This window comes from Abramis brama (assembly GCF_963993115.1).
Source record: "Abramis brama genome assembly, chromosome: 1".
NCBI classification, from domain to species: Eukaryota; Metazoa; Chordata; class Actinopteri; order Cypriniformes; family Leuciscidae; genus Abramis; species Abramis brama.
Genome location: NC_139963.1, coordinates 52,248,206 through 52,320,294, shown reverse-complemented (window position 1 = coordinate 52,320,294; position 72,089 = coordinate 52,248,206). Strand labels below are relative to the sequence as shown.

General features: G+C 38.6%; 4 protein-coding genes across 4 annotated transcripts in view; 3 read left to right on the top strand and 1 right to left on the bottom strand.

The window, feature by feature from the left end:
• Positions 1-136, top strand: part of LOC311087185 (uncharacterized protein) — a 6,187-nt gene extending 6,051 nt beyond the window's left edge. Inside the window, exon 2 of the mRNA XM_084120460.1 lies at positions 1-136. This exon is cut by the window's left edge and continues 2,023 nt beyond it. The gene's annotated coding sequence lies outside the window, so the exon portion shown is untranslated.
• Positions 137-19,935: 19,799 nt separating this feature from the next.
• LOC311087154 (uncharacterized protein) lies at positions 19,936-51,885 on the top strand. Its single transcript, XM_084120420.1, has 4 exons — positions 19,936-20,362; positions 36,469-36,780; positions 47,251-49,117; positions 51,413-51,885. The coding sequence occupies exons 2-4, from the start codon at positions 36,678-36,680 to the stop codon at positions 51,489-51,491; spliced, it is 2,049 nt and encodes a 682-aa protein (XP_083976546.1). The 5' UTR covers positions 19,936-20,362; positions 36,469-36,677; the 3' UTR covers positions 51,492-51,885.
• Positions 22,179-26,192, top strand: LOC311081623 (uncharacterized protein; the record flags this gene model as incomplete). The annotated part of the gene is made up of 3 exons (XM_084112204.1): positions 22,179-22,738; positions 23,436-23,626; positions 24,223-26,192. 3 exons carry the CDS (start codon positions 22,179-22,181, stop codon positions 26,190-26,192), a joined length of 2,721 nt encoding a protein of 906 aa, XP_083968330.1.
• An 18,997-nt stretch (positions 51,886-70,882) lies between the features above and the next one.
• Positions 70,883-72,089, bottom strand: part of LOC311087511 (galactose-specific lectin nattectin-like) — a 19,163-nt gene continuing 17,956 nt past the window's right edge. Inside the window, exons 6-7 of the mRNA XM_084120837.1 lie at positions 71,146-71,248; positions 70,883-71,042 (exon numbers count right to left, since the gene is read on the bottom strand). Of these exons, the coding sequence (XP_083976963.1) occupies positions 70,981-71,042; positions 71,146-71,248 (165 nt within the window). The 3' untranslated portion in view covers positions 70,883-70,980. The remainder of the gene's footprint in view (positions 71,043-71,145; positions 71,249-72,089) is intronic.

The window sequence follows — 72,089 nt, the reverse complement described above, 5'->3', positions numbered from 1 at the left end:
CAGGACACTTTGTTGATTGATTGATATCTATTAACTTGTGTTCAACCAACAGGAATCTGTTATTTGTCAGTTCAGATCTATGCAAAAAAACAAAACAAATTCGCTCTCTGACAGTAGGTGGCGCTCATGTAAAAGCCTATACTGGGCTCTAGACTGCAACTAAATGGTCATATTTTGCGACTTTTTTTTTCTGCCGGTGCGAGAGCAGCCATTTCTGCTGCATATGAGAAACATCACACGGCAAACAAAAGCAGAATGGAACCGCGCTACTCGTTTGAGCTGCGCATTGCAAACAATTATATCAGCTCGAAGCAATTCTAGACAGAGGTTTACTCGTGGGCCAATCTCGATCACAAAACAACGTTACTACTAGGGATGGGCATTCGATTAAATTTTCTTAGTCGATCGTCGGGAGAATTAACGATCGACTATCGATTAATCATTAATATTTTTATATTGAAATTCATTATTTCTTTAACTTTTTATAAATTAAAAATGCAATGAAAATACAAAAATACAGTTTGTTTGTCCTCGATGAGATCTTTATTACAAGAAGATCAACTTGTGGCAGTGAAACTGGACGTTCGGTAGACTTGAAGATATGCCCTGCGGTGCTCTAAAACAGCGGAACTGCAGCTGCGAGCCGGCGATCTTAAACAGAGACCCATGGCCACTTCATCCGTTTTCTGTGATGGGATAGCTATCCGATCGTGAAAAGACCAGGTGTAAATGCCCTCCGAAACGCATTCGAGACGGATTTAAACCCGATCGCTCAAACCACTTCAGGAGGAGATCTGAGACGCATTCATGACGAAACTGGACAAGAGTAAATGCATCTGGTTGTTGAAACCACATATGTAAATTTGACTTATCCCAAAAATGCTAAGAAATAAACGTGTGAGAGCGTGTTATAGGTGTCATGTTATAGCCAGATATGACGACGCTACTTCAACACGCATCACCACAGATGAGCATCTATTCATCAAGCCAACGTGCAAACTATCGCAAATCAAAGTGAAAGTCATTCATCAACACACAATCATCTTCATTAAAGAACCGAAATGATCTTACCAGGGCTGTTGCCGGAATATCTGGTTGCGGTCTTTGATTTAGAAATTTTCGCTGATGATCAATAAAATGCAGCTCATATCTGTTGCTTTCGGTGACGTGCAACAATTTAAATATGCATGTAGCGCGGGAATTCAAGATCGGATTTATATCCGTTTTGCAAAAACACATTTATGTGACCAGGTGTAAATGGAATCGTTTTGATAAATCAGATAGCTATCCGATCTGAGAAAACGCATGAAGTTCCCATAGAACTTCTGCACCAGTCTACTGATTTCTGTTGAGAAAGATAAGCATGTTGACATGATCTGGGATCAGACGCGACCGCAACCTGGTGACAGCCAGTCCAGCCGCCGAAAACACCCGCTCTGAGGGGACTGACGTTGCCGGGATGCACAGGTATACCTCCGCGCTAAAATTAATTCCATTGTTTCAAGACTCACACTACGCAACGCAACCTGCATTAGTTTAATCGATAACAAATAAACGTGATCGACGAAATTCTTAACGATCAATTATCGATCGTCGATTAATTATGCCCATCCCTAGTTACTACACAGCGCTGGCAGATCCATTGAAAAAGCATTTCACCCAAAAAGGAAAAATAGCACATGATTTACCCACCCTCAAGTCATCTGTAACGGTCACCAGCTGGAGTGCCCTTGAGAGCCACCAGAGGACACTCCACATCAGACTATTATCACTCCCTCACAAACTACATTTCCCATAACTCACTGCCTGGACTCATCATCACTGATTGCATTCACCTGTGTCTCATCACCCTGTTAGTCTCAGCCTATTTATACCATGTTCACTCATTCACTCACTGCAATTCTGAGCATTCTCCTGGTTTTCTTGTCTCTTGGTTTTGGATTTCTTGCCCTGTTCCCTGGATTACTCTTTTGCCTCTGCCCCCTTCCTGTTTTGCCTGTACTTTGGATTGCCCATAATAAAGCTGTGTTTGGATTCTCCACCTTCGTGTCTTGGAGCAGTTCAACATGACATCATGACTTTGCGTATAAATAACACGCAACTTTCAAGTCAAGTGGCGTGTTATTATACGCATTTTGAGCTTTCCGCGTGTATGTCCACGCGCGTGTATGTGTACGCCGTTAAACGTCAGAGTGATTCCGCGTGTATGTGTACGCCGTTAAATGTCCGAGCGAAACGGAGGAAAATGTATATCTACATCTGGGGAGCAATATTTTTTTTCCTAGGATGGTAGGGGAACACTCATAAATGGTATTAACCCGAGTGATGGGTAGGTTTAGGGACGCGGTTGGGGTAGGTCATATATATATTTATATACAGTAATGTAACGTAAATCAACGGCGTTGATAAACACGCTGAAAAGCGATTATGCGTGTTGATAAATGGAAATACGAATTGGCGTGTCATACATACATCAGTCTGAGCAGTTTGTGACATCATCCTAGGTGTATATGGCATTCTTCTATCAGATGAATACAATCAAAAGTTATATTAAAGGAGTCATAACCTAGTATTACCTTGGATACCTACTGCTGTATTATAGTCTTTCAGGCCCTTCTAAAAAAGAAAAGTGGGAAAAAAATAAACACAGAGCTCCTCAGACCCTTATTTCTGAAGGCATTATTGTCTCGCGAGATCTGATGCGATGTTTTGGCTGTCGTGGATATTCATTTTAATAATGCAAATGAGGGGCGCGTTGATTGGTTGCAGGAAGGAGGGGGGTTGACACCGCAGGTAATGCTTTAGCATATCATTCCATAATTACATCATGGCGCAAGTTGTGAATGAACCCGACCTGGCCGCGACCGGCTTCCCGGCCAGTGCATAAGCGTAAGGCAATCAATAGCCGAGTACATGATGATCTCAGTCATTTGTTTTTTGCAAAGTATATTAGCAGCCATTCAACATGTTTACCTCGAAGCTAATACTCCCGCCAGTGTTGTGCCTGAACGCGTTCATATTTTGGGCGAACGTGAACTGAACGCATTACTGCCTGATGAACGTTACTGTGAACTCATTCATTCTGGTGTCTGAACGCTACGCTCTCTCAGTTTAACTTCGTTCAGTAGGATGCCGGATTTCTATAAAGCCTTCCAGGCGAAAACCCACCTAAAACACACCGTAAACCGGCTTTAATATGTACCGGAAAAACACCCAATCTGGCAACACCAGCCACCAGTGTCCATTGACTCTCTTGTGATCTCGTTCATCAAAATGAACAAATCTTTTTTCGAGTCATTTCGTTCATTTAAGGGGCTTTAAATGTTACTATTAACTGGCAAATTCCCCGAACACATCAACCTACGCAATCTTGATCATATTCTGAATTAAGAAATCATTATAATGCAGTCAAAAATCGTTTACAGGGAACATAAATAATTACTTCACCTCGAGTCTTTCGTTTATTTGTCTAGTGACAGACGCAATAGCATACAATAGCCGCATTAGCAGTTAGCTGCAGTTTGTAACACACAGTAGAGCAATAAAAACAGTCTTACCGTTTCAATTGCAGGCAATTTTGTTGGAATGGCGCTTTTCCCGAGCTTCGATGACAACTTCACCTGATATTGCCCCAAATTTGTGAAGGATTCCGGCGTACAATGTTTAGCACAGCACAAACACCTAACGATAAGCCAGTGGGAAGGGTTGAAGGAACCGCGTCATTAAAAATTAATTTAATCCACTGGTCCCTGATAGCTAGGTCCGTTCTTGGTAGAGAAAACACATTTAAATGTTGATTCTGACAGAGCAACTCACGTGTGCACTAGTTTCTGCATCTTTCGCGACTGAATATGAGGGGGTGAGGGGGTGAGGGGGAGAGGGGGAGGGCGGGCTTCCTGCTGCGGTGTCCATATATGGTATATCCTGCCCCGTCTTGACGTCAAGACAGGGCAGAAATCAAAATCTCGTGTTTTAGTGCGCGTGCACGTGGGCTATTTTACAAACCCTGAGGTAAACAAACGCTTCACTTTTAAATATCGGCTTCCCGGCCAGTGTATAATCATTATGCAATCATAACATACATTGATTCTCGTGGAAAAGTGAAAAATGCAGGTTATGACTCCTTTAAAAAAAAATGTACTGGCTCTTCCAAGCTTGCAGTGAATTGCAGTTTCTGTTTTGAAATCCATAAAAGTGCATTTATCCATGATAAAAGTGCTCCACACGTCTCCGGGGGGTTAATACAGGCCTTTTGAGAAGAATGTAAAATACACGTCAGATGACTTTAGAGTAAATCATGGGCTAATTTAAAATTTGGGGTAAAATATCCCTTTAATTCAGTTTTAAAAACATTACAGTGGGATCTAGTGAGAAAGCATTTGAATTCAGTGCAGTTTTAACAACACAACACAGAATTATCTGTTATTAACCATATACTTTATATCAATCAAACAGCACTGACTTGGAAGCCAGGAGAAACATTGTGCCATGAACGAATAAGTTCGTGAAGTTTTAACCCTTGTGCTGCATTATATATTTTACGACGTTGAGTGCATTAAGGGACAAAAATGTCCACTCTAAACACTGGCATAAAACTATTTTATATTATTATTTTTTTCCACTTTCACTGAGTTAAATCTTTTAACCAGCATCAGTCCTCATCATAACTACCAAATGATTATTTAATTTCAGGATTTTAACCCTCTAAATTCCAGTTTTGGTGAAGATACCATCAATTTGTATAAGAGGAAAAAACACAAAAATTTAATTATTATCCATGTACTAAATGCAAAGTGAAAACCTTGGCTTTGGATTATCACAGTCTTGAATATGTCAAAGATTAGCAGCAACATTATTTTTGGTGCATTGTTTTGTGCTACGTCAGATTTAAAGGGGCATTTCACCCGTGGGAACATTAATCTTTATTGAAAGTGGGTCATATATGTAGTCGAAATGTAACAAAAATTTCGAATTTGGTGCCTCCTGGACCGAGAAAACACAGAAAGTAACTTTAGTGCGCATTTGTATAAAAGACAACAACTCCCACTAATCCAGAACACCACCATATGCGTGCGCCCGCGCCGCTTTCTCCATCATGTGCGGGGAGAAATGGTTCACAAAACAAATGTCCGTGTCCTCGTCTGATTCAGAGATTTCGTCCAGGAGAAATTGGCATCGATGAAATTCTTTGAGCAGACGGACTCTATCTCTGTGTCCGTAGGCGCACAGGCACCAGCAGTCCCCCCTAGCTCGAGCCGCGAGCTCCTCGTCCGCGACCCTAGCCTAAAGAAGCCGCAGCAGCCGCCTCCTGTTCAGCTGCTCTTCGCTATATTGCGGCTCATAAAAGTAGCCACGCACATCTGAGTCAAGCATCAGACTTTCAAAATCCTCTTCTTTCATATCATATTGATACCTTCCGCCATTGTCATAACTTTACATCTGTCTCAACAGTGCCTGTTAGCTTAGCTTCCAAACAAGATGGTGGATATTGCTTTTAGTTTCTGCAAGTGAAGTCCCACCCACTGATCTGTAATAGTCTTTAGGGTGAGTGGGTCCCACCCCCTGGAATAATGAGGACGAGTGTTTGTAGTCTCAACCCCTATTCAGATATTTGACTTCCTGCTTACAATGACGCAAAATGACGATTTTTACATCATTGTAAGCAGGAACTGCAAAACTGAAATCCTTATTTCTCCCATCACAGGGAAATATTAGGGAATAATGCATGACCATTCAAAAATATGACTGTGTTTCTAACTATACAAAGCTTAATGCAAATGGGTGAAGTGACCATTTAAAAAAAAAAAAAAAAAAAATCACACGTAGCGTGTTAAGGAGAAATTTGTTCCAGTTTAAACCCATTAAAATATCCATTATTGAACCCACTGTCATAATATCATAAAATCATAATTTCTATTCAAATACTGTGTCATTACAAAGCATTGGGGTAAAATATTTACTTTTTACTGTTTTCCACCAGTTGGTACCATTTTTCATATAATTGACATACTGCAAACATCTGCAGTATTGCAAACATTTTCCTGATTTCTACTAGATGTCTATAACCCGTGCCTGTCTCCCTACACATCAAAATTTGCTCTAGAAAGAAAGCAAAACTACAAGATCACAATGAACATGAATTTTTATTGTTATAAATTCTCTAAACATATCAAAAACTTCAAAACAAAATGGGGTCATTGTTCAAGGGACCAGCAGGATGGTTGGAATGTGGCAGCAGGGAGCCTGGGCAAAATGGGAGCATGCAGTGGACCGCAGAGTCTCATGGGCAGAGCTGTGGAAAGCAGACCCTCATCGAATACGGTTCCTGATCCAGGCTGTCTACGATGTACTACCGAGCCCATGCAACCTGTTCAGCTGGGGATTGGTGGAGTCACCAGCCTGCAACCTCTGCCTGAAGAGGGGTTTGAAGGCCCTGGGCGAGGGTCGCTACTGGGGGCCACATGACCAAGTCCTGAAGGCAAAAAACTTTTACAGAAATTTTCCTTAAATGTTTTACAGAAAAACAGTTATAAAAAAAATATTTTACAGCTATTTCCTGAATTATTACGATCAAACACCTTCACTGTAAAAAAAACCCCATAAAAGAAAACGGTCAATGACTGTCAGCAACCATAAAATTAATGTCAAATATCCTAATTTAAATAAGTGCAAAACACTTTTACCGAAATCTTCATTAATCGTTTTTAACAAAAACACAGTTATTTCAGATTTATTTTCTGAAATTTTTTACTACAACATATGCAGTTAACTACATGCATGATTTGCTGTGACTATACGTCACTGCATCAGCAACTACACAGTTACTGTCAGTTAACAAAATAAAAAAATGTAAAAGCTGAAATGGTATATTAAAAATACACTTTAGCTCATCTTCAGTGTGTCTCAAAATAGCACAGTTGAGTACACTAAGATGATCTTAAGTTTATCTTAAGAAGTACTAAAGATAAGCTTTGGTATATTAAGTACAAAATGTGCGAAAATAGAGCACTTTAAGTACATTATGGAAGTGTACTAAGTGCACTTAAAATAAAATGTATTTTAGTGAACTTTTTTTTTCACCTGGGCTTATCTATAGAAGCGTAAATTCGTTTTTTATTTGTTATAGTTTTGATAATATGTGCATGGCTTAATCTTAAAATTATATTCTTAGTCTTAACATGATCATGTTTCACGTTGTGGTCCTGGGGGTGGCCACTTTCATCAGAAGAATCATCAGATTAGCCTACCTTCGTGATAACGCAAAGAGGTCTGCTGTGGCGGTCCGTTCAGAATTCGCCTAGAAGCTAGCTCACTTTTCTGAACGGACCGCCACAGCAGACCTCTTTGCGTGATCACGAAGGTAGGCTAATGGCTGAATCGGAATTTATAAGCAAAATCACGGGAATCAATAGCCTAATACAGCCCAGTTGTGCTAAAATGAATATCATGAGACGCCATCCATCATCAGATGAATGATATGGAAAAGTTAAGTTAAAGCAGCTAAAGCCAGTGCTACTACCCATGCGAATATGAACACTAAGCTTTCCCCTCCAAAAATGTAGCCTAAAACTTATCTAAGTAGCCTAATATACAGTTTTTCATTGTCATCCTGCCTCTCCAAATGCAAAACTGACATTAACAAAATGCAATAACAGCTGAAAAAGTACTTGGGTGTGTGTTTTATTTTATATTTACCGTTCAATTATGCAATTATTGCTGTCTGTCCCATAGAAGAACATGACAGCCAGCGTATGTTTTGGAACTATTGGGGCTTACGTCAACCACGTGACAGCCATAGCGGCGACATCAAAGAGTGTTGCAACTCTTTCTCTCTATGGCTCTGGGCAAGGCTACCTTTTTAGTGACAACTGACAACGCACACCATTTTATTATCTGCTTACCTTGATTGTCATTCAAACTTTAAAAACGTGCATCGGTGAGCTCAGACTCTGAACTCTCTCTGAAATTCTCACACGCAACTGACGTATCAGGTGTAAGGGTTTCAGCGAATCAACGATCAGAGAATACTGCAGTGAGAACGTTGTAGGCAGATGTTACAGCTGTGGGCTCCTCTCCTGTCATTAATACGCTGTGGTCTAGTCTAGCCATCAACAGAAAATTGAGAGGGGAGAAAAATAGATTTTGGCGTGACGTTTCTTGCGTGTGCATGAGAGCATGAGAATGATGCTGAAAGCGTGAGTGTCATGCCAGACGCGTGAGGGTTGGCAACCCTGAATTACCCCCCCCACATCTGAATTTCATGTGGCGCATTCACATGGGATAAGCGAAGCCTGTGATTTTACTCTAATTTACTGACTTATCTCCCGGATACGATGTCAAAAGGCTATTGCTTAGTAATGTCTTGTTGTTATATGTTTAGCTGTATGATATATCATACACATAATAATGTTCTTTACCGCTGCCACGGCGATGCGTAAGGCAAATACAAAAGAGTTCACTGAGACGAAGAGATCCAAACAAATAAAGGTTTTTTCCAGAGTCCAGACGATGAAGGATCACGCACACACCAGGTAACACAAACAATAACGGACACCAGACAGAACACAGGCAGGAACTTAAATACACAGTGATGATTAACAAATGACTAGCAGCTGTAATGAAAGTGATTAGTGTCCATGGTGACAGATCAGTGGCGGGAAACACAGACAGGGAAACACATGTGAGGAATGCAACAGTAGCCACGTTTCCATTACCCTTCAAATTGCGCAAATTGAAATTGCGAATTGAAAATGCGCTCAATGGAAACACGTCAATTTCGCAAAAACTCGCTTTTATCGCAAAAAAGTTTTTGCGCTCGCATGAGGTGGTTTTTCAGGCAATTCGAAAAAGAAATATTTCGCAAAACTGCAATGGAAACAGTTTTTGCGCATTTACAGGTCACCTGACTTAGAAGGCGTGGTGTGTTTGGACAGAATACGAGATGGAGTTCTTTATTTAATTCATTAAAGACAAAATAATGACAGAAATACTGGATTCTATACATCAAAGAAATGCCACAATCAAGACCTCGGAGCAGAAATGAGTGAGAAAAACCCAGAAACACTTCATATGTGCTGCTCACAGACACAGTATAAGGTCTTTCCTTGCCATTAATGCTTGGATAACACGCCTACGTTTCCTTCCATTAATAATAATAACGTCTAGTGCGGTACATGGCTGTGATTTATATATAAACTTACCAACGTCCGTTGCCATGATTTTTGGAATGACTTATCGCGAGAGGAAAAAATGACGTTTTAGTCGCATAACATCGGTTAATGGAAACGCCGTCATTTCGCAATAGTTTTTTATCGATATTTTGAAAAAAAAAATCGCAAAAGTTTTGCGCGAATCTTTAATGGAAACGCGGCTAGTGACAATCGCATGCAGCATTCGTTTTGTTTTTGCTACTATCACTCCAACGCAGCCTCCATTCTTCGTGAAAGAGTTATAAAAAGGCACACAGGAAACAAAAGCACAGAGATGCCGATTTACACGGGACTAAAATTATCACAAGACATCGGTGTCCGGCGAAACATGGTAGGTCATTTGCGGGGGAATTTTTACATTACAAATTACAGACATTGTCGATTCACACAGGATAAAGATCAAAGACAACCTTCGCAAAAATGTTATTCTATTTCATAGTTTACCTGTCAAAATATAGGTGAAAATATGTCCGAAAAGAAACAAAGATTGCAGACCTACTGGTGAAGGACACGATGAGCCGGTCCCTCCTGCCGATATGAAGACCGGCTTCTACAACCCGTACTTCATTGTACCCAAGAAAGGCGGTGGGTTATGACCCATCTTGGACCTGCGTGTCCTGAACTGGTCCCTTCACAGACTGAATGTGTCAAATGCGGCCATCGATGCAGCCCCTGAATTGGGACACAGCTTTTGTTTCTCAGCAAGTCAAGTCAAGTCATCTTCATTTATATAGCGCTTTTAACAATGTAGATTGTCTCAAAGCAGCTTTACAGAGATAAGCGTAGAATTTAAGGTAACAGAGATTGTTTCGGCTTTACAGCAGAGTTAAGTTATTTCCATTTGTTATTAAATTAGGGGCCGCTAAGACGACACCATTCCCTCTACACAGACTTTAAACGCAAACCTGTGAGAAACGCTGATGGCGTTCACATGCGCATTTAGAATGGGTTCTATAGTTATGTGCGTTTGAATATACACAGGTTTGGAATTCCCTACAAGCCAAGCCTAAACAAAATACTTGTCTTTCCTTATTAATTTTGATAAGGAATTTTATTTTATTTGTTGCTTTGGGGTAGGACCGCGAGACGAATTTTCCCGACAGCGCCTTATCTGTAGAGTGGTAGTGGGATCCTCCATAGGGAGAGACTAGTTGGCACTTCAGCACTGCGTTGTCAACGGTCCAGGCAAAGGTCCTTCGTCAGATCTGGATACGGCCTGGATCCGGCAGGCTGCAGGAAAAACCTCGGGATAAACACAGACACTAAAATTAGCGTAGATGCCATTCTTCTCATGATGTAACGAGTACATCAGGATTTTTGGGAAGTGTTCCCGGTTCCGGCTGACCTACTATATGCAGCCTAACATTAAATTATAGAAGTCTATAATGTATTATGTGAAAGCTAGGTCAAAGAGATGTGTCTTTAATCTGGCTTTGAACTGACAGAGTGTGTCTGCTTCCCGGACAATGGTAGGAAGACTGTTCCAGAGTTTTGGTGCTAAATAGGAAAAGGATCTACCGCCAGCAGTCGATTTTGATATTCTAGGTATTATCAACTGGCTGTAATTTTGAGATCGTAATAGACGTGACGGACTATAATGCGTTAAGAGCTCGCTCAAGTACTGCGGAGCTAAACCATTTAGTGCTTTGTAAGTAATCAGCAATATTTTAAAATTGATGCGATGTTTAATAGGGAGCCAATGCAGTTTTGACAGAACTGGGCTAATATGGTCATACTTCCTGGTTCTGGTAAGAACTCGAGCTGCTGCGTTTTGAACCAGCTGTAGTTTGTTTATTAAGCGTGCAGGGCAACCACCCAGTAGAGCATTACAATAATCTAGCCTTGAGGTCATGAACGCATGAACCAATTGTTCCGCATTTGTCAATGAGAGCATATGGCGTAATTTAGATATATTTTTAAGATGGAAAAATGCAGTTTTACAGATACTAGACACGTGACTTTCAAATGAAAGATTGGTATCAAAGAGCACACCCAGATTCCCAACCGACGACTAAGACTTAACAGAGCAGCCATCGAGTGTTAGACAGTATTCTAGATTATTACGTGAGGAAGTTTTTTGTCCAATAATTAGAAACTCTGTTTTTTCAGAATTTAGAAGTAGGAAATTACAAGTCATCCAATTTTTTATATCCGCTATGCATTCCGTTAATTTTGTGAATTGATAAGTTTCGTTAGGTTTTGAAGAAATATAGAGCTGAGTATCATCGGCATAACAGTGAAAGCTAATGCCATGTTTCTTAATGATATCTCCTAAGGGTAGCATGTACAGAGTGAACAGCAGCGGTCCTAGTACTGAGCCTTGTGGTACGCCATACTGAACTTGTGATCGATGAGACATCTCTTCATTTACTGCTACAAACTGATAACGGTCAGATAAGTATGATTTAAACCATGCTAGTGCATTTCCCGTAATGCCAACATAATGTTCTAATCTATTTAAAAGAATGTTGTGGTCGATGGTGTCAAATGCAGCACTAAGATCGAGTAACACTAATAGAGAGATACGACCACGATCGGATGATAAGAGCAAATCATTTGTGACTCTAACGAGAGCTGTTTCGGTACTATGGTACGGTCTAAATCCTGACTGGAAATCCTCGCAGATATCATTTCTTTCAAGAAAGGAACACAGTTGTGAAGATACTGCCTTTTCTAATATCTTTGACAGAAAAGGTAGATTCGAGATCGGCCTGTAATTGACTAATTCTGAAGGATCAAGTTGCGTTTTTTTAACAAGCGGTTTAATCATAGCCAGCTTAAAGTTTTTTGGTACGTATCCTAGAGACAAAGACGAATTAATGATATTCAGAAGAGGATCTATGACCTCTGGAAGTATTTCTTTCAGTAGCTTAGTCGGTATAGGGTCTAACATACATGTTGTAGATTTAGATGATTTAAAGAGTTTAGTAAATTCTTCCTCTCCTATAGCAACGAATGAATCAAATTTTTCCTCAGGGACACTACAATGCACTGCCTGATGTGATACTGTAGTAGATGGTTGCATAGTTATAATTTTGTCCCTGATATTATCAATCTTATAAGTGAAGAAGTTCATAAAGTCATTACTGCTGTGTTGCTTGGAAACTTCTGGGCTTGAAGCTTTATTTTTTGTTAGTTTAGCCACCGTTTCAAATAAATACCTAGGATTATGTTTATTTTCTTCTAATAGGGTTGAAAAATAAGCAGATCTAGCAGCTTTTAAAGCCTCTCTGTAAGTAATTGAGCTCTCTTTGCATGAAATGCGAAATACCTCTAGTTTTGTTTTCTTCCAGTTGCGCTCCATTTTTCTGGCTGCTCTCTTAAGGGCCCGAGTGTGCTCGTTGTACCACGGCGTTGGACTATTTTCTTTAATCTTCTTTAAGCGCAACGGAGCAACTGTGTCTAAAGTGCTGGAAAAGAGAGAGTTAAACGTTTCTGTTGTAATATCTAGTTCTTCTAAGCTATCTGAGATGCTGAGATGATGAAACTGATCAGGAAGATTATTAATAAAGCAATCTTTAGTAGCAGAAGTGATAGGTCTCACATATTTGTAACACGGAGTCGGCTTTGCAGCCTTGGCTAAATGCAAATTACACGAGACTAGGTAATGATCTGAGATGTCATCGCTCTGCTGCAGAATTTCAACGGCATCCACATCTATTCCGTGTGATAATATTAGATCTAGAGTATGATTACGACAATGAGTACCGTATTTTCCGGACTATAAGTCGCTCCGGAGTATAAGTCGCATCAGTCAAAAAATGCGTCATGAAGAGGAAAAAAACATATATAAGTCGCACTGGAGTATAAGTCGCATTTATTTAGAAATTTATTTCACAAAATCCAAGACCAAGAACAGACATTTCATCTGGAAAGGCAAGTTATTTAACTACACAGTAGCACACAGAACAACAGGTTGAGTAGGTGTCCGGTATGTTAACGCAACACATTAACAGTTATTCAGCTAAGTTACACAATAGCATAAAGAACATATACCTGGGAGGCGGAATAGGCTAAATTAACATAAGCCAGGGAGTCCAACAAGCAAGTTACCAGTAAACAAGTTCACCAAGCTCCCGCGATCTCATTCCACATCACTGAATCCATTGAATTTTCTTCATATGGTGTCGCTTCTGAATAACTCCGCCAACTAGAGCGCCCTCTCGCGGCTGTAGACGGTAATGTTTTCTCTTGGTTCATCTCAGTCTGAATTAATTTTGATATATAAGTCGCACCTGAATATAAGTCGCAGGACCAGCCAAACTATGAAAAAAAGTGCGACTTATAGTCCGGAAAATACGGTAGGTCCTGACACGTGTTGTCTAACTCCAATTGAATTTACAATGTCTTTAAATGCCAATCCCAATGCATCTTTTTCATTATCGATGTGTATATTAAAATCACCAACAATTAGTACTTTATCTGCAGTCAATATTAATTCTGATAGAAAGTCCGCAAATTCTTTGATAAAGTCTGTATGGTGCCCTGGTGGCCTGTATACAGTAGCCAGCACAAATCTCAAACGTGATTTATTGTTTACACTATATATTTTTACATTAAGCACCAATGCTTCAAAATAATTATATTTAAAACTTGATTTCTTAGTGGTTTTGAAACTATTACTATAAATTACAGCAACACCACCCCCTTTGCGTTTCAGACGAGGCTCATGTTTATAACAGTAATCTTGCGGGGTTGATTCATTTAAAGTAATGTAATCGTTTGGTTTTAGCCAGGTTTCTGTCAAACACAGCACATCTAGGTTATTATCTGAGATCATATCGTTAACAACGAGTGCTTTTGAAGTAAGCGATCGAATATTCAGCAACCCGAGCTTTAGCATTTGCTCATCTGTAATATAGCTGTTTTTTATTTGTTGAACATCAATTAAATTTTTAACCTTAGTTGGGTTTAAACGTTTTTTGGATTTCCAAATTCGGGGAACAGACACAGTCTCTATATGATGATAACTAGGTGAAAGAGGCTCTATGTGATAGGATGTATCTGACCTTGGTGACGCGAGGCCGCTAGCAGACAGTCGGTTAAGCCAGTCTGTCTGCTTCCTGACCTGAGCCCCAGATTGTCATGTTTGAGCTCTAAGACTATGTGCCATATTACTAGAGAGAAGAGCAGCACCATCCCAGGAGGGATGAATACCATCTCTTTTCAACAGGTCAGGTTTGCCCCAAAAACTTTTCCAATTGTCTATGAATTCTATATTATTAAGCGGACACCACCGAGACAGCCAACCGTTAAGCAAACATAATCTACTAACTATCTCATCACTCCTGCGAACAGGAAGGGGGCCAGAGCAAATTACAGTCCTTGACATCGTACTTGCAAGTTCACACACCTCTTTAATATTAATTAAACAGCATAATTAAGCACATAAAGATGAACTACTTATCATGATCTCAGACTGTGGTGATGTGGTTTCTCCACTGCATGGATCTTCATGTGTCTCTTCAGCTGACTTTTAAAAGAGAAACTCTTTCCACACTGATCACACGTGTGCGGCTTCTCTCCAGTGTGGATCCTCTCATGTGTTTTCAGAGATGATAACTGACTGAATCTCTTGTCACAGTGTGAACACTTGTAAGGTTTTTCTCCAGTGTGGATCCTCTCATGTGATTTCAAAGATGATGAATCACTGAATCTCTTGTCACAGTGTGAACACTTGTAAGGTTTTTCTCCAGTGTGGATCCTCTCATGTCTTTTCAGATGTTGTGACTGACTGAATCTCTTGTCACACTGTGAACACTTGTAAGGTTTTTCTCCAGTGTGAATTATCTGGTGCAGTTTTAAACATTTCGCTGTAATAAAAGTCTTCCCACACTCAAAGCACATGTACTCTCTCACACCAGTATGAGTTTTCTGATGGGTATGTAAAGATTGCCGCACTGAAAAACTCTTTCCACACACAGAACATGAATGTGGCTTCTCCTTTGTATGAACTGTCAGGTGTGCCTTCAGGTTTGATGCCCTGAGAAATCTTTTTCCACACTGATCACATGTGAACGGCTTCTCTCCGGTGTGGATCATCATGTGAAGCTCAAGATTACGTTTGGTTATTAAAGTCTTTCCACACTGTTGGCACGCATACGGCTTCTGTCCGGTGTGGATCTTCATGTGTTCCTTAAGATTTGTTTTTCGTCTGAAGCTTTTCCCACATTGATCACATGCATGCGGCTTCTCTCCGGTGTGGATCCTCATGTGACACTCAAGGATACTTTTCTTTGTAAAACTCTTTCCACACTGAGTGCAGGTGAAATATTTCTTGGCTCTTCTTTTCTTTAAAAATGTATTTTTAGTCTTTGAGCGACTCAAAGGTTTTTCTCCAGGTTTGACATGATGTTCCTCCTTCACTTCACTCAGTTCTTCACTCTCCTCCTTCACTTCACTCAGTTCTTCTCTCTCCTCCTTCACTTCACTCAGTTCTTCTCTCTCCTCCTTCACTTCACTCAGTTCTTCACTCTCCTCCTTCACTTCACTCAGTTCTTCTCTCTCCTCCTTCACTTCACTCAGTTCTTCACTCTCCTCCTTCACTTCACTCAGTTCTTCTCTCTCCTCCTTCATTTCCATCAGGTCTGAAATATCTAAAAAATAATTCATTTAATTTTTAGGACACAATAATTCAAAGAGAGAAAAATAAAGTGAAAGGAAATTAAAGTGAGCCTTGGTGTAATAGCAGAAAGTAAACAACTGCTATAAAATATTACAACCATTTTTTTTTTGCCTTTTTATAAATCAATTATACATCCCTGAAACTTTTCGATTGTGGTTCAATGATATTCCAATTATTATTTTTGAAAGCATTATACGCACAAATACCATGTTACTGTAGTGAGAACTATTACATATTATAACTATTACTATTGTCTAACCTAATTTTACCATAAAAATATACAATAGTGCCATAATTCTGACACCAACTTTTACACTGATATTTCATTTATTTTACTAAAAACTTTCATTATTAAAGGCCAGTCACACCAGACTTCTCACTTCATTCATACGCATGTGAATGTGGGACACTGGAAACACAAGCCTGAGTGAATTTTGGGAAATTTGTCGAATTCACATCACATTTGACCAACAGAACATAGATATTTCAGCTAAATTAAAAGTGCAGTTGAGTAGGTTGTACATTTTTCTGGCGCATGCCTATAGGCAAACTACAGCTGCCTAGGGTGGCAAAAAAGAAATTCTTTATATTATTATTATTTTTTATTTTTTTTTGGAATTATTGCCCGTATATCATCAAGTTATCACCCCATTAGTTATTTTACATCTAAATAATTTTCCTTCATTCAACCTAGTAGTAACACTCTTAAAGCAGATGATAATCAAAATGAATAAAACTATACGGACATGAATACGAAAGATGACATGAAAGATGACTAATGAAATCTATGGCTAATAAACATTTGGTACCATTTCATAGTTTACCTGTTTGTCTAAATGTGAAGAAGGGCTTGAATGTTTCTAACATGAATGTTCTTCAGCATCATGAATGAATGAAGAATAAACACCAACCTCTTTGTTCTTCAGGATCTTCAGTGTGTTTCATTCTGCAGGGTTCTGGATCACTCATGTTCTCACTGTCCTCTTTAATAAACTCAGTCTTTGCAGATTTCAGCTCTTCCTGATGCATTGATGCTCGTCTTCACTTGTAGCTGATGGGAATATTCCAGCATTTATTGGAGAATTACAGTGGGAGGAGCTTCACTGATGATGAAATCCAATGTCAGAGGAGCTGATCTGACTGAGTTTGTTTTTGTACAAAATATCACATCTAAGCATTTATGCCGGTTTGTCTGTCTATTGTAAAGTAACTGATGCTAATTCACAACTTATTTTATTACTAACCTGAACATTATCCTGCTTCCTCATTAAAATTAAGGGTGGGGAAAAAATTGATACTCGAATGCATCGCGATTTTCTCTCCAACTATTCTGGATCGATTATGAACTTAGTTTTTAACCACAAACTCACTCACTCACACACACACACACACACACACACACACCACTCGAACCTTCCATAAAATAATCTTTCATGAAGGTTGGAAAGGTTGAAGCAAATTACAAGGACATTTGCGGGCTTGATTGCACAGGATTTTGCACAGAAAAACGTAGCCACATATTTGTCACCAACAGATACCCTTAGTCTTAAGCCTGGAACACACCAAGCCGACGGTCGGCCGTCGGGCAGTTTCCGTGCGTCGGCCGACTAAATCTTCTCGGTGTGTTCCCCTCCGTCGGCTGAAATTGGTCCTCGTCGGCTTTGTAACGGCCGATTCGACATGTTGAATCGGCGTCGGGCCGTCGGTGAAAGAGGGAACTCTGATTGGCTGTTCAGCTTAGTGAAGTAGGCAGTGCACGAGAATAATAGCAAAACAGCGAGCAAAGTCAAAACGGTACAGATAGAAGGCTGTTCTAATGTTACGTCATCTTACCTGAGTGTTCCTTGGCGAATATTTCAATATTAACACGAGTGGAGTGGAATAAAGATAGTGTTTAGCAGGTGTGATATTCAAAACGGTAAGCGCGCACTGCTTTGTTTACGTTTGTGTTTTTGCAGCCGGCAGCGTCCGTTTCCCTTTTTGAATAACGAATAAAGACAAATATATCTGCAAAAATAGACAGTTGTCTCACTTACACGCAGGCGCAGAACCCGCTTTCTAGCTGACAGTCTGCAGTAGTTCTCTCGGTGTGTTCAAGTGCACTTTTTACCCCGACGCGAGGCGACAACACAGTCGGCTTTCATCAGCGCTAGTTCGTCGGCGTCGGCTTGGTGTGTTCCAGGCTTTAGAGCAGTGAAATGAGCTTTAAGTGTCAATGTACAGGAGATCTGAAGACATCAGCATAATAAATGAGGTGAAAACAGGAACTATTGATGTGAAATGGGTAGAACTATTTACTGCTCTAGTACAGCAGTTATCAGTTTAGAAGTATTCATGTGAATTAAATGTGGGACAATGGCCTCATCATCTCAGTATGCTAATGTATGCAGGGAATCGTCATTATGCAGATTGAGGACTGACGAGTGAGTCTCTTCCACCTCTAACACACATCTGTGCCATTTGCTACACACACACACTTATTCCCACTACATGCTACTGATATACTAGTGTGTTCTAACATGCTTTGTCTCATCTGACAGCTTATAAACTGAACATAATTGTGCTGAACTTAATTGAGATATTAATCCTAATGTACAATCTTGATACTGAAACATATGTTAAAGTATTTCTCGCTCGCTTAATCACCAGCTATTTGTCTTCAGGTTTATGGTCTTCTGGTTCCCTACCAGTTGGTTTTGGTGTTGTTGTTCCACTCATGTTTAACAACGCCTTGCTCAGGGTATAAGAAGAAAAGTCAGTTTTTCTATATAGTATTTTGTTCCATTGTGCTGTCTGTCTATTTAAACATGACGTAATAAACAACTTTGCCTGCTTTAAAGGCATTGAATATCCACCCTTATTACTATATAAGGATAATGTTAAAGTGATTTTAACTTGCTTAATTCTGGTTACATTTTATGTTTTACTCTCAGATCCAAGAAAGCCTTAAATTACCTTGAGGTTAAAAAAAACAAAACAATACTTTAAAGGGGTCAGATTACTTATATTGGAGTCAGATAACTAAATGATCATTCTCCTTCAACTGCTTTTTGATCCTATTATTGGTTCAAAATGAATGATGATTTCCTGGTTACAAGAAGCCTCTCCCTCAGAAATACACGATGGACTCTGATTGGTCAGCTTGGCCCAGTGTGTTGTGATTCGCTAACCGCCTAGTTCACGCCAGGGCTGCGTTCAGCCCCGACAAAACCTTGAACAACGTTTTTTAAACAGAAACGGTGATGCGTTGAACACACTGTTCTGATGACGCAAGAGTTGCAACTATGGCAGCTGAGAAGGCCATTCTTTGTGTTCTTTGTGAAGAATTTTCGGAGCCTGATGAAGTCGGTATAAATATGTGTTTAATACAACAAAATATGCCCGATGTTACAGTTACTGCACTTGCCGCCCAGAACAAAAGAGAACATCCCAATCGAGTGAAGGGATTTGTGGAAACTGAAATGGAAGCACACATCTTACCTAATTCAGACTAAAACACATCTATTTAGCCTCACATACTGACTTTATTTGTAGTTCATACTGTTTTAATACCCCGTATTTTCTTTCTCATTTTTAGGAAAAGCACTTAATTACCATTGTTTATATCAAATGTCATACACTTGCAATGAAGCTAAAAATATAAACAACTACATCATTATGTTGATATCCTACATTTTTACAATAAAACTTACGACAAACATGTCTTCTAATATCCTCAGTTGTTGCGTATACCGAGCTGCATCGAACTAAATTAAATGTAAATTACTTTCCTTGAACCCATTGTGCGAGTTCGCTTTAATACCGCATGCTTATATATATATATATATATATATATATATATATATAATAACAATAATATCAAAATACATTTAATCAATTTATTCATAGAAAAAAATATCCTAAAATATAACTTTGTATATTACTATTGACTCTTAAATCCTATATTTCTTCTCCTGGTTCAGTTTTGCCACTGTATTTCTTTTTAAGGGTCTTGTTTTAACCTTTTTTACAGTCTATGGTTTTATCCCATGGTTTTAACACTTTATCCTAATCCCACCAAAACCACACACACACACACACACACACACACACACTACACACACACACACACACTTAGACCTACGCTGTCCTAGTTATTTGTGTGATATGATGAGTAAAGCTACACGATCTCATTTTTACACCACTTAATTTTAACATCACACTAAACATCACTTCAGAATTAAAAATGGTAAAATAAAATGTAAATAAAATTAGAACAAAAAAAAGAGTAGCTTGTCTGGCTGTAGTGTACTCACCATGCAGCGATGATCATCGGAAATGAAAACATGCTAGAATCTACGTCGTGACTTCACGCCACTAACCAATGAGAAGAGATGTTGGCGGGAAGAGACGTGCAGCCCCGCCCCAGGTGCACCCCCGCCCAAATCTGCAGGCTGCAGCCAGGTGTACTTGGGATCTCTCTCTCTCTCTCTCTCTCTCTCTGTGCGCATGCGCGAGCGTTTTGTTGTGAGAGCGAGTGAGACGCGTGGTGAGTGGAGTCTTTCTTTGAGGCCGCTGTGCCTATAAGAAGTTTTCTATTCTTTCTATCTTTGACTTTTTTTTTTTTTTTACTTGTGGTATACTGGTTTAAAAGTATTAAGATAGTGGTTTGTTGTCTCTCTGCCAGTTCTTTATAACTGGCAGGATGACTTCGGCCGCGAGGACGTTAGATTTCCTCACACGGTGTCACGCTGTGAAAATTAGTCTGAATGCTTCTGTGGAAGAGTGCAGTTTAGCTGTTGGGGAGGTGGTTGTCTGTGAAAACATTCTGTCGGCATCAAGGATGAACAACGCGGTTGTTGTGTTTTTGAAAACCGTTGAGTTGGCGAACATGTTGGTTGAAACTGGAGTTGTTATTGACAATGTTTTTGTTCCAGTGTTACCGTTGTCTACACCGCCCAAAAAAGGATGCTAAATCAAATAGTGAAATTCCATTGGTTTTGGTTGGTTAAACAATGTACAGCATTCTGTTGTAGATGCAGGCTTAGCGGGTTCATCAGGTGATGCTGCAGTTTTGGAGCAAAAGGGGATCGAGTCAGTGGCAGTTATAGAAGGAGCTTCTGTCTCTGATGAAAGGTGTCAGTTAACTGGTGGTTTAGATATGCAGAGTTCAGGAAGTAGTCAAGTTATGGAGATGGATGGGAGTCAGGTTTCTGGGGGAGAGGATGTGTTTTTAAAACACCACAAAAGAGGAGAATGATACAGAGCCACTCTAGTAAATCTAGAAAGCCAGGGAATAGTCAAACTGATAGCAGCTACCGAAAGTGACTCAGACATTTCAGAATATAGTGTTACTTTCAGGGATTAAAGTTCTCCGTCGCTACGACGGATTTCCGTTAATTGCAGCGAGTCTATGACGGATTTCCGTCAATTGCAGGGTTCCCGTCTGTCCTTAATGTTTTAAATTCACTTTTCATAATTTTAAGGCCGTGAATAGGCTTTAATTTCTCAAATAGTGTAATAAATGTCTTAATTTTAGTTTGAATAGGTCTTAAATTAAGGAAAGACGCTTATTCACCCTGCGGAGGGGGATGTGATCAAAGCCTGGAGTGGAGCGAAAGCACGTTCCTCTCTCCACTCTAAGCATTCTGTAATCACTTCACTCATGGTCCACTCCGGGTTTTCAATTCCCGCTCACGGAAAAGTTGCTCCGTGTTCACTCAATGAGCTTTGGAGAAGTGCATGTCAGATGAGCGCTGGTGTAGAACTACATTTCAGTTAACTTTACCATGGACACACTGCAGGAAGGCTCCGATGTATCGGAGATAGATAAAAGTGTCAAAAATAAGTGGAGATGGGCTTGGCTCAGCGAAATGGGTGAGAATGGCAAGCCTTTTAGTTCGTGGGCTAAAAAAATCAAACTGCCAGGTACGTGCCTTTGCACAGTATGCCACAGGAGACTACAATATGGCAATAATGGCAAAAAAGTGCTTGCTCGCCATCAGTCAGAAGCTAGTCACAATGCTGCCGTTCGTGCTCTGCAATACACATGCTCCCTGCCTGGTGCGACAAGTACCACAACGGAGGTTCATCCATCCATGGCCGATCGTGTGTGCGATCTAAAAGTGCGCATATGTTCTTTCATAGCGGAGCATGACCTGTCGTTCAAAGTCTCACAACCGCTGGTTAATTTAATGCAATCAGCTGTCAAAGACAAGAGTGCACTTTCGAGATTGTCTGTATCTAATGCACACGCCTCCTACTTGTGCACACATGGCATTGCTGTTCATTGGAAAAACGAATTATCAACAAAGCTGAAAACGAAGATGTTTTCTTTAAATGTAGACGAGTCAACAGATGGAAACATGGACAGGATTCTGAATGTTCTTATTCGATACTTTGATGAGGATATGGGTAAAGTGGCAACTCAGCATATGGCCTCAAGGAAAATGAATATTGCAGATGCCTTAACAATCACACACACACTGACAGACATTCTCCAGTCATATAGCCTGAACTGGAATCAGGTTGTTGGTATACTGTTGGATAACTGCAATGTAATGAGAGGGAAAAAGTCTGGAGTAGAGACACTAATCAGGAGAGAAAATCCATCACTCCTGGACATCAGCGGAGACACTGTCCATATGGTCTCAAATGCAGCCAAGGCCCTTTTAAATCCTTTCCAGGGATTTGTGGAACAATTTTGCTCTGATGTATACTATGACATTGAAAAATCACCAAAACAGAAAGAAGTTTTTTCTGAGTTTCAGTCCTTACTTCATTTGGCGAATAAGAGCCTAATACGTCCCATCAGCAGCAGGTTCCTGCAAATGCTAGATGTGTGCAACAGAATACGGGAGCTTATGGATCCATTGGTTGTGCACTTCTACAGCGTCCTGTCTCCTCATGATCAACACAAACACAGGTATGATAGCATTCTCTTTTTTATTATTTAATTTCTGTACTAGTAGGCCCAGTTTGCAAGATCTCATTAGCCCTTCAGTGTTAAAGAAAAAAAGCAATGGATTTGTTTTTTCTTTCTTTGGGGTGATAATCAAACAAACAATATATATATAGAATATCGTGCAAAAGTTTGTGTATTTTAGTCATTCAAATTAAAAGGTGAAACTAATATATTTAGTATATTTAACTATATACATATGCATGAATATACTTCTCAGAGGGCCGACATCACATTTCTGTATTTAAAATCCTTTTTTTAAATTGATTTCATGTAATATTCTAATTTTCTGAGATTTTGAATTTGTGGTTTTCATAAGCTGTAAGCCATAATAATCATCAAAATTATAACTTTTGCACAATATTCTCATTTTTTGAGATTCACTTGTCTGTGTGTGTGTGTGTATATATCAATGATCAATTAGGTTATATCAAGTAATAGATATAAAGTAGTGACTTAAAGGGTTAAATAAGGACAAATATTGAAGCTCGGCTTCATTACAGATGCAGTGAAATTATTAAATAACCTTCATATGAGGGATGGAAAGTGCCTTGACCTCTAAACAAAAATTATATCATGACAAATTAAGTATTGGCAATTAGAAATAGCAATGTCTGTTTTCTCTCCTTAATCCTTGTGTATATGCTTTTTTGTGATGCAGATGGCTCCTAAACCAGCTTCTTGATAAGCATGCAGTTACATCTGATGAGAAGGCCAGAATAATTTTTCTGCAACAGCAAATGGCAAAATCTGCAAAGATCGGAAGTGATGTCAACAAAAATCGGAAGATGCGCATCTGTATGCTTTTTTCAGAGTTTGACAAGCTCACAACCCTGATTGATTTATACCGAGGTATGTTCACTTTTTATTCACTTTAAGTGGTAAGAAAAGTACAGAGATTTCTTATGTATTGAAATCCTTTTATTGGTATATTTATTATGTGCTTATGTTTCCTGGAATCCTGGAATGGAATCTAAGTTAACCATAAATGCAGTTTTTAGATCACTGTTAATCAGATAACTTTGGTTCATACTACTACTACTAAACTTTATTTAAGGGATACTCCACTTTAAAATGAAAATTCTGTCATCATACAATCACCCTCATGTTGTTTCAATCCTTTATGAATTTCTTTCTTCTGCTGAACAGAAAGGAATGTATTTAGAAGAATATCAGTAACCAGACAGTTTCTGGTTACTGATATTCTTCTAAATATCTGTATGATGACAGAATTTTCATTTTAAAGTGGAGTATCCCTTTAAACAGCACATTTCAAAACAAAGTAAATTTATACAGATGAATATAACAATAAAACAATAAAGCTAAAAAAATATATAAAGGGTTGTAATATTCAAGGAAGAGTATGTTACATTACTATTAATGTGATAATGAATAAATGGATAAAATATTCAGACACATTTCTAATCAGGTTCTATTGTGGTTTTCAGGTGTACTTCCAACTTTCCAGGTGTTCCTGAAGAAGTTGCAGAATGAAAAGCCCATGATCCATGTGCTGCATGCTGAAATGGTGCTACTGGTTCGGGAACTTCTCTCAAAATTTATGAAGCCTGAAACTATCCCCTTGAGTGCAAAGGGCTTGTTGAAGCTTAATGTTCACAAGAGAGACCTGCAGTACACTGACAAAAGGTTGTCTGTGGGGAAGTTCAGCTTCTTTGCCTTAAACAAGGCTAGAGTGGAAAAGAAACCCTGGGTGCAGAAGGTCTACAGCTCTCTCAGAGAAGGCTACATAAAGGCAGCAACATTCCTCCTGAAAAACCTTCCCCTCAACAACAACATCATCACCTCTTTATCTGTGCTGACGCCATCATTGATTCTCCATGAATCAGTTCAAGGTGCATTCAACACCTTGGCCAAGGCCTTGCCAAATGCTGTGAAGTCTGAGGAGTTGGGTCAACTGGATGAAGAGGTGCGAGCCTACCAGATTGATACAGATCTAGGAGCACTGGCCAAATGTTTTGAGGAGAACATTGCACGAATCGATGTTGACTGGTGGAGTAAGATCTTTGCCATGAAGATGCCAGGAGGAGGAATGAGATTCCCCATCTTAGGGAAGTTGGTAAAGGCTCTTCTATCATTGTTCACTGGCCCTCTTGTCGAAGGATCGTTTAACATCATGGATGACATAATTGAGAAAGACAGGGTTAGGCTAAACATTGAGACTTATGAAGGCTTAGCCATTATCAAGTCCCACATGAAGGTAATTGGCGAAACTGCCTCCAAAATACAAATTACCCCTGCATTGAGGAGATCGTGCCTGTCTTCTTATGGGACATACCAAAATCAATTGAAGAAAAAGAAGGAGAACCTTGACAAGCAAAAGGAAAGGAAACTGAGGGAAGCTGTGAAGGTCCTCTCAGCAGTTAGGGTTAAAAAAGTAAAGAAAGGTTCCACCTCTTCTGTTTGTGCTACAGCCTCCACCTCCTCTACGCCTGGAGTTAAACGCACTGCTGCTACAGCCTCTACCTCCTCCATCCCTGGAGTTAAAAGCAAAACTGCTGCTACAGCCTCTACCTCCTCCATCCCTGGAGTTAAACGCACTGCTGCTACAGCCTCTACCTCCTCCATCCCTGGAGTTAAAAGCAAAACTGCTGCTACAGCCTCTACCTCCTCCATCCCTGGAGTTAAACGCAAAACTGCTGCTACGGCCTCCACCTCCTCCACCCCTGGAGTTAAATGCACTGCTGCTACAGCCTCCACCTCCTCCACCCCTGGAGTTAAATGCACTGCTGCTACAGCCTCCACCCCTGGAGTTAAATGCACTGCTGCTACAGCCTCCACCCCTGGAGTTAAATGCACTGCTGCTACAGCCTCCACCTCCTCCACCCCTGGAGTTAAATGCACTGCTGCTACAGCCTCCACCTCCTCCACCCCTGGAGTTAAACGCAAAACTGCTGCTACGGCCTCCACCTCCTCCACCCCTGGAGTTAAACATAAAACTGCTGCTACAGCCTCCACCTCCTCCATCCCTGGAGTTAAACGCAAAACTGCTGCTACGGCCTCCACCTCCTCCACCCCTGGAGTTAAACGCAAAACTGCTGCTACGGCCTCCACCTCCTCCACCCCTGGAGTTAAACATAAAACTGCTGCTACAGCCTCCACCTCCTCCATCCCTGGAGTTAAACGCAAAACTGCTGCTACGGCCTCCACCTCCTCCACCCCTGGAGTTAAACATAAAACTGCTGCTACAGCCTCCACCTCCTCCAAACCTGAAGTTAAATGCACTGCTGCTACAGCCTCCACCTCCTCCATCCCTGGAGTTAAACGCACTGGTGCTACAGCCTCCACCTCACATGGAGCAACTCCTGCACATGTAGTTAGTAGTCAAACACTGAAACGGGTGTCTGGTGTAGCCAAGCTTCAGGAATATGGTTTCACAGCCAAAAGGCAGAAGAAGTAAAAAGCACTCTAGAGACTTTTGCACAAGAATAGCACTTTAATGGTGGTGCTGTTACTTTATCTTTTTTTTCCTGTTAATTAAGAGTTTCATAAAACATTGTTTGGTCTTATAAGATAAATAAAAACATGCACTGAAAAGTTATGTAGATGGTTGATTATTTGTCAAGCTAAGTTTTTTTCTTTTTCATTGATTAAAATAGCTTTTAAAATACGCCATCTGGCAACATTAAAGCGGTTTAAAACGTCTCCCCTTAAAATGCTATTGGTCTCGACTATTTAAAAATTTAAAGGAATATGACTTGGCCTGAAAAAAAATTTCAGTCAGAAGAATTTTTTTCACTTTAATCCCTGTACTTTTGATCATACAAATGATGAGCCTTCAGAGCGGTCTTACAGTGTAGATGACGTGAAGCTCTTTTTGAGAGTAACAAAGAATGCAAGAAATGTGCGCATTACTGAGTACTTTCCTGATTTGGAGCAATTTGTAGAGAAAGCAAAGTCTTTTAAGAGTGAGGGTCTTTTTTTCTGATCAAGAGGTATACAGACTGAGGAAAATTCTCACAAAAGTACATTTTCAATTAGGAATTAATGTTGAGAAGGTTTAAAATTATATTTATGAGATGAATTTTTTTTTGTGTCTTGTTTATCCTTTTCTTCTCTTTTATGAAAGATTTTTTGCTTCCCTGAATTTAAACGGGGCACGAGAAGGGAAGAAAAGGTTTGAATTGTATGAGTTAATGAGAATAAAGAAAATAGACATTTTGTTTGCACAAGAAACTCATAGTGATATTACCAATGAGGATGATTGGGCAAGGGCATTTGATGGGTTAAGCATTTTGAGTCATAGTTCTTCTTTAAGTGGTGGTGTTGCTATCTTATTCTCTAAAAACTCCATTACAATTTCTTATGAAGTAGGCTAGAAGTTGTTGTAAAAGGCAGATTTTTAAAAGTAAGGGCTCAATTTGACAATGTTTTTTATTGTTTTGGTTGTGTTTATGCTCCCACCAATGCAGTTGAAAGAATTTTTTTTCTAATTACATTATGTAAAGTAGGGGTGTGCTCAAAATATCGATTCTTAGATACATACCGATATAATAAAAAAAGATACAGTATCGATATTCTAGCCCTTAGTATCGATACTCCGCCCAGCCATTAGGGGGCGCAGCGGCGCCCGCGAGTTTAAAAAAACTCATGGAAAATGTCAAAGATTTTATTACAAGCTTTTGTTACAATCACTTGCCATTATGTTAACGAGGAGTGGGAACTGATGTCGCACGTTTTACAAACGCGAGCCATGCACGAGAGCCATACGGGGTCAAACATTGCAGAGTTATTGAAAGCGGCGCTGGAGGAGTGGGACCTCGTATCCAAAGACCCAGCTATTGTGACTGACAACGCCGCAAATATGAGCGTCGCAGCGGAGCTTGCCGGTATGTTGCATTTCAGGTGCTTCGCTCACACTTTAAACCTTGCCTCGCAGCGTGCACTGAAGCTTCCTGCTGTCGCTCGTTTATTGGGACGTGTTAGACGGATAACCACCTTATTTAAGATTTAATAAGAAGTTAAGAATAAGAAGAATAATAATAAGAAGATTTTGTGCTTGTGTGAGCTCAGACTGTACCCTTGGAAAGTTAAATGTTGACTTGTGGTAATTTCCAGATTAATACAATTTAGCCCCTTTCACACAGCGCTTTGAACCCGGGAAATTGCCGGCAAATTGCCAGAGCGCCTTCTGTGTGAACGCAAACTCGACCCGGGATTGATGCCGGGATCGATGCCGGGTTGGAGACCTAGTAACATTGCCGTGTTCAGTCCCGGAACGCGCGCTGTGTGAACAAAATCCGTAATAATGCCGTGTTGTAGTGATGACGCTGAAGCCGGGATCGTTCGCCAGCTGTGAAACGGTGCGTAATGCGCAAGTTTATGATCGAATCAGATAAAAAAAATGCACAAGCATGGTTTCTCGAGAGAGAAATCGCAGCTCATAAGCATAACTTAAGACGCAGCTGAGACATTACATGTCACATCGATGTCACGTGTCTTTACGGGATTTTTACGGGTTGTGTGTGAACGCACTCTCTGATTCCGGAAAATCACTGGCAGTGTGAATGAACCAAAATCAAACAAACCCGGGTCAAATCCCGGCTCACTTTATCCGTGTATTTTCCGGAATCTCTGTGTGAAAGGGGCTTTTGTGTATAATCAGAGCACTTAAAGTTGCAAATATTTAAGCAAAATGCACTTTGTTATAATGCACTTTTGTCTTTAATAAATTGAAGAAAAATGCAGAGTTTTGTTTGTTGAGTAAATGTGTTTAGCATTAACTAATTGGCTCTGGCCCATGTATTTTTATTGAATCGTATCGAATCGTGTCACATTATATCAAATCGTATCGAGACAGCTCTGTATCGAGGTACGTATCGAATCGTGACCTGTGTATCGAGGTATGTATCGTATCGTCAGGTTCTCCAAGGTATACAGCCCTAATGTAAAGCAGTAAGTGATTGGAATACTGAAGATTTGTTCTTAATCGGAGGAGATTTTAATTGCACGGAAGTTGCTTCAGATAGAAATCATGTTGAGCCTCATATGGCTTCTCGAAAAAGGTTGATTCAATTTCTAGAAACACATGATCTTGTAGATATTTGGCGTAATTTTCACATTCTTATAATAATAGGTTGTCTTTCGCACGATTGGACAGATTTTATGGTTTAAGTCATCAACTCAATCTTTTTAGAGATTGTTCTATCATTCCAGTGAGCTTTTCGGATCATAGTTTAGTACAGTGTTTTTTAACTTTAGGTTCCATAAAACATAGAGTGAACATAGAGTGGATGGATGTATCTTCCCAGGTTTTTTTTTTTAATTTGGAGAAAAAAAAAAGGCCAAAAGAGATCTAGGCTATACATGTTTTGCGTTCCAAGGAGGGTGCGCTCTTGTCGGATCATGCAGATATCCATAAGAGAGCGGTAGAATTTTATAAAGAACTGTATAGCAGTGAACTTATACACAGGCCAAACACTAATGTGTTTATTAGTGGTCGACCGATATTGTTTTTTTGATGGCCGATGCCGATATCTTAGAGAGCAGGGTGGCCGATGGCCGATATTTTTATATATAGCCTATTTATTTTAATCAATATTTAAAGGGGTCATATAATGCCATTTTTGTACAAGCTAATATGATTCTTTAGGGTCTAAATTAAAAGTTTGTAATATACTTTAATTAAAAATTCTCATTAGTATTGTAAGAAAACACTAATTTTACCTGGTCAAAAACAGCTCTGTTTTCAGCACGCCGTTTCAGTGCATGTGTCTTTAAATGATAATGAGCTTTGCTAACCCCGCCCCTCTTTTCTGTGCGTACACCGTTTCTAACACAATAACCACGCGTTGTTCATTATAAACGTGGCATTATGAATTATATTGAGAACGTCGTACATAGAAAACATGCCGTAATGTACCCTGAGTGTAAACCTTAGACGCATTCATCGTGAAGCCTGCAGCAAGGTTTGCAAATTTTGCAAAGATTAATATAAAGGTTAATAAAACATTACACTCACTTCTGGAGGTTCAGCAGGAACACGTTGGTACCGATCCGTTTTTTCTCGTTTGTAAAGCTGTCTGGTGTGAAATGATTTGCGCAAACATGAAAGCACAGACATCGTGGGGAATCCCCGTGAGGGAATCCCCGTCAATCCTTTGGGCATATATCACTTCAAAAACAAAACTCAGCCACTGCATCTTCAACGGCTCGGATTTAGGAACATCCAAATGACTGCTGTGTTCCTTATTACATCTAAGAACAGAACACCACAATCGCTTAGACGCCATTCTGCTCCAGCATATCAACAATGGCGGACTACTATGAGTCAGCTGTCACAGCTCGCTCAATGCTCAGGGCGGGTCTTGTGTTGAAACACTGCTGTCACTCAACAATCGGGGGAGGGGCGTTGGATATTGTGACGTCACAATATCGAACGGCTTGATTTGAGACAGGGGAAAACATATATAAGGAGATTAAAACAAAACCACTGGATGGATTTTTATCATGATAGGATGGTTGTGTACAGGCACTGCCAACAGACATTTCAGTGCAATCAACTTGTAAAAGTGCATGTACCATTATATGACCCCTTTAATAAATTATTAATAAATTAGAAAACTAGTCTTTAAAATAAACATGCTTTTATAATTCTTGAATCTGCAATTTTTCACAAAGTAATTGTTTAGAAATATATGAATATGTGAATAAAAAGAATGTAAACACTGTAACAGGGCACTCAGTAATCTGGTAATTTCGTGCTGGCAATCATATTTTTTCAAATAAAGACAGGGTAACGCTAATATTACATACAGCACACAGTGAAAACGATATGAATATGACACAGTTGGCAACTGGTTATATCAGCATATTTTAAAATGAAGGATTTAAAGTTTTTCGATCGCGTCTCCTGTGAAGCTGATCTTCTGTTCGCATTCACTCACTTCGCCGATATATCGGTCGACCACTAGTGTTCTTCCTCAGGTGACTGAAGAGGCAAATGCCGATCTCTGTAGAGAGATAACACTGGAAGAGTTGAGGAAAGCTCTTCAAGGCATGGAATGTGGCAGAGCACCGGGAGTAGATGGCCTATCTGTAGACTTCAATTGATACTTTGCACGTGACGTCACAAGTACTGGCTGGTGGGCAAGAACGTCTTCTCCAGCAACAAAACCCAGTAAACTAATCAAGGGTCGCCAGTTTTACTATACAAAAGTTGGTGTTTTGAGGTGTAAACGACATGCCAGATAGTTGTTGTGCAATTGGATGCACTAACCGCAGATGAGATGAGCAACCTTCACAGTATACACACGTCTGTGCATATTACCATCAAAGGTAATTTCAACATTTGTTTGAATACAATGGGTGTATGATCATGTAATTAATCGTGTCTTTAAGTTACTGTAGTTTTGTCAATCAACACCACCAGTATTCACCAGCTGGTTCGGCGAGTCAGTTGTTTGTGTTATGAGTCTAAGCTAGGCTAACTGTACGTTCACACCACCGCCGGCGAGAGCGGCAAAATTAATTGAAAATGAATGATTTCCGGGCACTTTGACGCTCTCGCCGGTGGCGGTGTGAACGCACAGTAACAGCTGTCGTCTTTTGCTAACAATAACAGAAGTGTGTGATAGGTTGTTTTGAGGTTTGCGATATCTATGATTTTCAATGAGAACCAGAGATGACCCAACAGTAGAGCTAGATTATTTATGGAGGAATTATTACTCCTCGATTATCTTAAAAAAAAAATAGTCTGCTTTACACAATTTAGCTACCTTGGAGTTAATCCTAGTCCATAGTTATGCAGCTAGCTCGCTAACAGACTTGATAGCTACTAGTCCTGGAACTACTGGACTCTACGTTGAAAATACCCGTTTGTTGCCCGCCAGGTATCCGTGGTAGTCACGTGACTGCAAAGTATCAATAAGTCGTTTTGGCCTGAGATTGGTGCTGATCTGCATGCAGTCATCAAAGAAAGTCTAAGCAGTGGAAGGTTACCACTGAGCTGCCGTAAAGCAGTGCTGACTTTACTGCCTAAAAAGAGAGACCTGAGTGAAATAAAAAACTGGAGGCCTGTGTCATTGTTGTGCAGCGATTATAAAATTCTATCCAAAGCATTAGCAAATCGATTGAGTGTGGTCTTAGAGGAAGTCATTCACACTGATCAGACCTATTGTGTGCCAGGAAGGCAAATTTTTGATAATATTTCTCTTGTTAGAGATATGTTTGACATCAGTAAGCTCTTTGATATGGATTTTGGTTTGGTTTCATTAGACCAAGAGAAAGCGTTCGACAGGATCGAACATAGTTATTTATGGGAGGTTTTAGAAGCTTTTGGTTTTAGTACAAATTTTATTGATAAGTTGAAAGTTTTATATTGTGATTATTGAAAGTCTGTTGAAGGTAAATGGTGGCTTATGTGCCCCCTTTAAAGTTTTTAGAGGTATCAGGCAAGGTTGTGCTCTTTCCGGTGTGCTATATAGGCCTAGCTTAACAATTGAACCCTTGTTACGGAAATTTAGAGCAGATTTAAAGGGGTCATATAATGGTATGCACTTTTACAAGTTGATTGTACTGAAATGTGTGTTGGCAGTGCCAGGTACACAACCATCATAAAATGATAAAAATCCATCCAGTGTTTTTTTTTAATCTTCATATGTTTCCCCCTCTCCTGAATCAAGCCGTCACAAAATCGACGCCCCTCCCACAATGGTTGATTGACAGCAGCGTTACACCACAGACCCGCCCTCGCGCCCTAGTGAGTGAGCTGTGAATCATAGCCCGCGCAACCGGCGCGTTCATTGCTGATAGCTGGAGCACTGAGTAGAATGGTCTCGATTGTGGTGTTCTTGGGTGTAATAACGAACACAGCAGTCATTTTGATGTTCCTAAATCCGAACCGCTGAAGACGCAGTGGCTGAGTTTGTTTTCGAAGGGAATTCCCCGCGATCAACGTCAATGCTTTCATGTTTGCGCGAATCATTTCACCAGGCTGCTTTACTGCTTTACAAATGAGGGTCAGTATAAAGCTGGTTTTGCTAAGAAGCTGCTCCTGAAAAAAGGATCGGTACCAACTATTCGTGTTCCTGCTGAACCTCCAGAAGAACTGAAACTTGAGTGTAACGTTTTATTAACCTTTAATCTTTATATTAGGCTAATCTTTGCAAATCGCTTGCACGCTTCACGATGAATGCGGCTATTTTTACACTCAGGTACATTACGGCATGTTTTCTATGTATGAAGTTCTCAATATAATTCATAATCCCCATGTTTATAATAAAGGCGTTATGGTTATTGTGTTATTGTGTTACAAACGGTGTACGCGCAGAACAGAGGGGCGGGGTTAGCAAAGCTTATTATCATTTAAAGACACATGCACTTAAACGGCGTGCTGAAAACAGAGCTGTTTTTGACCAGGTAAAATTTGTGTTTTCTTACAATGCTAATGAGAATTTTTAATTAAAGTATATTACAAACTTTTAATTTAGACCCTAAAAAATCATATTAGTTTGTACAAAAATGACATTATATGACCCCTTTAAAGGGTGTAATTATTCCAAACTGTGAGAAAGTTGTTAAATTATCAGCTTATGCTGACGACATTGTCATTTTTATCAAAGAACAAAGTGATGCGTCAAAGATAACAGAGATTTTGAATGATTTTATGGTTGTTTCCTCTGCCAAGGTAAATTGGCACAAAAGTGAGGCTATCTTAGTTGGAAAGTGGCCGCATGGACAACTCATTCTCCCTGGGGGGTTAAAATGGAGCAAAGATGGGTTTAAATATCTAGGTGTTTATTTGGGAAATGATATAACTGTAAGGAAGAATTTTGAGGGGGTAGAAGAAAAAATTGCAGGGCGTTTGAATAAGTGGAAGTTCTTACTTTCTTATAGGCTATGTCTTATAGAGGATGTGTTTTAATTATTAATAATTTAGCAGCCTCTACTCGTTGGCATTGGCTAGTATGTATTGACCCCCCAGCATTTCTTTTGAAAAAAAATCCAATCTATATTAGTCAATTTATTTTGGGACAATTTACATTGGGTGCCACAAAGTGTCCTATATCTGTCAAAGAATGAAGGGGGACAAGGCTTGGTTCATCTACAGAGTCGAGTGGCAGCGTTTCGGCTTAAGTATGTACAAAGGTTTCTTGAGAGTTCTCTAAATGAGAACTGGAACTTGGTCGCTTCCATTATTTTGAGGAATTTTGAAGGTTTGGGTTATAGACAAGTCTTTGTTCTGGATGAACCTTAAGAAGTTCTCTGTGTCTAAGTTACCGATTTTTTTTTAATTGTAATTTATTCAAAGTATGGACACTTTTTTAAAAGTTTTGAGAAGTGAAAAAACAAACTCTTTGTACTGGACTCTTCAAGAACCGTTGATTGGTGGATCACGTTTGGATGTATCCAATGAAGGAGGTTTTCCTGCTTTGACGGACTTACTCATTAAATCTTGTATCATTACACTCGGAGGTCTAATTCGTATAACTGGACATGATCTATCTGACTCCAAAGCGATGGAAGAAGTATTCAATAAACGCTCTTATGAATGCCAGCAAAAATGGCAATTTATGTAAGCAGAAGAAGCAAAATTGAAACAGATTCTGATGCAGATGTAGTATTGCTCTTGTCAAAGTTGTTGAAATCAAGAATCCAAATAGATTTTTGCTATTATAATGCAACAAATAATCTAATGTTGTTTGAACAAAGATGGTGTATAAAAGGTGTTCTTTGTAGTATAATCTATAATATTTTGACTTTTAACAGTATATTGAGTTTTTTTTAAAATCAAAAATCTCTCTCTCTCTCTCTCTCTCTCTCTCTCTCTCACACACGCACACTCTACAAAACAAATGTAGCCAAATATCTGTTCAGAACTATGAGCACATTACGAGATTAACCATGGTTTACCACAGTAAAGAAAATGTTTACACAGAACCATGTTTAATGTAACGTTACGTTACCTGTAGCCATGATATAAATATTTTATGCCGTGTTTCAGACTTATCCATTGATAAAATTATCTGACATACATTTCACAGTAATATTATATTATTTAGCCGAAAAGTACAAAAGTAACTTGTACTCAATCTAAGTAGTCCTTTAAAGCACTATAGCCACAGTGTAGTGAAATAAGAGACTTGAGTAATAGAGTACACAAATAAACCTCAACTGAACAATTAAAAGGTTAGTTCACCCAAAAATGAAAATTCTGTCAGTATTACTCACCCTTGTGGTGTTACTTTTAAATAAATCTGAGAGCTGTCTCACTCCTCCATAGGCTTCTTTGTAATTGAAATTTGCCGGCCCTCAATGTTTAAAATAGTCCAAGTGACTACAGTGGCTCAACCTTAAGTTAAAGCTGCAGTCGGCAAGTCTGGCAGATTGAGTGGACTTAGCCAAAATTTTGAATGTTTACAACTCTCATGCCCCTCCCCACTACCAACGAGCACCCGCCCATCGTCAGTGCGAGTGTACCTGATTTTCTGTGAACGCGTCCGTCTCTTCAGCATCGATCAACGCCATGGACTCGGAGGTAGGCTGCCCTGGCTAATCTATCCATAGATAGCAATAACCGAGGAATTGGAAGCTTGTTAGTAGATTTTCTCTCCGCCATCACGCTTCGTACAATCTTCAGGCGAACTTCAGGCGTGTCGTGTGCATGTGATATTGTAATGTGCGCGTCTGCGCGAGGGAGGGGGGATCTGTGGCGTGTGCACGAACTGTGATTGACAGTCAGATCTCACACCCCCCTGCGCTGATTGGACCCGATGAGACGGGAGCGGTGGATTTTTGCAAAACAAATAACACGCTCCAGGTGGAGTTAGAAGCTCGGGTTTTTTTCTAAAACCAATTTATTTATGTTGTTCTGTCGGATTATAGTGTCAATTTCACTGAATTTGATCAAAAAATGTTGCCGACGGCAGCTTTAATCAAGCAATGAGAATACTTTTTGTGTGAAAAAAAAAAAAAAACGACTTCATTCAATTATTGATTTTCTTCTGTGTTTCTCTGAGTGAGTTCACGTGGTGTAACAGCGCAGCGCTTCTGAGTTGTACGTCAGAACGTGAGCTCACTATTGGCCGACGCTGGTCATTGCGTGACGTACAACACAGAAGCGCTGCTTATTTTTTTGGGTACAAAAAAGTTTTCTCGCCACTTGATAAATCATGATGATTGTCAGTTTCTGCACTTAAAAACTGTTAGGCCTATGTGTTAGAGATCTAATTACAATGTAGTTATCATAAAATCCAATGTTTCAGTTTATAGTTACTGTAGTGGTTGAAGATGAGTGCCATTAGTGTTTGTCTTTGTATTATTGATGTTTTATCCATGTCATATTGAGAGAAATAACAGTATCATCTTTCAATAGAGCAGTTTTATAGACTTTTATCAAATAGCCTAATGTGTTTCTAACAGCAAACACTCAGAATAAAGTGAGATGATCTGCTGATGATCCTGAATGGCTTGTTGAATGAGTGTTGATAGTCTGAGGCTCATCAATATTAACAGATCTGCTGAAAACACTCTTTATTTCATGACAATAGTTCCTGTTTTCACCTCATTTATTATGCTGATGTATTCAGATCTCCTGTAAATTGATACTTGAAGCTCATTTCATTGGTGTGAATAGAGAGTAATTGTTGGTTTCTATATAGAGATAAAGATAAATGCTTAGATGTGTCATTTAGTATTAAAACAAACTCAGTAACTAAAAACTTTGGTTTCTGCAGAACAGCTCCTCCCACAGCAATCACATCATCAGTGAAGCTCCTCCCACAGCAAGCACATCATCAGTGAAGTTCCTCCCACATCAATCACATCATCAGTGAAGCTCCTCCCACATCAATCACATCATCAGTGAAGCTCCTCCCACTGCAATTCTCCAATAAATGCTGGAATATTCCCATCAGGTACAAGTGAAGACGAGCATCAGGAAGAGATGATATCTGTAAAGACTGAGTTTATTAAAGAGGACAGTGAGAACATGAGTGATCCAGAACCCTGCAGAATGAAACACACTGAAAATCCTGAAGAACAAAGAGGTTGGTGTTTATTCTTCATTCATTCATGATGCTGAAGAACATTCATGTTAGAAACATTCAAGCACTTCATCACATTTAGACAAACAGTTAAACTATGGGAAATGGTTCAAAGTGTTCTTGTTTGTTTACCACAAATGGTCAGTAAAGGGAGGTTTGATAAACTGTTATATTGATTGTCAATATCAAGTCCAACTAAATATTTTAGCTGTTTTATTTTACAATTATAACTGGCTCACATATTTTTGCAACCATGTTATTTTGACATTTCTCAATTTTCAATTAGATTTCTATGCACAAGCTTGTGATTCGATATTGATGGTGTTGGATATACTGTATATCAGATCAATTACATGGCAAATGTTCCCAAGGAAAGAAAATCTCCCAAATAATGCTGTAAACTACACATAGGAATCAGTTGGTACTACATTACTATAATATTGAAGGTTACAATTTACTGATTTGTATAAAATTCAAGGATGCATTAGATTCAAGGATGTTTTTTATAATAATAAAGTTATACTAACTTTGCAATTACATAATCATATTTTTCTACCTTTAAATATACACATTTAAATTGTGACTGTCATAAAAACTTTACTGATTTATTCAAACATGCATTAAATATTGAACATATATTTTTTTTTAATGCATGTAATGTGGTGCATATATTTATCAAAATGCTCCTCTCTAAAATTCACTTTATAGCTAACTAACAAGTTATGGTCACTGAATATGGTAATTTTTTTAATGATACAGTGTTTAAAGAAAATAAGTAAACAACCAAACAAATAAATAAACCGGTATAAATAAGTTATAATAATAACAAAAAAGGTAAAGAACAAAAAAAAGAAAAGAAAAAGAAAGTAGTAAAATAAATATAAATACATTCTCATCATCAGATAACAATGGAAAACTGAGAAATACTGAGACAGACCAACAAAGTATTAAAGGGCACCTATTATGGCATTTAACATGTTCCTAATATTGCTTTGGGAGTCCCCAACAACAGTTTTACATGCATGCAATGACAAAAATCACTTTTGTTGTCTTATAATATGCATTTATTTTTTACCTGATTTGCTCACCAACTCCCAAATGATTCGTTCAACGACTCATTTTTCCAAACCCCTCCTTTGCGTGACGCTAATCTGCCGTGATTGGTCAGATGACCCATCTGAACCCAGTTATTGTTTGCGTTAGCCCAACGCATAAACATATTGATAAAGCACTGCAGTACTACAAGGTATTGCTCTAGTCTTTATGACATAACAATGACAAACATTTAAAAACAATTGACATTGGAGACCTAGAAGCTGCGCTGATCGTACACAACACACAAAAATACTTATTGAGCATGCTACAGAACACATAAAAGCAACAATTATTAATAATATTTGCAGGTTGTGATTCGGAGGAGGAAGCTGATCCAAATAAACTTGTTACTGAACCTTCCTTCAGTAGCAGCCGGCTCGCGAATCCACACTTGAAAGCATTTATGTTTGTAAAGCAATCATCATTAAAATGACGCGAACACAGCACAAGGTTCGGGCTATACTTGTGTGGTATAGCTGTAAATATAAACTCTAGCCACTGATTCTCCACATGCTCGTCCCTGGGCAGTGAAAAAAAGGTCGCTTTTGATTCGCACTTCAGAACACAGCATCTTGTTTTCGACAATGTTTTCAAGTTTTCCCTGGTGTCTGCGCGCGCAATGAGTGGGCGCGGCCAATTTGATAATTTTCGTCTTGACGTCACAACAAAAAGGAAAATGACTCATTAAATTGATTCAGAGTCGACTCCTACTTTTGAGAGACAATAACTTTTTTTACGGGGAACTTTCATATATAAAACTTTGCAGGATGTTTTTGTTCACTTAGATCTATGTTACACACTACATGAAAGGTAATTTTCAAAATTCCATAATAGGTGCCCTTTAAGTGCACTTAAAACTCAATTCTAAACATCAATGTAAAATTACATAGTACTAGCTGGAATGGAAAGGGTTAATCAGACATATTAAAGATGGCAGAGTCTGTACGTATGCTAAAAAGGGCTTCCAAATTGTAGAGAATCATGTACTGGGCTGGTGAAGAGAAAGTCTATTTTTTTTCAAGTTTGATGAAATACAAGGCGTCTTCAATCCACCTAAATTCCCCCCATGTTGAAATGCAAGTGGTTGGACTATTATAACAGACAAACAAATCATCCTCCTGGCGAATTTTTTTGTCAAAAGTGACTAGCGACAAATCTAGCAACTTTTACTGGTGTTATTGGAGACTTTTGTGGTGTTTGGAGACTCAAAAGCACGTATCACTCTGCAGTTACTGTGCTCAACGAGCAGCGGGGGCTGCCGTGACACACACTCACCCACTCACCCATTCACTCACTAACAAAGGACTACAATCGTTAAGTCTTAAAATAAAATCTGCATTGCCTGCAAAATCGTCATTTTGTTCGTTGTATTAAAGATAGTGCCTAAGCTCCGACTGATTAGCCCCCGATACTAGACTCTCAACATAGCCACACACATCGTTGCATCATAGCCTAAACTTTATTGAAAACACAACTAATCCACATCCAAATTATTTCAAATCCAAACAAAAATGGAGAGATTTCTAGTGAGGACGTACAAGGCAACCGACGCACCACCAGCTGCAAAAAAGCTTCGAAGGTACGATGAAGCACACCTGCAGTTTGGGTTTACAGTCATGGCTGATCTGAGACCTCAGTGTGCCGAGGTGCTGGCAAACGACAGCATGAAGCCCTGCACACTAAAAAGGCACCTTGAAACAAAGCATGCTGACATTAAGGATAAACCGGCTGAATATTTTAAAAGAAAGCTTGATGGCCTATGCTAAATCATAAATCAGATGTATGTACTATAACATTACAATGTCCAGCAATCGATTTAAATCGTATATACATTGGGTTTAATTTTTCATTATATGGCCGATAAATCGGGCCGATATTTGCGGGTTTTACGTGTATCGGCATCGGCCGATACGCGGCTGCTGCGTTCCCCGATATTTTTTTTCCCGGCATTATTTACAGACAGGCGTCCGCAGACAGCTCTGTGTTACTTGAGACGCTGCAGTTCACATGCAGCCTATGTACGGCCCCTCCCACACTATCAGAGTGCTGGAAGCCTCTTCAAGACAACGGCAAGTTTAAACTTTCAAAGCTTCTTTAAACTGTTGGACTTAGCTGAAATATTGCCATACACTTTGAAAGTGGAAACACGTTGCTCTATGTGCGTGCAACTATAGCTAAGCAAGTTTGTGGGTCCAAATGGAAAACGCTAATGCCTCATCTATAAAACTGCTTTTCATTGTATTTAGGGAGCTGCAAATAGCTAAGTTTGAGACTATCCAGATGCATACGGCAGCTGTTACGAACACTTACACTGGTCATAGGATTAAATAATGCTGTCGGTATACCGTGATATTTGTGGGAGTTTTATTCAGCGACCACCTGGCTGAAGTTTGGACGTGTGCTCATTAAAAAGAAGCGACACGGTTGCGACACGCATGCGATGCAGTGCGCTCGTTCCAGGCGCTCCTATGCTGTGGTGAGATGAAAACATCTAACGTTAAACTTTTCAGAATGCTGCAAGCGCACGCAGGTCATGTGACAAAAAACAACTGACCTTTGCATGACAACATTGAAAGCTCGGCTGAACAGCTGATCATAGCTGGACAGGGCGGGCTTTTATTTATCATCTCCATAAATATGTAGTCATAAAGGGCTAGAAATAAATGAATCCTTACTTGCTCGTCATCATGGAGAGCGCAGTTCATGATTGCAAAGCAATGACAGATGCCACGGGAGCGCAAGCGCTTGTAGAAAGGACAAAGCGGCGTGGCCGTGCTTTCCACACGTTTTTAGACGTGATATGTGAACAGTCATAATAAACTGAGAATCTATTTGGTTTAAAATCCTTTTTTATTTTGTTTAAAATGGAGATCACGATTACATATATCAGACAACTACACCGAATAACATGTTCCAGTCTTTTAAAAAAAAATAATAATAATTTTAATCATTAATTCAAACACGTTTAAAACGAATTAATTCAGTCTCAGAAATAAAGCAGTATCGGCTTCAAATATCGGCCCAAGAAAATTGGCAGCCCATCTCGGTCATCGGCTAAGGCTGATGGGAAAAAAAATCGGCATCGGCACAAAAAAATTCAAGTCGGTCGATCCCTAATTTTAAGCGTATATTTAAATGATCCAGTGGTAAAACTTTTGCTAAGTGTGTCAGGTTCTGGGTTCTAATCCGCAATCGTATAGTTTATTTTTTTCTCATTAAAACAGTATATCAGCAGGGACACGTTTGTGTGCATTTTGTTTTGTAATTTCATCGGAACAAATATAGAGTCTCCACAACGGATTGAAGCACGCGTCTCCACAACTGAGTGAAGACTGTGTGCGAGCCACAAGAGAACACCGTATCCGTGGCAACGAGTGGCACAGTGGCAACGAGCACAACACATTTCAGCGATAGAATGCCTCTTATTAAATAAACAAACTAAATGAATGCTTTGCTAGTTAACTGGAGATGTTTTATTTATTTGTCAAGCCATGAGATGTTTCAAAAGTGGTGGGGATAATATCAACCTTAGCAAAAAGTGGTGGGGACATGTCCCACCCGCAAATTACGCCTATGAAAATGCATAAATAAACAAATAATGAACGCGAAAAATAAATAAATACACATTTCAGTTCTTAACAAAGAAGTGCACCCTCTGCAGCAGTTCAGGCGACACCAGCTCCTCTAGTGTCATCATGGCCAAATTCGTGCTCTTTTGTCCATTCCGGATTAAATGAGGTCTGACGCATCGGCATGTTAACGTTATGATATGACATAGCCAGCACGTGGACACATCGTGGAGGCTTGTTTACTTTTTTAACCAATGATTTATCAGATATTTATTTGACACTGCTTTCAGCCAATCATTTGTTTGACCAGCATTAGATGCTATACTGCTGTGTCCCAATAAAGATTCTAGAGCGATACAGCGCAACTCCAAAAAGGAGGACAAATGAGTGTCCGACTTGAGGCTGCGCCAGATGCCGGACAGGGGGCTTAAAATCCGGACTGTCCGGCCTAAATCCGGACGTATGGCCACCCTATACTTGAGGTGTTACCCATATTTCATCAAAAAAAAAAAAAATCCTTTTTTTTATTTATGTGCAGTTTTCATAACAATAAACACAATTTTTAACAACTTTTTCATTCACTTTTTTACATACTTACGTACATACAGTACAAATCATTGTTCATTTCAAAATAGATTATTTTGTATGTAGCCTATTAAATCTCATGCTGTTTATGATGCCATCTTTTATAATAAACAACAGTTAAGATGAAAAAGAAAAACAGTTCTTGAATTGAAAATGTTATGGCACTGTTGTATATGTTTAATGTGTTTATTACAACCCCAAATCAGAAAAAGTTGGGACACTGTACAAATTGTGAGTAAAAAAGGAATGGAATAATTTACAATATTAGATCTATAAGAGCAAATATTAGCTCATTTTGGATTTCATGAGAGCTACACATTCAAAAAAAAGTTGGGACAAGGCCATGTTTACTAGGGGTGTGCATTGGCACTGCCCTCACGATTCGATTCGATTACGATTCACCAGGTAACGATTCGATTCAATTCGATTCTACGATGCATTGCGATGCATCAAAATTCTACTGCACACAAGGCAAATTTTTCATCAGTCATGAGGCAATACAAGCAGATATTAAACAACAGATTTTATTGGCTGCTATGTGTCTCCTGTATCTTTGACATAAAAGTTATTAAATAAAATAAAATGTAATTAAATAAAATCAAATAAAATGTAATTAAATAAAATGTAATTAAATCAAATTAAATGGTACAGGGTATTGGATATGGCATTTTCAAACCTGAAAAAGGAAACAATCAAAATCACTGCTTTCAGTGCTTTTTTTTTTGTTTGTTTTTCTACACACAGTAAAATAGCAGCTCTAAGACAGGGCACTTCCTGAAGTCCTGTGCAAATATTAAAATAATAAGTAACACTATTTTTAACAACAACCACCCAGGAATAAAAATATTCAGTGCAACAACACACAGTAACCACTTATTACTGTGAAACTTTTTTCAAGTAGTAAAGTAAAATGCAAACTATTCTCAACAAAACAGCAGCTTAGCAGCTTTAAGACAATGGCAATTATATGCCTGCCCTGATCCTACCATCACATCAGCTGCATACAACAAAATATCAAGATGTGAAATACAGTAATGTAAACCAAAAATAAAGTGTGTAGGCTTAGCCTACTACCAAATTTGTGCAAACAAACAACTTCTGAGTTCAACATCACCATCATCAACAATCCGTTTCAGAGTGAGGAAATGTATAGTTTAACCTAAGCCTACATCATAACTTCTCACTGTTTAGCATTTGGGAATTTCAAGGTTCTTGTGCAAAAACACAAGCTGATCGACATGGTCCGGTTTGAGAGCGCTTCTTTTTGCAGTGATAACATCTCCTGCAGTGGAGAAGACTCTCTCTGCTGACACACTTGTCCCGGGGATGCACAAGTATCTCTTTGCTAACCTAGAGAGGAGAGGAAATGTGCCCTTATGGCGATGCCACCAGTCCAAGGGATCCTCAGAGAGAGGCACAGCTGGGGATCTACAGTACAGGGATCCTCAGCACTGGCATCGGCGGTCTTGCTTTGTACTGCAGGTTCACTGGTGTCATTGATGAAAGCAGGTCCCAGCAAACTTAAAAGCAGCGATGAGGCCCTTCTTTTGGGAGCGGAGGGGCCTGCTGAGTCTGACACATTGTCATCCACGGACAGCAACTCTTCCTTGGTTCCTGAACTTCCTGTTCTGACATCTGCTTCTGTTCTCTGTCTTCTCTCATACTGTTTGAAAAAATAAATAAATAAGAGCAAAAAACAGCAGTTAGCATCACTTTCTCAGCCAATGCTGCAGCTCATATGACAATATTTATTTATTTACACATAACTATTTTTCTCAGTCTAACATTTTACTGACTATGTAGCTGCTTAATAATTAACATTACATTGTTATTATAATTAAATTTTGTAATAATTGACAATTATTAAATTATGAATGTACAATTATTAAATTATTAATTAAATTTAAATTATTTTACAAGTAAAAATGAATTACCTCCTCCAGGGATGCAGCCTCTGAAGTCACTGCTGCGGAGACATCCAATCTCTCCTCCTCTGTCAGGAAAGGTAACCCCTTAAAGCGAGGATCCAGGGCAGAGGATGTATGAAGGATCTTTTTCTCTGCCTCACTATTGTACCTCTTAAGGAGATCTGTTTTGATGGCATTCTTCACTTCATGGATCAGTGGTTGGTCTCCAATAGTGTCGGACATGCCCTGGAGGAGTTGGGCATATACTGGTGCAATTAGGCTGACTGTAGGACTGCTCTCCTCTGACATAAACACAGTGGCATCCTTCACTGGTTTTAATGTCTTCACTACTTCCTCCACATTAGCCAGATCGGCTCTGCTGAGAGTGACGATGTCACTTTCATCTACATTTAGGGCAGGCGACAGCAGGGTGGCATGCACTGCAGCTTGCAGTTGCAAGAACCTCTCCATCATATCATGAGCACTATTCCACCTTGTGGCGACATCTGTTATCAGTTTAAGTGGACTTGTCAGTTTAAGAACAACTCTCTGGTTTTCTTCAAACAGGTGCTTTGCCTTTGTGCTGCGGTGGAAGTATGCTGAGATACGTCGGACTCTGCCCAGAAGCCTGGAGACCGCCGGTAGCTTAAGCGCCTGCTGGGCAGCGAGGTTCAACGTATGCGCAAAGCATTTTACATGAGGGAACTTCCCAATCTCAGCAGCACTAATCATATTAGCGGCGTTGTCCGTCACCAGCACAACACTTTTATCTGTTAGCTGCCATTCCTCCACAACATCCAAGAGTAGCCTTGCCATATGAGCACCAGTGTGGCTCTCATAAACTGCTCTCGTCTGCAGCACATGTGATACAATCTTCCAATCCTCGCTAATATAATGTGCTGTTATGGTTACATAGGACTCTGTTGTGACTGAAGTCCAGGCGTCACTTGTAATGGCTACACGTCTGGCTTTACACATTGATTCCATTACCTTTGCTTTGGTTTCTTTGTACAATGCGGGAAGCGCGGAATCAGTGAAGGTAGCTCTTGTCGGTAGCTTATACCGGGGCTCAATTGTTTTAAGCATGTGGCGAAACCCCCGCATTTTCTACCACAGAATAGGGTTGTAGATCCTTCGCTATAAAACATGCCACCGATCGTGTGATCCTCTTTGCTCTCTCGGAGTTGTGTGGCAATGTTGACACTAGCGACTCGTCAATTCTTGGCTGGGATGTGTCGACTTTTTGTGTTGTTGTTGTTGTTGTTGTTGTTGAAGCTAACTCAGGATGCCAACGATCAACATGGTTCGTGAAGTTAGTTGTATTGCCAACGTGCTTAATTTTAGTGTGGCAGATTTTACACACCGCGTAAGACTTGTCTAGTTTCCCATTCACTTCATAAAATCCGAAATGTGCCCAGATGTCCGCTTTCCAAGCTTTGGGCGCGTTTTTAATAACCCGTCTATCGCGGTCATCTCCCTCCGCCTCAGCCATCTTGCTTGTTGTTGTTGTTGTTATTCCCCCGGAACCGGAAGTATTTGAAACTTCACAACTTTATTGTCCACCAGAAAATAAACAGTGACATAATCGATTATGGCACTTTGCCGCATCGATGCTGAATCGTTCATGCCCCGCATCGCGATGCATCGCCGAATCGATTATTGTTGACACCCCTAATGTTTACCACTGTGTGGCATCCCCTCTTCTTTTTACAACAGTCCACAAACGTCTGGGGACTGAGGAGACAAGTTGCTCAAGTTCAGAAATAGGAATGTTGTCCCATTCTTGTCTAATACAGGCTTCTAGTTGCTCAACTATGATGCAAATCATAACTCTTTATGATGCACCAAATGTTTTCTATGGGTGAAAGATCTGGACTGCAGGCTGGCCATTTCAGTACCCGGATCCTTCTTCTACGCAGCCATGGTATTGTAATTGATGCATGTAATTGATATGGTCTGGCATTGTCATGTTGGAAAATGCAAGGTCTTCCCTGAAAGACACGACGTCTGGATGGGAGCATATGTTGTTCTAGAACTTGGATATACCTTTCAGCATTGATGATGCCTTTCCAGATGTGTAAGCTACCCATGCCACACGCACTCATGCAACCCCATTCCATCAGAGATGCAGGCTTCTGAACTGAGCGCTGATAACAACTTGGGTTGTCCTTGTCCTCTTTAGTCTGGATGACATGGCGTCCCAGTTTTCCAAAAAGAACTTCAAATTTTGATTCGTCTGACCACAGAACAGTTTTCCACTTTGCCACAGTCCATTTTTAATGAGCCTTGGCCCAGAGAAAACGCCTGCGCTTCTAGATCCTGTTTAGATATGGCTTCTTTTTTGACCTATAGAGTTTTAGCTGGCAACGGCGAATGGCACGGTGGATTGTGTTCACCGACAATGTTTTCTGGAAGTATTCCTGAGCCCATGTTGTAATTTCCATTACAGTAGCATTCCTGTATGTGATGCAGTGCCGTCTAAGGACCCGAAGATCACAGGCATCCAGTATGGTTTTCCGGCCTTGACCCTTACGCACAGAGATTGTTCCAGATTCTCTGAATCTTTGGATGATATTATGCACTGTAGATGATGATAACTTCAAACTCTTTGCAATTTTTCTCTGAGAAACTCCTTTCAGATATTGCTCCACCTATTTTTCGCCGCAGAATTGGGGGAATTGGTGATCCTCTGCCCATCTTGACTTCTGAGAGACACTGTCACTCTGAGAGGCTCTTTTTATACCCAATCATGTTGCCAATTGACCTAATAAGTTGCAAATCGGTCCTCCAGCTGTTCCTTATATTTAACTTTTCCGGCCTCTTATTGCTACCTGTCCCAACTTTTTTTTGAATGTGTAGCTCTCATGAAATCCAAAATGAGCCAATATTTGGCATGACATTTCAAAATGTCTCACTTTCAACATTTGATATGTTATCTATATTCTACTGTGAATAAAATATAAGTTTGAGATTTGTAAATTATTCCATTCCTTTTTTACTCACAATTTGTACAGTGTCCCAACTTTTTCTGATTTGGAGTTGTACATTAGATAAGGGTGTCATTGATCAAATAATTAAATAGTTCTCTTGACAGAATCATGGGATTTGTGCCTATAATGTTTTAAAAGTAATAATTGGAAGATCTATGTTCCTCATTCATGAAGATTTTCAAGGACATGCATAATTAATTTATAAAAACTCATCAAAATGATGGGAATATTTTAGGGCTCACTTTATGTCCTTTCACTTTATAATCATATTTCTCTTTGAATTTTGATGTACTGAAAATGCAATTAATCTTTTTTCTTTCATTTCAGACCTGATTGAAGTGAAGGAGGAGAAAGAAGAACTGAGTGAAGTGAAGGAGGAGAGTGAAGAACTGAGTGAAGTGAAGGAGGAGATTGAAGAACTGAGTGAAGTGAAGGAGGAGAGAGAAGATCTGAGTGAAGTGAAGGAGGAGAGAGAAGAACTGAGTGAAGTGAAGGAGGAGAGTGAAGAACTGAGTGAAGTGAAGGAGGAGATTGAAGAACTGAGTGAAGTGAAGGAGGAGAGAGAAGAACTGAGTGAAGTGAAGGAGGAGAGTGAAGAACTGAGTGAAGTGAAGGAGGAGAGTGAAGAACTGAGTGAAGTGAAGGAGGAACATCATTTCAAACCTGGAGAAAAACCTTTGAGTCACTCAAAGACTAAAAATACATTTTTAAAGAAAACCGGAGCCAAGAAATCTACAACCTGCACTCAGTGTGGAAAGAGTTTCACAACCAAACAAGGTCTTGAGTGTCACATGAGAGTTCACACCGGAGAGAAGCCATTCACTTGTGATCAATGTGGAAAGAGTTACACAACCAAACAAAATCGAGAGATTCACATGAGAGTTCACACTAGAGAGAAGCCGTTCACATGTGATCAGTGTGGAAAGAGTTTCACAGCCAAACCTAGTCTTGAGATTCACATGAGGATCCACACCGGAGAGAAGCTGTTCTCATGTAATCAATGTGGAAAGAGTTTCTCAAAAAAACTAAATCTTGAGCGTCACATGAGAGTTCACACTGGAGAGAAGCCGTTCTCATGTGATCAGTGTGGAAAGAGTTTCACATGCAAACAAAATCGGGAGATACACATGAGAGTTCACACTGGAGAGAAGCCGTTCTCATGTGATCAGTGTGGAAAGAGTTTCACATGCAAACAAAATCGGGAGATACACATGAGACTTCACACTGGAGAGAAGCCGTTCACATGTGATCAGTGTGGAAAGAGTTTCACAGCCAAATATAGTCTTGAGATGCACAAGAGGATCCACACCGGAGAGAAGCCGTACTCATGTAATCAATGTGGAAAGAGTTTTTCACTGCTGAAATTGATACAAGGACATCAGAAAACTCATAATACTGGTACTCTGGTAAGAGAGTACATGTGCTTTGAGTGTCAGAAGACTTTTACTACAGCGATATATTTAAAACTGCACCAGAGAATTCACACTGGAGAAAAACCTTACAAGTGTTCACACTGTGACAAGAGATTCAGTCAGTCAAAACGTCTGAAATTACATGAGAGGATCCACACTGGAGAAAAACCTTACAAGTGTTCACACTGTGACAAGAGATTCAGTCAGTCGAAACGTCTGAAATTACATGAGAGGATCCACACTGGAGAAAAACCTTACAAGTGTTCACACTGCGACAAGAGATTCAGTGTGTCAGTAAATCTGAAAACACATCAGAGGATCCACACTGGAGAAAAACCTTACAAGTGTTCACACTGTGACAAGAGATTCAGTTATTTAACAAGTCTGAAAACACATGAGAGGATCCACTCTGGAGAAAAACCTTACAAGTGTTCACACTGTGACAAAAGATTCAGTCAGGCAACACGTCTGAAATTACATGAGAGGATCCACACTGGAGAAAAACCTTACAAGTGTTCACACTGTGACAAGAGATTCAGTCAGTCATCATCTCTGAAATTACATGAGAGGATCCACACTGGAGAAAAACCTTACAAGTGTTCACACTGTGACAAGAGATTCAGTGATTCATCATCTTTGAAAACACATGAGAGGATCCACAGCAGAGAGAAGCCGCACACGTGTGATCAGTGTGGAACGAGTTTCTCTTTTAAAAGTCGCCTGAAGATACACATGAAGATCCATGCAGTGGAGAAACCACATCACCACAGTCTGAGATCACGGTAACAAAATCTCTTCTAAGTTAGTCACAGTCAAATCATCTCCACCTATGATTGAGTGGCTGCTGTTGAATCGTCCAGGTTGTGAATGAGGCCGACACCTGATGTGATTGTAAAGCGCTTGGTGTGTACAGTAATAAATAGTAGCGCTATATAAATGCCTCATTCATTCATTATTTTTTTAACAGCCACAATGAGAAACTGACATTTTGTGGTTTGATTGGTCTCTATTAACTCATGTTCAACCCAACATAAATGTGTGATATAAAAAAACAGTCTGTTTTTGACATGTGATTTGTCTGTTCCCTTTAAAAAGCTACAAAAGATGTTGCGCTGCTTAGCGCATTGGGAATGTCTTTAATCGTGACCAGCTGTGAATATTGTGTGCTCTTGCCGCATTGGCCAAACAGAATAATGGTTCTTGGAGATAATATCTCTCCTCGACGGCTCGCCATGGGCGATTCCGGAGAGGAGAGCACCTTCTGTCTCAGGTGGAGGGCACGATATTCCATCCCAGGCCAAACCTGTGGAACCTTCATGTTTGGCCCCTGATGGGTACCAACTGAGGAACACTGGGCTTTCGCCTGATGTTATTGAGACCATTCTAAGTGCTAGGGCTTCCTTCCACTAGAAAGAGTTATGCCAACAAATGGGGTGTCTTTGAAAGGTGATGTCTTGTACATAATTTAGATCCTGTCAACTGCTAGATTGCTTCAGTTCTGGACTTTCTGCAGGAAATATTATCAACAGGCACATGTCCCGCCACTCTCAGGATTTATGTGGCTCCGCTTTCGGCTTGCCACACCTTGATTGATGGGGTGCCACTCGGGAGACATCCTCTGCTCGCTCGTTTCATTCGATGGGGCCAGACGACTGAGGCCTCCTGCAAGAACCAAGATCCCTTCATGGGGCTTAGCTATAGTCCTAGAGGGTCTGGTTGAAGACCCCTTTAAACCTCTAGAATAAGCGTCTGACAAACTTCTGATCTTCAGACCTACGTCCAGTAAGTCAGAGCAACTGTTCGTCTGTTATGGGGGCCATAACAAAGTGGCCACCACCAAGCAGACCATGTCACATTGGGTCAGGGATGCTAATGCTCTTGCCTATGAGGCGTGCGGTTAAGCTTCGCCAACGGGTATAAGGGCTCACTCCACCAGGGGGGTCGCCTCCTCTAATGCTCTGGCAAGGGGTGCCCCCTTACAATTTGTTTGTGATGCGGCAGGCTGGTCCTCTCCGCACACATTCATAAGATTTTATAGTTTGGATGTTCATGCCACTCCGGGCTCTCATGTCCTTGAGTCAACGTCACAAGCTAATGTCTGAGGCCTTCTTGCGTTCTTGTGAGCACACCTACACAACCGTAAGGGGTCCAGACACTTTCAAGCACGGCTGCGTGGGTATTCTCGTCCCCAATGCCCTAAGCAGCGCAGCATCGATTGTAGCTTTTGAAAGGGAACGTTCCGGGTTACTTGACTGTAACCCTGTTCCCTGAAAAAGCGGAATGAGATGCTGCGCTGCATTGTCGTGCTTAAGATGTCCCAGGACTGCTCTTCAGACAAAATATCCTGACGATGCACCTGCGGCTCATCTATTTATAGCTCGCGTTGTGGGTGTGTGCCAATGACGTCATTGACCGCGACTATATTACCTCCGGGTCAATTCTATTGATGTGTTACACACAATATTCACAGCTGGTCACGATTAAAGACGTTCCCAATGCGCTAAGCAGTGTAGCATCTTGTTGCGCTTTTTTCAGAGAACAGGGTTACAGTCAAGTAACCCGGAACGTTCAGAGCAATGCAAAATCACTCTCTGACAGTAGGTGGCGCTCATGTCAAAACAAGCAGCAACAAAGCAATATAAGCAGCACTGTGCAACTTTCTCTTTCTGACATTACTTATTATGGTGAAGATAAAACGTAAAATAGTATTTTTTTTTTATGTTTTCTAACAGCAGTTCATGTTTTTGTATTTGCTCTGGTGCTTATCAAGAATACAGAGACGAGAAGCTTCCAGATTTTCCTCTGTTAATGTTAGAAAGGTGTTGGAAATTGTGATTGCTAACAGTTTACATGTCAAGTATGCGCCATCTAGAGTTTCATGACCAAACTAGTGATTTATAACACAAATTATTTTAATGATATTAAAATAGATCATAATTGTAAACAGCAGTTGTTGACCAGATATGATGGGATTAAAATGACTATTGAACTCATCAGTGATCTTGACTTTGGGCTTCACATTTCATTTCACATTTGTCTCTCATTTGAAATCTCACTTGATTTAATATTTCTTTTAGACCTGAAGGATGTGAACAAGAAAGGAAAACAGAAGCCAAAAAATCTGTCACCGCTTCAGGTCTCCTGCCCTCAGTGTAAAAAACGCTTCACATGAAAATCAAGTCTGAAGATTCACATGAGAGTTCACACTGGGAAGAAGCGGCTCAGGCTTTCGCTCTGAAATAGCAATGGAGAAGATTAATTCGTAATATTACAACCCTGCAACAAGACATTCAGTCTGTCAGAAAAGCATGAAAGGAGAGAAACAGATTTGTATTCTAAATGAATTTGTATCACTCAGTTTCTCTCCCACTTCTACTCTTCCAAGCAAATGCAAGATATATGTTCATGTACCTTTGAAACTGGACACTTCTCTTCTCTTGAGATGCTTGGCTCTTATTAGTCAGTAAAGAGAGAGATCTGTCTAATTCACTTTTACTCAGTGTTTGTATTTGCTTCAAAAAATGATTGATTAAACTTATTACTCATTTTATCAATGACTCATTGTTATTTTACATTTGTATCAATATAGCTTTTAAATGCCTAATAATTGATATTTTACCACACACATGACTGACATTGAATGAGATTGCTGTCTGTCTACATTATTAACAGTTTCACCCTTGATATGCAGCGGACATGTTCACAAGTCCCTAAAGGCCAAGTCAAGTCCCAAGCCTTTTTTTCTATTTTTAGCAATAGATATTTTGGCTAGTTATTGTAATTAACTGACATTTTTTAAGTAGAAATCAGTTTTGATATTTCACAACACTTAAGTATTATTTAAATCATTAATTAAGTTGGTTTGGGAAAGCCAACTTACTGAAATCCTATTTAAACAACTTCTTCTTCTTCTTCTTCTTCTTCTTCTTCTGACCACAAATTTTTAGACACTAACTCCTCCTAGACCGTTCAAGCTACATACTTCAAACTTGGGTCAGACCTTCAGACTGTTCTGACTTAGTGTGCTATATCTTTTCAGACTGGTTTGAGTTACGGTTTTCTTAAAAATTAATATTAAAAATCATTAAAATCTATAAATAAATCTATCTAACTATCTATCTTCTAGTGTTGCACAGTGTACCGATACTTCAAAAGTATCGCGATACTCGGAAATTAAAAACGTCACGATACCTAAATTTATCAGTATCGATACTTTAAATTTTTTTTTACAAAAAACGCCTCCCTATGGACGTCTGTGTTTTTTTCCTGACGCACGCAGCAAAGAACCTGCCGCTGTCAGTGTCATGTGACAAAACACTACAGCGAGATGGCTGCATGTGCGAGCACAAGTGGTCCACGACTCGTAGAAAAAGATGACGCGAGGAGTGACATATGGAAGTACTTTGCCTACCTTGCTCTGTTGCACGGTGCACCGATACTTCAAAAGTAAATCTGAAATTAAAAACGTCACAATTCCTACATTAATTAGTATCGATACTTCTAAGAATGACCGCGTTCCAGATTTGTAAGGCCGGCGACACACTGGCTGCGTGGCCTGTCCGTTTTTATTTCGGCTCCCATGTTAACTGCCTGCGTGACAGGCGCAGCTCGAGACGTAGAAATAGAAATAGAACCGACGCCTATTTTTCACGCGACACGCAAGCGTGTTGGAAGCGTTTCCAGGCAAAATAGAATAGGAAAAGATGTTTCTATGTAATTTTGACACGAATACATATTAATAAATGACATTTTGATGTTTGAAAGTCTCTAGGTTTTGACATAAATACAATATAAATGTAATTTAAAAAAATATGATCGATTTTCAAATATTGCACCTCTCAATACGGAACGAAATATTCTGTAGCCTATTTTGCCGTCAACACTGCCGACGTGGTCTTTGCTGCTATATATTTATGTTTAACATGACAGACTGATCTCATGAAATGGCGTATGTATGACACGCCAATTCGTATTTCCATTTTTGGCGTGCTATCAACACGCATAATCGCTTTTCAGCGTGTTTATCAACGCCGTTGACTTAACGTTACATTACTGTATATATAAATATATGACCTACCCCAACTCCGTCCCTAAACCTACCCGTCACTGGGGTTAATACCATTTATGAGTCTTCCCCTACCATCCTAGGAAAAAAAATATCGCTCCCCAGATGTAGATATACATTTTGCTTCGTTTCGCTCGGACATTTAACGGTGTACACATACACGCGGAATCACTCTGACATTTAAAGGCGTAGACATACACGCGGAAGATGACGGTTCGTTTCGGCGTGGACATACACGCGGATAGCTCAAAATGCGTATAGATAACACGCCACTTGACTTGAAAGTGGCGTGTATGTTTACGCAAAGTCATGATGTCATGTTGAACATGAAGTATAGGCCTTCCACAACTCTATCCCCATATGTCAAATATATCACCAATGAGGCTAATCTTTCTTCTTTCTTTCTAACTAATATTTTCTTTCTTTCTGACTAATCTTTCTAATCTTTCTTTCTAACTAATCTTTCTTTCTAACTAATCTTTCTAACCTTCTCTTTCCTTTCTAACAAATTTCTTTTTTCTTTCTTTCTAACTAATCTTTATTTCTTTTTTCTTTCTTGCTAATCTTCTTTCGTTCTAAATAATCATTCTTTCTTATCTTTCTTTCTAACTAATCTTTCTTTCTAACTAATCATTCATTCTTTCTTATCTTTCTTTCTTTCTAACTCATCTTTCTTCTTTCTTTCTTTCTTTCTTTCTTTCTTTCTTTCTTTTTCTAACTAATCTTTCTTGTTATCTTTCTTTTTTCTTTCTTTCTAACTAATCTTTCTTTCTTTCTAACTAATCTTTTTTCTTTCTTTCTTCCTAACTAATATTTTTTCTTTCTTTCTTTCTTTCTTTCTTTCTTTCTAACTAATCTTTATTTTGTCTTTCTTATCTTTCTTTTTTCTTTCTTTCTTTCTAACTAATCTTTCTTTCTTTCTTTATTTCTAACTAATCTTTATTTTTTCTTTCTAACTAATCTTTATTTTTTATCTTTTTCTTTCTTTCTTTCTAAATAATCATTCTTTCTTTCTAACTAATCATTCTTTCTAACTAATCTTTTTTCTTTCTTTTTCTTTCTAACTAATCTTGGTTTTTTCTATCTGTCTTTGAACTATGCTTTCTTTTTTCTTTCTTTCTTTCTTTCTTTCTTTTTTTTCTTTCTTTCTTTCTTTCTTTCTTTCTTTCTTTCTAACTAATCTTTCTTTTTCTTTCTTTCTTTCTAACTAATCTTTCTTTTCTTTCTTTCTTTCACTCTAACTAATCTTTCTTTCTAACTAATCTTTCTTTTATCTTTCTAACTAATCTTTCTTTCTTTCTAACTAATCTTTCTTCTTTCTTTCTTTCTGTATTTCTAACTAATCTTTCTTTCTTTCTTTATTTCTAACATCTTTATTTTTTCTTTCTAACTAATCTTTATTTTTTATCTTTTTCTTTCTTTCTTTCTAAATAATCATTCTTTCTAACTAATCATTCTTTCTAACTAATCTTTTTTCTTTCTTTTTCTTTCTAACTAATCTTGGTTTTTTCTATCTGTCTTTGAACTATGCTTTCTTTTTTCTTTCTTTCTTTCTTTCTTTCTTTCTTTCTTTTTTTTCTTTCTTTCTTTCTTTCTTTCTTTCTTTCTTTCTTTCTAACTAATCTTTCTTTTTCTTTCTTTCTTTCTAACTAATCTTTCTTTTCTTTCTTTCTTTCACTCTAACTAATCTTTCTTTCTAACTAATCTTTCTTTTATCTTTCTAACTAATCTTTCTTTCTTTCTAACTAATCTTTCTTCTTTCTTTCTTTCTGTATTTCTAACTAATCTTTCTTTTTTTTCTTTACTTTTCTTTCTAACTAATCTTTCTTTCTAACTAATCTTTCTTTTTCTTTCTTTCTTTCTAACTAATCTTTCTTTTCTTTCTTTCTTTCTTTCTTTCACTCTAACTAATCTTTCTTTCTAACTAATCTTTCTTTCTTTCTAACTAATCTTTCTTCTTTCTTTCTTTCTGTATTTCTAACTAATCTTTCTTTTTTCTTTTTCTTTACTTTTCTTTCTTTCTAACTAATCTTTCTTTCTTTCTAACTAATCTTTCTTTCTTTCTTTTTAACTAATCTTTCTTTTTTCTTTCTTTCTAACTAATCTTTCTTTCTAACTAATCTTTCTTTCTTTCTTTCTAAGTATTCTTTCTTTCTAACTAATTTATCAGTCAAATTTTAAACTACTTTAAACTTCAAACTACTTAAAACTTCTAACTACTTTAAACTTCTAACTACATTTTTAACTTCTTCAAACTCTCTGGTCCGTCTTTCTCAAGCCAACTTAAAGTTTGTCTCAACAAACTTTTTTTTTTTCTAGTTTAATTTTTATTTTCAATAAAAAACATTACTTTCAATCTATATAACATTTATACCATTTGGAATGCAGGGACTGTTGTAACTCTGTAAAATAAAAATTAATTACAAAAAGGAATTAATTAAAAGAGTTGTTAAAGGGATACTCCACTTTAAAATGAAAATTCTGTCATCATTTACTCACCCTCATGTTGTTTCAAACCTGTATGAATTTCTTTCTGCTGAACAGAAAGGAAGATATTTAGAAGAATGTCAGTAACCAGACAGTTGCTGGTCTCGTCTCATTGACTTCCATAGTATATATTTTTCCTACTATGGAAGTCAATGGTTCCAAAAACTGTCTGGTTACTGACATTCTTTTAAATGTCTTCCTTTCTGTTCAGCAGAAGAAAGAAATTCATACAGGTTTGAAACAACATGAGGGTGATTATATGATGACAGAATTTTCATTTTAAAGTGGAGTATCCCTTTAAAATAATAAAATAACCAGAAATTAGTAAAGAGTGTAAGGAATTTTAAAACCAAAAAGAAATGCATGTCAGTGAGATGATTGACATTTTATTGTCCAATTACGTGAAGTTTATGTCGAAGTCCCGCTTCATTCATTTTATTTCATTATATGAAATTCTGTCAGTCTCACAGAGTTATCAAGTCAACAATCATTTTTATTATTCATTTTAATGCGTAAACAAAATCTTGATTGTTGAAAAGCTTAATACTTAACATTGTATTTTTCCAAAAATACTCTTTTTATATTTCATATATATATATTTCATGAGTCACTTGTTTTCAGATAATTAAAGAGGGACTGGCGAATCTGCGGTGAGTTCAGTAATGCAGTGATTTAGATTTGATTACTGTCTTTAAAGCTCAATAAAGTGTCATTCATGCAGTTTAACTGTTTGTTCTGCAGGTCAAAGATGAGAATGATCATAACGGGACGAATGAGACGATCAACATGTCCATTCCTCCCGCTGCAAGAGCCGATGTGAGTCCACTAAATCATCAAACATTACGTTCACTGTCTGTTCAGTAATGTGATTTAAAAGCTTTTGTGTTATTCTCCATATTATAATGAGAGATATGTCTGTTCTGTGTGTTAAACTTGACTCTCTGCACGTCTGCATTGATGTTTAGGAGCAGACAGATGATGTGACTTATTCTGAGGTCACTTCTTCCACTACAAAGCCAGTAAAATCACTCAATGTGAGTAGATACCAGCACATGAGTTCGACTCTCAGATAAATGAAGCTCATGCTCTAATAATAATAACAAATAATCGCTGTGGTTCAAACATTGATGGACAGAATCTGTTCTTTCAGGATCATGATGATAACTTATGCTGCCGTCAGAGGAAGAGAAGATCAACCGCAGGATCAACTTTATGCCTCTGTGAACAAGAACAAGACCTTCACAAATAAACATTAATGATCCAGATCATGAGCTCATCATATCAGGAGCAGACGGGAAGATTTCATCTCTCTGGGGTTTGGAGGAATTATATATTTGTGTGTGAACGAGCAGATATTTGTTGAATGTCCTGTGAAAATGAGATTTATTGTGAATCATCATCTGGTCAGAGCACAGAATCTAATTTTTACGTCCTGCTCCATGTTGTTTAAATAGCAGATGCATTTTCACCCATTTGTTTGCATTCATTCATTGCAAGTGTTTTTTGCTAGTTTTATTTGTTCTCCGATGGTTGTGTTGATCTGAAAACGAGGTGTGTGTTCAGGCGCATTGTTGGAGCGTTGCTATTTTGAGGAAACTGAAATAGACTGAGCCGTTGACCAACAAAAACTGAAACCTGGTTTAAAGTCAATGGAGTGATATTTTTTTTGTTATTTAAAGGCAACGTTAGTAATGTGCGCTTATTGGCGGGTCCACAACGCGTGCACAATCTGCTTATTACACACACAGGGACAACAACAGCACACAAACATGCCAAATATTAAATTTAAAGGGACAAAACACACTCATTACTCATTAAGAGAATAGAGGCAAAACACACCCATTACTCATTAAGACCATTTTTCTCGTCGTTAATCTAGTAAAAGTGGATTTGGACTCGCCCAAACTGAACTTACGCCCTGCGCTTTAGACGATGCGCTGGATCGTTAAAATAGAATCATCAATCATCTGGAAATCAGACTGAATGCTACACTTGAAGTCCATTTCAGAGTCTTGCATATCTGAGCTTTCTCTATTCTCCTGAGTAACTCTCTCAGTTAAATGATCTATAAGAGATCATTTGAGGTTTTGCATATGTGATAGTCAGATTTTAAACACACATAAACACTAACATTTTACATGAAGCATTGGCTTTATCTGTCAATGAATAAATCATGTTACTGCCATGATGGTGTTGTTCCAGCATCTACCAGCAGAGGGTTGATGAGATTATTCAGTCAATTCCTGACCCAATCCCAGAGGAAAACAGTGAGGATCAGGCACTCTTTTAAAAAGATCATTTTTGGGCTATACTTTTGGACTCTGCTCATATATATATGAGCCCCTGACAGTACGTAAAAAGTGGGCATGTCCGGGCAAAACAGGACGTTTGGTCACCCTATTTTATGGCAGTCACTTTCTTTGAATGAAGTGAATTAACTTTAATTTAGTTTTAATTTAGTGCAGCTGTGCTGCCAGCATTTTACATATAAATCACAACACTATTTTATAGTAAAAAACTATAAGGGGGATAAGAATACCTGTTTATACTTAGATATAAACTTATATTCTATAGGCTACTCCACATAAATATGTGAAAAAAATCTGAATGTGTAGATTGTGTGATGTGTAGAAACATAATATTATCATTACCTCTGTAGGCCTCTCTGTGGCAGCAGAAACTCTTTATCCCCATCGTCCTGTGAAGATGAGCATTTGGTTGAGTACACTTTATAATAATATTTGTCATAATTTCTGGTGTATTGAGTAGGCTACTTACAACTGCCTGGGGTTCTGTTGAGACAGGAGGCTCCAAAAGACAGATATTACCATCAGAATCTACTGGGACCAACAAAAATCCTAACCCAAAGTAAAATAAATGGAAATATCAAAAATAGCCTATATAAAAAATAACACATATGTAAACCTCTTACATTTTATGAAGGCCCTTGGATCTTCGGGAGTGACTGGCTCTGAAGTCCGTCCAGGAATTCCCTCAGCCAAAAATGCTGCTGCACTGTTAGACACTGGATGCTTTAGTTATTTAATATGTCACATGTTTGTAAAGTCAGGTAGCCTACACCCATGATATGCTCAAGCCTGAATTATGTTTTTATATTTCATTTTCAGCTGCTGCCATGTTCTTTTAATACCTACAGGATTTCACCTACATGAAAATTAAAATTAGGTTGAATAACATACTGTTCTTTCACCTCTGATATTGTAACAGTTGGGCAAGTTACTTGTATTACTAACTACAAATGACATCTTCAGCAGTGTAATTAGATTAATGTCTACTTATTACTAATTACTAAATCCCATATCATCCTCGAACAATTGAACAATACAAGGAGAGACAAGAAACTGCACTTTTAATGCTTTCAAATAAACAATATTCAATTGCATGAATTATTCTTGAATTGACCAAAGTGTGTACACTCTCAGAAAATAAAGTACATAATTGTACCTTTAATGCTGTTTGTGGAGTTGTTTAATCCTCCTCTGCTGAGATCTTCACAGATTTAATGTCTTCTTTTCTCTTCAGTTGATTTCATCTAAGGCTGTGTCTGAAGTCAGTTGTAGTTCTTGTGTTTCTGCTCGTCTCTTTTTCTGTTCTCTTCTTTCCTTCAGTGATTCTGCTTGTTAACAGGCTTATTAAGGCTGAGATGACTCCATATTTAATATACACAGATTTTGTGGCTCAGATAAGGTCAAGTTCTGGTTTATTTCTTTGCTCTTGGCTGACATGTGGCATTGCTATGCAGAGGTGTAAAGTCCAGGTTCAGAAAGTAAAAGTCCTCCTCAGTATTTTGTTCCAATCACCTGGATTTGCTAATTCAGACAGGAGAGAGAACTAATTAGTGAAATCAGCTGACTGAGTTCATGGGTGGAATAAACTATGGCAGGATTTCTACTTTCTGACCCCTGGACTATACAACTCTGCCAAACACCACTGTGACAGCAGGGGCCTGTTTCAGAAAGGAGGTTCAACCAACTCTAAGTTAAAACTTGAACTCTGAGTTGACTTACCCTGAGATGGGAAACTCTGAGTTTTCGGTTAATCCTGTAGGTATTAAAAGAACATGGCAGCAGCTGAAAATGAAATATAAAAACATAATTCAGGCTTGAGCATATCATGGGTGTAGGCTAACTGACTTTACAAACATTTGACATATTAAATAACTAAAGCATCCAGTGTCTAGCAGTGCAGCAGCATTTTTGGCTGGACGGACTTCAGAGCCAGTCCCAAAGATCCAAGGGCCTTCATAAAATGTAAGAGGTTTACATATGTGTTATTTTTTATATAGGCTATTTTTGATATTTCCATTTATTTTACTTTGGTTTAGGATTTTTGTTGGTCCCAGTAGATTCTGATGGTAATATCTGTCTTTTGGAGCCTCCTGTCCCAACAGAACCCCAGGCAGTTGTAAGTCGCCTACTCAATACACCAGAAATTATGACAAATAGTGTTATAAAGTGTACTCAACCAAATGCTCATCACATGGGGATAAAGAGTTTCGGCTGCCACAGAGAGGCCTACAGAGGTAATGTTAATATTATGTGTCTACACATCAAACAATCTACACATTCACATTTTTTCACATTTTTATGTGGAGTAGCCTATAGAATCTAAGTTTAAATCTAAGTATAAACGGGTATTCTTATCTCTACCCCTCTTATCTCTATGAGTGTGGAAGAACAGCAGGAGGACGGTCTATCAACTTCTGTTGCACAGATGAACAGTTCAGTGATTTTCAGTAAATGCCACAGTTTAATTCTGTAGAATTTGTTTAGAACTACATTATGTAACTCTAATCTACTACTGTGTTTTCAGTTGCCAGTTAAGGAGTTATATAGACTTCATCTTATTTTTAAAAAAAAACAATATTTTATTTATTAATAAAAGATTAATTTTATTAATAAAAATGTACTGAAATAATGAATGAGGTGTTTAAACACCACTTCCTCTTTAAAAAAGGGGAGGAGACCGAAAGAAACTCTGGGTTTACTGAAGAAAACCTGCTCCCGACCAGGTTAGGTTCACAGAGTAAGTTACCATGGTAACTGGCTCGGAGTATAAGTTACCTCTCTTTCTGAAACAGGCTTGACTTACTCTGCTTTCTCAGGTTTGACATACCTCCCATTCTGAAACAGAAAACTCAGAGTTTCCCTCATTTCAGGGTTAACATACTCAGAGTTTTCACTTAACCTCCTTTCTGAAACAGGCCCCTGGACTTGCTGTCATAGCAACAGGTGCGCAATCTTAAACCTGCTCGGGAGCAGGCTTATTTCATGTAAACAGGATTAGATCCCGGCTTCATAAGCGGAGCTGATACGGGAAGTCCAGCAAGCGCGATAGTGCACTTTCTGAGATGTATAGTTTTTCTTGTGACTCGTGAGATTGTCGTTTACATTATTAAATTGTTGGAAACGCACATTTATTTTCGACTTGTCAGAGTCGGGCTTTAACTACAGCACACACTGTGCCCTAAGATTATTTGCGAGTGGCTCTTTCCTTTACACTATTGGAGATGCGGAGAACTTGATGGAAAGTGCTGTCTGTCGTGTCATTCGCAGTTTACCTGGCACTTTTAGGTTTAAAAAACAGTTTTAGGTTTTTTGTGGCATTTCCAAGCCACTGAAGACCCAATGTTGTAAAGCAGTTTTTTTTATTTTTTTATTTATTAGGCTATCATATTTTTTTTATGAAGATCATGCAATCATGACCATGCTGATTACAGTATGTCACTCAGGCTTATAGGCTAGACCATAGACTGCCATCAAGGCCTCAATGAAGGGGATTATGTGAACAGAAAGGGGGTTCACAATGTAAATGTGCAGCCCAGTTACTATTGTGATTCTTAATATTCCAGATTAATAATATTATATCATATAAAAAAAAAGGCAGTTGGCTAAAATCTTCCATATCACAAATGTGAAAGCAAAATGGCCAGGATCTGTGCATGACTTAAGAATTTTCAGAGATTCACATTTATGCACATTATTTGAAAGTGGTAAGGAAAGTTCCACAATTCAAGCTCACTGTATTACATACACTTATGCTGATCCTAACAGAACTGCATTTTTTCATAGGTGATTGACATGTTCCTACCTGCAGACAGGTGTTTTATGACCCCATTCCCTGACCCAAACCAGTTACAATGCAGCTCTAGCCAGGACAAGGGCACACAATGAAATGAACTTTGGCTAACTAAAGGGAAGATTTCAGTGTCTGAAAAGTCTGAGGGTTGCACACCTGACAGGGCCTGTGACATTGTTGCATGTGCCATATTACACAACATTGCCAAAAAAAAACACTTTTCATTAAATGTTTAATAAAAGACAAATATGCTTAGTTCCTTGAGTTTTATTTCAATTGTTCTTTGTAAAGAAAAGCCAGTGGTCAAGTGCCTGCAACAAGAGATATTAGACACATGCCTCATGCAACAAATAAAAAGGAAAAGTTGGTTATACACTGCCCACCTGTAGGCCTATGTCTCCTCTGTCTGTGCAGACTCTTCTGTAGGCCTTCCTGTAGATGTGGAATCCTGCAACTTATATTGCAGACATAAATCATACAAGTATAAATTAATAAAGTTATTTATGCACTTGCAGGTAGGCTAGTTCCTCCATATGACAGTTATCTGAGAGGATGGGGGGAGCCCCCAAAATGCCCTATTAACTTATGCTTAAGTTTATATATATATATATATATATATATATATATATATATATTTTTTTTTTTTTTTTTATATATATATATATTTCTAAAACTCCATTTGCGAAAAATGGCATCAAATCATTAGTGTCGCAGACAGGAGGGGGCCCCCCGCCTCACTACATTGGACTATTCCATTATCTCACTTACTGCGCATCTGCGAAAGTGACAAGGCTGTGCCAAAAAACTGACGGAGAAAAAGAAGTGATTGACAGACAGAGTGTACAGAGTAGTAGAGAGTAAAAATGAAGCGAAGCTAGCTACCCAAGCGGTGCTGAAAAAAGGAGGAAGCGGGAGGAAAGCAAAAAGTCCGTAAAGGTGCGCGGCGCGAAAGATAAACAACACGCAGTAACAGGAGGACTGGGAAATACACAAACAGAGCAAGACGAGTCTAAACGCGAAAATTTTAAGTTTCGAAGTTACCCAAGCGGCTCAAATAAAAGAAAAAAGTGAAAAGACGCTGATAAGTATTTGGGAACGCTGCCAAAGATGACAAACTTTTTTACGGCTACTGTTGGGGATAGCAGCTACAGATCAGGAACAACAACGTCCAACGCACAGAAAAATCGTGAAGCAAAGAGATCGACAGACAAAACTGAGCAGTTTACTTATGAATCATGATATTTAAAAAAATCGCAGCTCTCAGATTCTGTCATTTCTATTACGAAATTCAAACAATAAATACCGTTTTGCCGTTTTAATGTGACGTGACAGATTCCTATAGCGGCACGTGAACTGATCATCTCTAGCTAATAGTAAATAAACACGAATTAACAATGTTGAAAGATACAGTATAACTTACCAAAATGTATATTCCTCATTCATAATATCTATCAATAAGTGTTTTTCAACCGCGGAAAGAGGTAAAACAACTGGAGAACAATCGCCACATAACATTTACCTCAGGAAAGCCATTTAATTGGCTAGAAAAAAAAAAAGAGCTATAGAGAGTATTTGGCTAAATATGTGTAGGCTACTATATTACTTATTTTAACCTTAAATTATTAAATTTCTTGAGAAAAAGTAATGCCTATCTTGTGAAACGTTACCTAATATTTATCCAAATGAGTCAATATTGAATCAAATCACAAGAATTGAATCGAAATGGTGAAATTTGTCAAGCAAAAAAAAAAAAAAACATAGCTTACCAGAAATTGTACCATGTAAACATTGTAACATGTTTCTGTTTAGGAGTAAAGAAGTGTATGCAGGGTTTAAAGGGGACGCTTTTTTCTCCTCTCTAACCTTTACTTCCCCGTAGATTAGCTTTACCTGCCTATCCACCATTCAGTCGGTAGGCTACATATTTTTTTCGTTCTCTTTTAAAGATTGGATGGGGAGGGGCCCATAGCCTACCTACCTTCGCCTTGGGCCCCCGATTTGCTAAATCCGCCACTGGCAATGGAAACAAATGGACATTACAAAGTCTTATACTTTCTTTCTTTTGGAAAGTCAGAAAATGTCCACTTACTGCACATATTTCAGCCACCACTTTCTTGGGAACAGATACAAGTGTTGGTGTATTATGTAAAAGTGCACAAAAGTGGAAAACACAATGACATTACAATGAACTACACTGGGGAAACATGTGATCAATAACTCATGGCAAAATATTTTTACATTAACATAAGTTTATCAGTTTTCACTTTCACAAGTCAAAGCAATTCATCATTACTTAAGATTTAACAGTTGAAATGACTATACGGCCTTAATTTAATGCAGCAAAAATGATTTTACAGTGTAGGCTACTAAGATCTTTTATTTATTTTCAGGCTTTTTCTTGGTTGCTTTTATAAACAGAACACCATTTATTTAACAGTGCCTTTTATAGAAGAGAAGAGACTATAATATAACTAAAAATGACCATTATGTAGAATATTTTTGTACTTCACTTTTATTTGTTCCCATGTTCTAGTGTGGTGACTCTGACATTACAATGAACAAAGTAATTATGCAATTATTAAAATACAAATAAGGCTAATAAGTGCTAAAAACATCTAACATGGCCACTTCTAACGGATTTAAATTTTCTGCTACTTTTTGCCAGCCCTCTCTCCTGGCTTTTGCAGACTTTGAGGTGTTCCCTGGCGTTTTGATTAAACATTAAAATTCCGAATAAACTTCGACTATCTTGCTCTGCTGAGGAGAAAAACTGTGCGCGCTCTTTGGCCATGCTGAACAGCCAATAGCAGCGTTGCTGATCAATGTTTCTACTATCGATACATATACATTATACATATTTAAACCAGCGCATGAACGCGCAGTTATCTCAGATAAGTCAATCCAGCGATACTAATCATAAACAACAGGTGTGTTCGAAGAACCCAATTAGCCGGATCATGATTAGCACGATGATATCATCTTGGATGTGTCATTTGATCTCGGATGTAATAAGCAACGTACGAAGAACGAGCCCCTGGACTATACAACTCTGGTGTTTGGGTCAGTTTGTTTTCATTTGGACTTGTCTGCTTGTATTCACGTCACGTGTCATCCTCACTGTCGTTATCAGTTCAGCTTCATCGTCATCTTTTAGTTCCGTCTGTTCAGTCAGTCTTTGTCCATCTCCGTTGTAAATAGTGTAAATCTGCTGTCCTGTATATAATTACCATTAAATCTTCATGTTGAAAATATACCTTCATCTTCTTCTGTCTTCCTGCAACCACCCGTGACAGTAGCAGTGTTAATTCTAACTCTATTAGTCAAGTGGTTTTCATATGAACACCGAGCAGTGTTCATTTAACACGTGCGATTTTATTGTGAGTGATTTTTAGTTTTGTCAATCAGTCACAAAATGCTTTCTTTATCGAAGAAAATGATGAGAGGGACAGAAATGTTCTGATTAATCAACAGATATATTTATTTGACAGAAAACACATTATTTACACCTGATGTTAATCTTGTAAACCTGATTGCTGTGGATCCCAAAAGATCATTGAACTTCACATTGGTCTTGAGTTTTGTGCTCATTGTGTTCAGGTTATCACTGTAACCCTTACAAATCACAAGTTTATTGCACATATTATAAACAAGATTTAAATTTGGTTGATACAATATAATTAAAGTTATTTTAAAAGTTGTATTATCTGCATATTTTGCAAATATTGAAATCTCAGTTTTCCAATATATTTCAAGTTCAACTTTATTTCCAGACTCAAGGTCCATTAGAAAGAAAACAACCTACATAAAATTACATACAATACAAAACATTTAAAATAGACAATTATGCCAGTACTTTCTCATAGATGACTGGTATCACAACACGCTTTGATTAGGATTTTGATTGATTCTTCTATATTAAATCAGCTCCTTTCCCACATAGCAACATTGTGTCGGCCCAGATCTGGCCCACATCTGGCACACGTGGAAAGATGATCTGGCCCACATGCAGCGTGGAATTACGGCACTTGGGTGGGCCACTCCTGTTTGCCAGATCTGGGCCACAAGCAGGCCATAGCAATGCCACATGTCAGCCAAGAGCAAAGACATAAACCAGAACTGGACCTTATCTGAGCCACAAAATCTGTGTATATTAAATATGAAGTCATCTCAGCCTGTTAACAAAAAGAATCACTGAAAGAAAGAACAGAAAAAAGAGACGAGCAGAAACACAAGAACTACAACTGACTTCAGCCACAGCCTTAGATGAAATCAGCTGAAGATAAAAAACATTAAATCTGTGAAGATCTCAGCAGAGGACGATTAAACAACTCCACAAACAGCATTACCAGCTTCACTTATTACTAACCAGACTGACTTTATTTCTGTCAGACGTCTACAATTCTGTTTGAGAATTAACAGAGGTTTAACTCTGTGTTTCATTTGAAGTCACCATAACAGTGAACAGTGTTTCCATTAGTTGGGCTCTTAACTCGTATGATGTCTTTTATTTTTTTTGGCCGCTGTGACAGTGTGTTTGTCAAACACATTTGCAGCAGCAAAGAAAGCTAAAGTGAAACGAGATTAGGTGATGATGGTTTTATAATCATCATGAAATAGACTGTTTCACTGAAGTAATTTGAATCTAACAATTGTGTTGTACCATTAATATATTCTCATCACAAACCCTGTGTTACTGCAGCGTGAGGTCCAGCAATATTATAACAATCAGTTAGAAGATTTTAACAAACATGTGCACGAAAAATTACTGTTCGATGACACACACAGACATCAATAATCAACGTATGAATCTCAACAATGGTGACAATCTAAAGTACCTTGCTGCAATGCATTCTGGGTACCATCATTGTACAAAACTCCCAGCATGCATTGCAACATGAATAAATTATGCAGCTGAATTGTCCTATTATTTTAATTCTAAATATGTGCTTTTATTTTTTGCTGTTGTTTTTTTGTGACATTTAGTAGATTTTCAGTGATGTTATGAATTAATCTGTTTATCTAAAAAAAATATATATATTGTCACCCTTGTTGAGATTCATGTGCTGATTTTTGATATCTCTGTGTGTCACCGTGGATTCATTTTTCATGTTTGTTAAAATCTTCTAACTGATTGTTATAATATTGCTGGACCTCACGCTGTAGTAATTCTGTCTAATACTGTTTACACTGCTCAGTTCACAAACAGCACAGAATGTAATTAATATATTTATGGTATATTATGTGGGTATATTATCAGTAATAAAATAATCATTAAAAAATGTGTAATCATTTCAAAAGAAAAAAAAAAATCAGCCATTTAATTCATGCATTTAGAGACGAAGGCTATAATACTAATGTTGTCCAATAGAGGGAGACACAGGATAACAAATCCTTTAAGATCTTCGTTTAAAGACTGTGAAAATTGCTCAATAAATTGACTTGTTGTAAAAAAAATTGCATATAAGTTCATTATCATTTCATTAAGTTTAATAAAGCCCAATATAATAAGTTTGCAAAAACTATGATCTCCAAAATACTTGTAGACCATTAATTTATCTTAATTTTAATGATATTGACAACATTGTTGCCATGACTGAATGAATGTCCATTCCATGACAACATAGTTGCCATGACTGAATGAATGTCCAATTGAAGAAGAGACACTATATTATTTGTCTATTTTAATATAGTATAATGCATAATAAAACTGACACTTAAGGACTGTAATAAATGTTGGAGAACAATTGATTATGAATTTTTCTGATAAATGTTCTTCTTCTTCTGAAAATGTTTCTCCTAAAAACTCCCCAGAAATTGAATGTTGAAGACTGGTTGAATGCATTGAGTGTAACGAATGATGATGAAACAGAAAACAGAAATGTTAATGTAACATTTTTTTTCTCTTTGTTTTTCTCTTGCCGTCTGTAATAAATGTTGGAACTGGAGATCAAATGATTATGAATTCTTCTGATAAATCCCCAGAAATGGTATATATTAAACACTATCTGCATGCTTTGAATGTAACGGATGGAGATGACCCATAAATAAGAAATGTTAATGTAACAGACAAGGTTGAGATTTTTATGGACGATCTTATAGTTGAACACCTCCGGAGGGACAACGCAAGGAGAGCTCTCAAGACGAAGAAGAAGGAGAGAAAGACGCTGGAGAAGATCTTCGACTCAACCCCCTCGAGACGAACTGATTCATCGTGCACAGCAGTTGATACAAATAATCAGACGAGTCGGACGTTTAATAAGAAAATAATACATATCGAGAAGTTTTATGGTTGAAAATGAAATAAAATGTTCAAATGAGGACGTGTTGAATTTGCAGGGCGAGCTCAAACTAAAGCCTAGTTTGAGCTTGGCCTGCGAACTTTAGGGTCATAAGAAGGGAGTGTATGTGTGTACATGACATGTTTAAGGGTGTTTTTGAAGAGAACTTGGAGCATCTCTTGCTTCGCAGATAGAAAAGGTGCTTTAATTTACAAGCACCAACAAGTGATTATTCCCCCTACTCTCTCTCATCCCCCCTAAAAATAACTCAACCCTAGTCTTCATGCCTCCACCAAGAGTCGAGTATTTTTAAGCACTCAAATACCGTCAGATGTATAAACTCACGGACAAACCAGTGAGACATACAATAGCGGCAGCGCTCTCAACTCAGCGTCAGCACAAAAACAACAAACTAAAATAAAAAAAGATCAACGCAGTGCGTTGCTAAACCTAACGGGGAACATCACCATTAGTGTAACAAAATACAGAGTTCGCTGACAAATTACCTTTCAGCAATATTAGCTTACCGAGTAGAGTACACATACACAACAAAATCCTGCCAGAGCTAACGTTACTGTCACAATCTACTGAGGAACGAAGACACAGAAATAGGTAAACAATGTTTATTGGACACGTAGTGCAACTCCACGGAACAAGAAGGCTCGGGGGCTCTTCAGAAAACTCAAATCTCAGTCTTTAGGGATGCTGAAGTGTGAACAGACTTTATAGATGCTGAAGCTTGAACAGTCTTAGGAATGTCACCGCACGTGAGAGGAGACGGAGAGAAGATCAGCAAATCACCGATGAAGGGCTCAGGGGTGCTCACCACGCCAGCGGCTGCTTGGGGAACACAGACAAGATGTTAGGAAATAACAACAGGTACTTGCAAGAGGTAATTCCTGGAATCAGACAAACGTTGTGAGAACCAGGGAGTCACAGGTATCAAAAGACGAGACCGGACGCTGGTTGTAGAGTGACTGAGGTTTATATAGAGTGTGCATCAGAAGTGAGTGGTGATAAGGTGCAGGTGCAGATGATTAGAACTCCGGAGATGATGAGCGGGACCAGGTGCGCTGAGTTAAGGCTGATTGAGGTGTGTCATTGTTGAGTGACTCCGTGACAGTTACACTGTATAGCCTAGAGAGAGAGAAAAAAACGTTTTTACAAAGGAAACTCTTAAGAGAAATCAATACACTTACCATACAGTCTATTTCGGTTACCACTTATTTTCTCTTCAGTTGAGAACAACAATGAAGAAAATCCAACGTTTTAAAGACACCGAAAACTCTCGCGCACATTTCCCAGTAACAAACAAAACACCCACTGCGCTAGCACGCCAAGCAACACGCAGGTGAATCGAATACCCGTCAAATAAGCTCCACCTACATACACACAGGCGCTAGCGAAAATATTACAAGTAATACGTTTTTTCTTTTTCTTTTCAATAGAAGCTGGACCTTCCAAAATCTATCAAACATTTGAGGACGAGCCCCCAATTGTTACATTCCGGCTCAAGGAAGTAACAAAATAAAGGGATCAGAGTCCAAAAATGAATTAGACAAAATATTTATTTACGTCTAGGGATTACATAATAAAGAAAATAGATGTTCAACAGAAAATAAGCAAACAATAAAGAGAAAAACAATATGAAGGTCCAGCTCCTGAGCACAACTGCAGGATATAGGGTCAGCACTCCCTCCCACAAAGAACAGCCATCTTAAATACTGCTTTCCAAATTCAACACAGGTGTGGATCCTTATCTGGCAACCTATAGGAAAAAGAGAAAACAACAGAACAAACCCAAAACAAAACTGAGCCGTAACAATACCAACTCTTATTTGTGCATTTTAATGTTAAATTCATCAATCTGGTGCACTTTGAGTGTTCAAAATTAAAAGCTCCAACCCATATTCAGTGTGCAAATTAACCAAAGAAAAATTCAAACCTCTTTTGGTTACAGTATTCTATTTACATTACACTACATAATAATAGTTATAATATTAATTATTAATAATTATAATTATTATTATTAATTATAATATTAATTATTAATATAATATTAATATTAAGTTTTGTACCAATTTCTATACTTGAAAGAGATAAGCACATGATCTTTTATTTTGATGGAAACTGCATCAAGCTTTTATTTTGGCGGAAAACATGGTTTACAAACGCCTCTCATTAAATTTCTAGTGAATTGCGGTAATCGTCAACTATGCAGAAGTGCAGATCTGTAACTAGGTTATGGGTTCCTACTAGGGCTGGGCGATATATCGTGAGATTGTTATGCGCATCTCGTCAGTAAAGCCGGTTCCTTGATTAGTAGTAAATCGCCATCACCTGCTTTCAGATGGAGCGGCATATAACGTTTTCAAATTAGAATTTTAATTGTTTAATTATTTATTTATTTGTGGGATTTATTCTAGCAATCTCCATGTGTTTTGGGGTTTTGTTTTACTGTTGGTAGCCATTTTAGGATGCCAAATTACTTATTCTTACGTGTGTTAGTGTGAAAAGAGAGAGAGTGTGGAGTGATACCCAAATTATAAAATGGTGTTTAACAGGTGTCACTGAGTCATTAACTTATCATTCACAAAACACAATCGAACAAACAAAACTAACACTCTTTAAAACACATTTATTACATCCATTGAATATTTCTAAAGGAAAATGAGTCAAAGTAGCTTGTTTCTTCTATTGATTTTCTTATGCTGGTTCATTTCACACACACAAACGGCTTCTTTTCTGTTGAACATGTGTCATCATTCCAGTTGCCATCTGTTGCAAGATAGAACAAAATATTTGTTTTTATCATTTGTGTATTATGAAAAATGATTTAGTTTATTTAGATAGTTTATGAGCATTAACAGCAGTTACTTACTGTCATAGTTAATCTCAAGGCAGTGCTCACCACCACTGGGTTGTAAAGGTGACCATATTTGATAGTTCATTTTGGTTCCATCAGTCCAGAGCCAATCTCCGTCCTGTGAACAGAACACAGCTCACATGGCTTAATTTGATCTTTATTTATCTAAAAAATGATTCCTCATGAACCCTAACCCCATCTCCACTTTAAAAATGTCAGAAATCTAAACAGAAATGAATATAAATTATTTCACAGAAAGGGTATCAGTAAAGAACATGTGAAAAATATTTAAGGCAGGGCTAAACTCTTAAGCATGTCGAGTTGGCTTTTAGCTATTATGCCAGCCGCAACTGGAACCAGCTTCCAGAGGAGATCAGATGTGCTCCTACAGTACTCACATTCAAATCCAGACTCAAAACACTTCTGTTTAGCTATGCATTTACTGAACAGGGGCGGACTTTACCATTAGGCAAAGGTCGGCAATTGCCTTGGGCCCCGAGCTACCTAGGGGCCCCCAAAATGCCCTATTAACTTATGCTTAAGTTTTTTTTTTTTTTAATTATATATTTCTAAAACTCCATTTGCGAAAAATGGCATCAAATCATTAGTGTCGCAGACAGGAGGGGGCCCCCCGCCTCACTACATTGGACTATTCCATTATCTCACTTTTACTGTGCATCTGCGAAAGTGACAAGGCTGTGCCAAAAAACTGACAGAGAAAAAGAAGTGATTGACAGACAGAGTGTACAGAGTAGTAGACAGAGTAAAAATTAAGCGAAGCTAGCTACCCAAGCGGTGCTGAAAAAAGGAGGAAGCGGGAGGAAAGCAAAAAGTCCGAAAAAGTGCGCGGCGCGAAAGATAAATAACACGCAGTAACAGGAGGACTGGGAAATAGACAAACAGAGCAAGACGAGTCTAAACGCGAAAACTTAAAGTTTCGAAGTTACCCAAGCGTCTCA

Excerpts from the sequence above, each read along its gene's own strand:
- LOC311087154 (XM_084120420.1), top strand. The coding sequence starts at position 36,678 with ATGATATCTGTAAAGACTGAGTTTATTAAAGAGGACAGTGAGAACATG. Across the intron at positions 36,781-47,250 it reads AAATCCTGAAGAACAAAGAG|ACCTGATTGAAGTGAAGGAG; the intron begins GTTGGTGTTTAT and ends CTTTCATTTCAG. Across the intron at positions 49,118-51,412 it reads CACCACAGTCTGAGATCACG|ACCTGAAGGATGTGAACAAG; the intron begins GTAACAAAATCT and ends TATTTCTTTTAG.